At 37.9% G+C, this 66,620-nt stretch overlaps 1 protein-coding gene across 3 annotated transcripts; it reads left to right on the forward strand.

Moving 5' to 3' along the window:
• The first annotated feature begins 441 nt into the window (after positions 1-441).
• On the forward strand, positions 442-50,127 carry SHPRH (SNF2 histone linker PHD RING helicase). Of its 3 annotated transcripts, none has more exons than XM_065057515.1 (30): positions 442-608; positions 2,713-3,382; positions 3,803-3,932; positions 8,113-8,331; positions 8,653-8,731; positions 9,512-9,662; positions 11,099-11,204; positions 11,692-11,948; positions 12,378-13,073; positions 16,305-16,556; positions 17,344-17,422; positions 19,375-19,538; positions 19,629-19,885; positions 22,403-22,524; positions 25,238-25,326; positions 27,104-27,196; positions 27,999-28,106; positions 29,085-29,227; positions 32,538-32,711; positions 33,041-33,103; positions 34,252-34,477; positions 35,889-36,032; positions 37,316-37,417; positions 38,226-38,297; positions 40,033-40,221; positions 44,951-45,043; positions 45,588-45,674; positions 46,130-46,308; positions 48,101-48,181; positions 49,383-50,127. In XM_065057515.1, the coding sequence occupies exons 2-30, from the start codon at positions 2,744-2,746 to the stop codon at positions 49,477-49,479; spliced, it is 5,091 nt and encodes a 1,696-aa protein (XP_064913587.1). In that variant the 5' UTR covers positions 442-608; positions 2,713-2,743; the 3' UTR covers positions 49,480-50,127. The 3 variants fall into 3 exon arrangements, with proteins under 3 accessions (XP_064913587.1, XP_064913589.1, XP_064913588.1); XM_065057516.1 differs by lacking the exon at positions 442-608 and adding an exon at positions 838-980; XM_065057517.1 differs by lacking the exons at positions 48,101-48,181; positions 49,383-50,127 and adding an exon at positions 46,793-46,989 and having other exon boundaries at positions 471-608.
• Positions 50,128-66,620: the final 16,493 nt, after the last annotated feature.

Raw genomic sequence — 66,620 nt, forward strand, 5'->3', positions numbered from 1 at the left:
ACAAACCTACTGTAGCGATCTGAAGCATCTCACAAACCCCATGTGGGGCTTTAATCTCCCCTCCAGCATTGTTCTTCACAGGCGTTAACACAACCCACTCCCCTTCCCAGCCGCACTACGACAGAAGGCTTTGCCAAGGAATAACGGACGTGCCGCCTGACCAGGACACCGGCGGACACACGGACGCAAGAACCCCAAACCCCGCCCCGACTCCCCCAGCCGCTTGCGCACGCCGCCAATGACGCCACAGCCTCGCTCTCGACCCGCCACAGCCACGCCCCACTGAGGGCGAACGGCGATTTCCCCACCCCTTTACCGCAAGGGCAAGGTCTGCGCCTGCGCTATCCTTCGCCCTTCCGTTGTTTTTTCCGCCGGCGCGAAGGGGGACGGGGAGACCTGTCACCTCTCTCAGATCCCATTGGTCGCTGGCTGGGCTGGGGCGGGGCGGGGTGGGTGCGTGCGCATCCCCAGTCCCCCGCCCCCTGCCGGGCGGTCCTGTCTACTTCGCCAGCGGATCAGGGGTCTCGCGTTCGCCCCGCCCTCTGCCGCTGCGCGGGGGGGCTCTGCCCCGACCCGACCGGGGAAGGAACAGCCGCGTTACCCCTTCGGTACGTTGATGGCGGTTGGCTCCCCTTTCTTCTCCCCTCCCCGCTGCGGCCTCGAGAGAGCGGTGTCCGGTCCGCCTGCCTGCTCACCCTGAGCGCCTGGCGACCTACTGGCCGTGGCGCGGCGGCCTGGCCGCGGCCGGCTGCGGGGTGGCGGTCCGGCCGCGGCGGGGCTGGGCGGCCTGGGGCCCTGTGCGAGTGTCCCCGGGGAGCGGTGGGTGCCCCAGGCTGGCTGCTCGGTTCTCGCATGGCCTCACGGGCCGCGTAGTAACTGCCGCGGTGGCGGCGGTGGGCAGGCTGACCGCAGCCCGCTTGACGTGTCCGGTTGCTGAGGAATACTGCAGCCGCTGCTGGCGGCTCCTTTCCGATTTTAGAGTAAGTTTCCTCGTTAGGGAGCAGGGGACCTTGCCCGCCTCCTGGCGAGGGAGCGGGGAGTGGCCGCGGCCCCGGGTCACGGCCTCGGGCTGCTCGCAGCGGGCTTTGTGCCTGGCTGGGGAGCGGCTGCTGCACAGGCCCCGGGGGCAGCGCTCATGTCGGCGCCGTGTGGCCTCCCCGGACCAACACCGGAGCTTCTGCGGGCAGGTTTGGTGCTTCACGTTGTAGACACGATCATCTCCTGATCGTAGGAGTTTTAAACAGATCCGCTCAGAGCGATTCTCTGTAGTCGATACATCGGAGTGTGGTGCTGAAGTTGCACATGTAGACCCTGGTGATGTCATTCGTTCTTTAAGTGCGATGTTATGTTATGTGTGCTCGTGGTTGGGGTTTCCTTGGTTTATTGTCAGCACTCTGTGCATGAGTATTGTTTTGAAAACTCACGTGTTTCCATAATTCTGTTGTGTTTGGAATTCGAGAGCAGCAAGACTTGTATATTTCCAAGTATTTCTTTAGACTTTCATGAACTATAACATTTAAGGTTTGTTTGGGGTTGTTTTGGTTTCGTTTTTGTTGTTGATTTTTTTTCTTTTTATTATTGTTAGTTGTTGTGTGGGCTTTTTCGGTTTTGTTTGTTTGTTTTAAAAGGATCCTTTTAAAATTATTCAGAATTCTAGGAATTCTGCCGTGCTCCAGCATGGAGATCTAAGTATTTTCCTGTCTTTGACAAAGACAGTGCTCTCATTTGAGGACAGAAATCTATTGCTGTGTTCAGGCTCCTTATAAAAACAGTATTTAAAAAAAAATCTTGTTTGAGTATTTAATTATGAGCATGTGGATTTGAATATGTAGTTATTAGTTTCCCAGATGGGTCTAATATTCCATAATCATCTTCATGTGTATTGTTTAGCATGTGTGTTTTATTTTCTGGTGTCTTATCCACAAAATCTTGTTCACTGCCCCAGTTCAGTCAAGTAGTTGGACATGTGTCTTGACTTAGCTTTGCAGTTCGTCGAAATCAGTAGGACCATGTATTTAGTTTGCTGATTGGTCCCACGGAAATGTGCAATAGAATAAGTAAGGGCTCCTCTGCAAGCAATTTGTATATCAAAGTCCCAGGATGCACAGTTCCCTGGGAAAATAAAGTATTAAATACTAGTAGGAGGACATTAGGGACTTCTAAGGACTGAACTTGACAGCTTAGACTCTAAACCATATTTATGTAACCACAGCTTCAGACTAACCCTGTGTCAAGTTTGTTTAAAGTTTCACCTCAATGTAGGCTTTGACGGGAAGGAACAATTTTGCTTGTGTGTTTTCCCCATACCCGCCCCACGTCTCCTGTGCCTCCTGCAGTTCTGTTTGTAGAGTTTCTTCTGCCATTTCCTTCCACCTCTGCCTTTGAGGGATTCCACTGCTTTTCATTTTATATCTGTCCCACAGAATTCTAAGTAACAGCTGTGAAATATAGCATTCTGTTGATCTGTCTGTAGCTGTCTGGCAAAATGATAAGATATAGTACAAGACAAATGCTTCGTGTCTAGCTTTGTGTGATGGCACAAGGACAGGAGACTCTCCGTAAAACGAAGTCTCTTTTGAACAGTTAGATTTCTTAGTGCATTTGTCTGTGTCTAAATCTTTTGCAAGTTTAGTAGCTACTGCACAGTGAAATTTCAATCTGGGAATTTGATTTTGTAGTACTTATTGCTGACTAATTTACTTCATCTCACAGAGGCTGAAAATATTGTTGACAAAACGACAAAATGAGTAGTCGTCGAAAACGTGCACCTCCATCAAAAGTAGATGAAGAGAAGAAGAAAAAGCTCTGCTGGAATATGCATGAAGACCGGAGAAATGAGGTGATAACGTTAGATGATGAAGAGACTAATGAGGACCATGTTCCAGGTCCAAGCACTTCTTCTGCATCCATCATTGTTATAAATGATGATAGCACTGATGAAGATCTCATTGAAAAAGAAGGCAGTGGCTCAAAATCTGTTAAGTTTTTAGCAGTTAATGATGAGGAAGACTCATATTCCATCTTGACTCCTGTGTCAGTACAGCTAAATATTATAGTCTTGCCATACCATGCAGATGGGTCCTGGAAAGCTCTGTTGGGAGAATTTGCTCTTCATCTTCCTTCTGAGCAAGTTTTGACTGATGAATTCCGTGAAAGGAGTTTTACTTTGAGAGGAGACTCTGATGATCAGCTGCAGCTCTGTGTTCATGAAAGAAGTGAAGAAGAGTACAGTAATGAAACAAAAGAATACCTGGGAGCTTATGAGCAATGTATTTTGGTGAAATCAACTTTAGGTGGTGAAATATTGGAAGGCTTGAGATGGTTGCAAAAGAAAAAGATAATTGGACTTTATCAAAGACCTGGAGAGGCTCAAGCTTTAAAGGTATGAGTTATATTTTTACAATGTGATGAAGATATATAGTTTCTACATGATTATGTAAATGTTTTCAGTGTGTTTTTTCTTAAAAAATTCTTTTTACTGTTGCACTGTTTGTAATGCATCACCCAAAGGAATCAAATAAGCTTTTAGCTGCAATGTACTGTATCCTCTATATCAGGTGTATCCAACTCATTTTTACTGGGGACACATCAGCTTCGTGATTGCCTTCGAAGGGTCAAATGTAATTTTAGGACTGTACAAATGTGATTACTACATTTATACAGATGGTGATTTTAGTAGATACATTGCATCTGTCTGCATATGCTAACTTTCAAAGCACTGTTATTTTCATACTCTTCTGTTTATAAAATTCTTGTCATTCTAACAGTTAATTAAATGATTAACTGTATAACCATGTCACAGGTTGGAATTTACCTTCTGGAAGCTGGGCTAAGTAAACCAGAGTTTCTCAGTGATGGAGGTGGAAGACCCAAAAAAGCTAATCAGCTGATTCAAAAACTCATGGAAAAGTTCTATAGTTTTTTAATTCCAGGTAATGCAATTCAGTTGAATGTTGATGAATAATTTTTGTTATTAAAGTGTGTCCTTTTTCTAGTAGTTTTAAATGCAAGGGAAAATAAGTTATTCCTGCCTTCTAGAACAACTTTATTTTCAAGGTAATTCTCTCCATGTTATTTTCTGACTATTAATCATATGCTAATTAGTTTATGGTCAAATCACAGGTGATAATATTCTTTCTCTACAGATGAGGCACTGAGGCACATAGAAGTTTGCATCCTTACGTTTTCACTGATTTGTGTGGGTTGTTTGAATAGATGTACAGTAACTTGTCTATCCTACACAGGAACTGTTCAAAAGAACCAGGAATTAAATTTGGAAAGCTTTTGTTCCTAGTTTGGTGCCTAACACACAACTGTGGCAACAGAATTTCTGTTTGTTTTGTATGGTAAAGCCGTTATAATGTGTATTACTACAAAATGTACCTTTCTGGCAATTTTAAGGATGCACCACTGCAAATTCAAAAATATGGATCTCGTCAACATTTTGGAACTGAAGAGGTGTTTGCCAGGTTATACTCAGCAGTGATACAGATTTTTAGGGTGATCAAGGACCATTTTACGGTGTGATTGCTTAGGAAACTCTTAAAAACAGCCTTGGTCTTGATCCTGACTGTAGGATTGATTAAAAATGTTAGTTGAAGTTTGCCTCAGTAACAGTGACCGTAATATGCTGAGTTTCAGTGTTTTTGCAGAAGCAAAAGGAGCCTAATGTCCCCCTCCATAATTCTACTTTATATCAAAAGGCAGAATTGTATTAAAAAAATAGGGAACTTGCTAGAGAGAAGCTAAAAGGATGAGCTAGTGGAATAAAATCCGTACATCCATGTGTGCTGCAAAGAATAAACATGCAACTGTCAGAAGATACTTGTGATATAACAAAAGAAGGGGCAGTATAGCTAAGTATGTGAGGAAGGGAAGATCTTGCACATAAGAAGTCATCCTGCAAAAAAACTGAAGTAGTGTGACTCAAGTGAATTTGACAACTTGGGTCTAAAAGCACAATAAAGCAGGTCTGAAAAGAAGTGTGAAGAATAAATGATTTGATATAGAAATGAATAGTAATGTTTTTAAATGCATTATGAGAAATTCATTATCATAAATGCATTAGAAGCAGAATATCTGTCTGAAAATTCATAGACTTGAGATCACTAAGGCATATAAAGGAGTGCTCAAATAAAGTAATGCTATAGCAGCAAGCACAGCTTTCTTCTCTGTGTATCTGTTCATTGTGCAGGAGTTGGGGAAAGATGGTTTATGGACAAAATGAACAGTGTCCTATTTTGAGATCCAGAAGAATTTGCTGCTGCAACTTGGGGCGTTTGTCCTCAGTACATTAAAAGATGGACTTTTCTGGTCTATATGGTTGAGTGTAGCTTACAGGTGAAGGGGCAATATAGCTTCTGAAAGGGAAGACATGTCCCTCAGAGTTACTGGAGCACGAATGTGGACATGAGTGATGGGGGTTTTGTGCCTTGACTTACATTTCAGAAGCCATGCAACCAGCTCAGATTCATAAGTGATCTGTGTTTCCAGCTGGTGAACCTTCTGACTATTTTTCAGCATGTACATATTGCTGTGGTGTAATAGAATAATATAGTCTTGATTCAATGCCAATTAATACCATGTAAATGACTAAGTAAAATAGAGGGTGTAGAGAATAGAAATAAACCGTTGTTAATGTGTATGAAGATCACCAGTCAAGTCCTACAAAAGCATGTGCAGCTTAACGTGTTCCTAAGGCTTTGGGAAATACAGTGATTGGTGAGATGGTATCATCAACAAACTTGAAATGTATTATTTAGCATAACAGAGATGATGAACAACTGCAAGATTGCAAGCAATGAAGTGTAGAATCAGTATAAATTTGGTATAGATAAAGTGAAGCAGAAGAAAAAAATCCTTACTTCATATTAGGAAAATGTTATGATCTCTTGTGATAGCCTCTTTGCTAACTGTTGCAGCTGGGGTTATAGGTTGCATAGGTAGGTGTATAGCTCAGTAGATGCATCAACTTAGTTCTTGGTGTCAGGCAAACCAAATCAAAGGTAAAGAATTCTCCTAGATCCATCTAGCTGCTTTCTTAGTATGAAAAAAAAACCTAGGCCTTAAAAATAAAATAAAAAAAACTAAAATGGCTGTTTAATTGCTATTCATATATCTGTTCTAGGGAATGGTAAATGTTTTAGAATTTGTTTTCCCATAGTGTCGTGGAACTATATGACATACAGTAGCATGGCAGTCGCAGTTACTATACATCGTTCTCCTTCAGTTTTCTTAATAATAAATTATTTATACAAAGAAGAGATTTTTTTTTGTCTCTGTAAGGCATTTTTTTAATACCAAATGTAAAGCAACAAGTTTTCCATTCATCTAGAATAAAGGGGGAAGATATTACGTTTTTATTGATGTAGATATATGGCAATATGGAAACTGCCCTACAGATAAAACTAAAAGATTCTATTGCAGATGCAATAGCAGAACTTAGTCATTGAAGAAATTTAGCACAACACTTGATTATAGAATCAGAGAAACTGCATTTTTAGATAGTACAAAACCATCTGTTTCTCGAAGGTAAAAATACTAAGATGAAGTTATGTAATTGAGTTACATTTTGAAATGGTTGAAAGCATAATTAAATATTCACTGTTTAATAAGTAACTAACTGAGAGATGAACTTACTTAGCCTCCTTTTAAAAATCCCTGTGGTACGTAGAACCATTTCATCAGAAAAAAAGAAGTTTGAGAGAATGATCAAAATAAGAAAGGTACAGTTGTATGAAAAAACATTTTACTTTAAAGTATATTATAGTCTTAGCTCCCCTGTAAAATTCTGGGTAGACTTAGTTTATATAAAAGTCAAGTTATTATGCTCTGAAATGTAGTATTTGAAAACTATTATTTTAGCAATAAAATGATAGTTGTCATTATAGATCAACTTCATTGATCAAAGTTATGCTCTGCAGTGACTCTAATTTCCCTGTTCTTTCTGTGAAGTGAGGAATGTGTGTGAGAGAATCTCTTGGAATGGTTTCTGTAGCATATAAAGCTGCATGCTCTGCTTGGTGCTTTTCCTTTGGCTGGAACATTAATAGCCCCACGTGTGCACTCTGGTTGCCTTCTTTATATATACAGTTTTCATGAATTTATAGAAACTTAATGTTTTTCAGGATTTTCTTTTCCCTTGGAAGTACTAGAATTGTGCCATTGACTCAGAAGGGGAGGGCACTGATGGCTGCCATACAAAGGCACATCATTTCCTGCTGTTTGTTTTGGAACCCATACTTCACCGTTCATTTGAATGAAAGAAAGCTTTTGCTTTCCATGAAAGAGAGTCCTAATAGCAGCCCCCAAACCTTATTTTAAGATTAGGCTCTCTGGTGTTTGTGGCAGGTACATATCTCGTTAGCATGAGGCATCATAATGATCGTTTGATTTAATAGCGCATGCCATTATCTATTTTCTCTATTTATCAATATATTATAATTTAAAATTTTTCATTATTTTTTATTCTATAGTGCTTAAGTTCAGTGTATGCCCTTGTATCCAAATTATGTGAAAAATATGTAAGCACAAGGCCTTTTTTTGCAATGATGCAAGTGATGAGAATTTCATGGTGTCCTACTGCCACAATTTTCTTATCCAGATGGATATTTTGAAATGAATGTGAAAGCTCATTGAAGATAATCTCCCATTTTTTAAATTTATTTTATCAAGAAAGGCTTTATTTCATGAAAAATGTACAAATCCTTGACATCCCACAGTGTTTTCCCCTTTCCAAAATATTATTGATCCATGTTGGCATTTGAATCTGAAATGTGAGTTATTTCTGGTTCTGTATTGGTTGGAAATGTTTAGTGGAAGGTCTTTATTAAATAAGCAAGGTCTCATTGTTCTATCCCTAGATTCTGAAGGAAGAGCTTTGCTGATTACACGTACTCTCTGTGATTGCATTAGCATGTTAATGTTAACTTCTAGGAAAAGAGTGCTCAGTGCTTCCTACTGCCGCTGTTACAGCTGAGTCAGGTGCAGTCATTACATGTTTAAATGACATTTTGCTTTGCTTGCTTTTATAAATGTGTTGCTGCAAAATTTATGGAAATGTTGACCAAAGCTGATTGCTAATGCATGTTTTGAATGACTTGGTGTATGCAGATGAGCTGGAGGAAGATGAGGAAGAATCTGACATGGAATTAGAGCGACAAAATATTGAAGAGCTTTATGACTTTGTGAGGCACACCCATCAGCAGGATATCCAGTCACTGAGAGAGGATGTGCAGCACCCTGCGTTAATTCCTGTTCTGAGGCCGTACCAAAGTGAGGCTGTGAATTGGATGCTGCACCGAGAGAACCTCACAAACACTCCAAGCAGTGGCAAGTATATGGGTGTGGAAAACTTGCGTAATCAAGGAAAGTGGGATTGTATTGTCAGCAGTAATGTTTTCTTGCTGTTTGATTAGAAGCTTTGTTAATTATTTCATTACTAGTTTTATAAATGCTGTTGTTTGGGTAGTATGCTGAATGATTAACTAAACTTTGCTGAACAGCAGTTGATGTGTCTTGTTGGTCATGAAGCACTGTGGAGATAGACGTCTACTTTTTGTCTCTAAATGTCACAATAAGGCTGAGCAATTCTAAGCGGTGTCCTGTTTGTAGAGAAACCTCACAATGGTAACATGAACTCTTTCTCCGTAGAGAATGCACTGCATTTCTTATGGCGGGAGGTCATCACTCTGGATGGAGTTAAAATCTACTATAATCCATTTACTGGCTGGTATGTTTTTTTAGTTATCTATTTCCGAGAACACCTCAAGATCTTAGTTTGTGAAAACCTTCTTGGCGGCTTTTAGTGGAGGATATAAGATATTCCATAAATGTCATTTTTCAGTTAGCAATTAAAGAATTGGAGCCGTGATATGTCTGATTCAAAAAAACAAAAGGCAAACTGGAGTATTTAATGCACAGGTAAATATATAAATTTTGATCTGGAGACTGATTTCTTAAATCTTTTTTTTAAATTTCAGTGCAAATTGTAGTTTTAAGATAACATTTTTTTTAGTTAGAGCATTGACAGCTTTGACTTTGTTTTTAAAATCTAAAGGAGGCAGTATAATGCTTTTATTAATGCTGGGTATTGCATTACTAGTTCTGTTTCACTTCTTTCATTGATTAGGTTAGAATAGAACCTTTTGATTGCTAGTTTGCTTTTAATTTTTTTCCCTATATAACTTTCAGATGTTTAACACAAATGAATATAAGTTTATTTCAGTTTTTTGGAGACTAATGTTATGATATGCTAAAGTTAGCAAGGCAAGGCTTGTTAGGAGGGGAAAAATGCAAAAACATCTGGCATATGTATTCATCTTGGGCAGGTTTGTACACTGAAAAAGCTTGCTAGCTTTTGTGAATCTGAGCTTATCTAATCAAACGTATTGCTTCACCTTACAAGTTTTGCCTTGCTGAAGCTATACTGTGTATGTCCCTGAACTTGTGCTTCTCTGTCACATCATTCTGTAGTTACTGACTTTCATTTGGGAATGTACTTGAATTGCAGTATTATCCGTGAATATCCAATTGCTGGACCCCAGTGGCCTGGAGGTATTTTGGCAGATGAGATGGGTCTTGGAAAAACAGTTGAAGTGTTGGCCCTTATTCTGACTCATACACGACCAGACATGAAACAAGATGATCTGACGTTACCTGAGGTAAGAAAACCAGAATAAGATTTAGAAGGAAGAAAATGCTTATCAGAATTAATGGAAATGCACTTGTCTTGAGTTTATTGCTTTCTGTTTTATAGAAGTCCAGATTTAAAGCTGAATTAAAATGTAGTGAAAGATTTTGCTTTGTATGATGTGATACTTGGTGACATAAATAGTGGAATTGTTTGCATGAGAAGCAGTTGATAGTTTGCCATTAATGAAGGGTGTTAGGAGGTAACTGCTCTGTTAATAGGCTGTTGGTAGTTTACATGCACTCCAGGAGTGTGTAATGTACTCTATCATGTTGGAAATCATTCTTCTTTTGACTTCATTGTGCTGATGAGTATCAAACATCCATTAGACATATGTTCTGTGCTAAAATAAGGATGATTTAGACTTGGTGAATAAAGGTTTTTGCTCTCTCTCTATTGCATATAATAACCAGGCTTATTTATCAGCAGTCTTCCATGTTTTCCCTTTCCTCATAATGCATCCTGTGAAAACTTACCACATTCACTAAAACCAAAAGTTCTCTCTAAAGGGAGAGAACTTTTATGTCTAGGTAAACTCTTACCACTTCTGTGGGTTCCATCCTTTTGATTTCATGGCAGCCACTTGCATTGTACATTTATTCATTATGGTCTCTTGTCTGCTTGTAATTTTATTGGTTGAAAACACTCAATTCTCAGAGAGTAAGATTCTTCTTAATTGTGTTGGATGGTCAGTATCGAGGAGTGTGAAGATGGGGCATTAGCACTAAAGTATCTGGATGTTATTTGACAACAATAACTGGAGACCGTAGCTTTTGGAGAGCTGGAGTTGTGAAACTGTTCCATGATAGTAGTTAGGATATACATCTTAGCTAATATTTTTGAGATCTTTGGGAACAGAAGGACCTTCTCATCCAGAAGGTCCTTTGTCATCTGTATTTTTGTATCTCAGTTCTTGAGTATACATGTCCTTGAATTAAATCACTGTTCCTGAATTACTAATAATAGAGTCAATTGGGGGTGGGAGGAAAATCCCTGAAAAGAGAAGCTTGCTTGTTGTACAACTAACTAGGGCTTTTGTATCTATATTGCTTACCTCCTTATGTGTTTCTAGCTATATATTAAGTATATATTTTCCTCTCCCCATCAGTAACCTAGATCACTTACAGCTATAGATTCTTGCAACTTAATTCTGAAGTAGTGGAGGGCGCAAGCAGCTTGCAGGGCTGCTCTCTCTGTTCTCAGTGTAGGGTGCTGAACACCATTTGCCAAGAAACTGAACTGAATGGAGTATCACTGTGCACACTAAAAATGAGCTGAGCAAATTAGTGAGATCAGAGCACACATCTATAGCAGCTCATGCTTATTTTCAACTGAAAATATTGGTGAAGTTCAGAATTACTTTTGAAGAGACATGAGCTAAAAACTATCTAATGTTGTATGCATTAGGGTAAGCTTGTGAACTTCTTTGTTCCACCTCAACCTTTGGAAGGAAATAAAAAGAAAAAAACAAAGGAGATGGAGCTTAAATTGAAGGAGAAAATACAATATCCCAGTAAGTATTTCTGACTTTTAAAAATACATTTTGGTTTTGGCATGTCTTATATTGGCCACTGACTATGAGTTTATTTCTACAGAATGAAATTATTATTTTGCTGAGTGCTGTGGTGTAGGATTGCAGGCTACAGAGATGTGATTCATATTTAAAAGTAAAGCTACCAACTCAGATTCCTGTACTACAAATCTTTATGTAACTAAAGCTCCTTGTAAGAGAGTTTATGCATTTAACTGAAATAGGCTGTCTTTTATAAGCTTCCGTAAGCAAATTGACCAACTTATTTCTATTGCTACTCAATATGGTCTTATAATCACTGAAAACCAGCTATTTGTAGGGCTACCTCAAGTAAAGCATTGTCAAAACTGCTACCTTTTCTTTGCATTTTTACATGAACATGGTGTTTAGAATTTCCTTCGTATGAATTTTCTGAGGTAACTTTGATTTTATCTGAGCTGTAAGTTTTTTGCTTTGATTCTATATATAGGCTTACGAGTGATGATATTAGCAGCTGTAAAGGAAATGAATGTGAAGAAAGGAGCATCTATTATTGCAATATTTAAGTACATCAGTGCTGTATATAGGTATGACATACAGAGAAATAGACGGCTTCTCAAAAGAACTCTAGAAAAATTAATTGCAGAACAAGTGGTAGAACAAGTGAAAGGACATGGTCTGGCTGGATCTTTCAAGCTGGGAAAGAATTACAAGGAACAGAAGAGGCGAGAAAGAACCAAAGAGCAGGTAAAACATGCTGCCGTAGTAACTTCAAAGAAAGTTGCCAAGGCAGATCTTATTTCCACCAATTGCATGCTACTCTCAGCTGTGTTGTCTGTGTGCACTAGATCAGTGACGCTGGTTTATTGACAAAAATGAAGAAAACTGCAGCATTTGCTGTGACAGTCATGAACAAAGAAGCAGAAGTCAGAACTAGATCAAATTTGGGGCTAAAATATTAACTACATCTGTCATAAGTTTTTAAAAGTAGTGCTGCAGTGGGTGGCAGATATATTGTTCTTACTCAGAAGTTGCATTTTAAATGCTGGTAAACATTAACCAAATCCTCAAACTGGAAATCAATAAAAAATCTTAATATCTGTCTTGATGTGTTTATATATTTAAAAAAAAAAAAGATGTGGAGGAAGTCTGACATTGGTTACTTTTACATTGTAGATAGCAAGGACTTCAGAAAGCAGTCAGAAAAAGCAGTTGATTGATGCTAAAACTCAAACCAAAGAATCAAGGAATAGTGATGTCACTTCAGCAGATGTCCTTAAAACCCCTTTACGGGTGGATATCACCATGGAAGAACATGATTATTGTACAGCTGGCAAAAATAACAGGAAATCTGAAGCAGATCATGAGAACTCTGTAAAAAAGAATGATGTTCAGCAGGAAGCTGTGGTCCCAAAGTCTCCCGATTCACCTGGCAGCCTCCGGGACGCCAGTGGTGTGAGCAGTCATCCTGACTTTGATGTTTCTAAAACTACAGCTGATGTCAAGGAGGAAGTTCCGAAGGACCAGTCCTCACATTCCCAAGAGCATGCCAGCAGTAGCATACAACATGCCAGTTCTGTATTTCCCTTCAATACCTCTGAGTATCGTTTTGAATGCATTTGTGGCGAGCTTGGACTGGCTGACTATAAAGCTCGTGTGCAGTGCCTCAAATGTTACTTATGGCAGCATGCAGAATGTGTGAACTACAAAGAGGAAAACCTGAAGATTAAGCCTTTCTACTGTCCCCATTGTCTTGTGGCAATGAAACCAGTTTCCACAGGAGCAACTCTGATAATTTCTCCAAGTTCTATTTGTCATCAGTGGGTAGATGAGATCAACAGGCATGTAAGATCATCTTCTCTTCGAGTTCTGGTAAGACTATATGGCTTCACAGTGTGGAGAGTTACTTTCTCAAGGTTCTGGGCTTCCTGTTTGACACTGTATCATGTAAGGTTAAGAGGCTTCTTTGTTCTCCGTGTCAGAATTCTACATTTCTTGCTATTAGACCTATGCTTTGACACCACATGGTGTATTTGTGTCCCAGAAAGACTGTCTGCATGAGGCATTAAGCTTCATTTTTTCCTTATTAGTTGGTCACTGGAAGAAGATACAGAGGACTGGGTATCTTTATCAAATGGAAGCAGATTTTGAGCAGTTGCAACCACAGGTGATTTTTGAAAGGGGAGGCTGTCTCTGGTTTTTTATTTGTGTGGGGTTTTTTGGTTTTTGGTTTTGTTTTGCATTTTTCCCCTGGAAAGTTACCAAGGAACTTAGGCCTAACTATAGATGTTTTGGCAGTGTCAAGTCTCACTGTACGTTTGTACCCAAGCAGATCTCTCATAGTTGCTTCCTATTTCGTTCTAGCTAAAAAGACTTGTTTCGGTAGATAAAGAGTGTACTTTTGAATTTCTGGTTCTTGGGCTTTACAAAAGAAGTCTTGGGCCTTGGTGTTTACTGAGAATAACACCGTTGCAACTTGGGTGTTGTCTATATAACATCTGCCATATTTATATCTGTAGACCTTGTATTGTCATTTTATGTGATTTCTAATAGCTCTATCACTAAAATAAGCTTAATTATACATATAGAAACTATAGCTATACAGGATTTTCTTTTTGTATAGTTATCACAGTGTTCAAGGGCAGCCATTGTCTTGTATTAATGATGTAGTCAAGATTTGTCCTTCATATTTTTAGCAGGCAAAGACCTTTGTAATGATATAGTGCTTTGAGAACCATAGGTCCCTTATATTTTGAATAAAATAACAGTAGTAGTAGATGAGAAGGAAGATGAGAGGAAACTTTGCGTGCAGGGATATATCTGATACCTTCAGCTATCCTGCAGAGATGCCCAATGTATAAATGAATTCTAGGCCTCCAGTAGGCCATTGGTGCAGTCTAAGTAGCCTTAGTGCATCAACTAATAAATTCGTGAAACTTGCACAGTTTTCATAGGACGCAGTCCAAGTTTTATACCAGCTTTGATGAAAACTGTCAAAAATAGATTTACATGGTAACAGTAAAATAGCTTAAATACTGAATGTCAGTACTTTGAGCTGTGTGACGCCTTCCATTCTGAGACACTGTTTTAATTTTCTTTTAACTGCCAGCTATCCAGACTTGCTTTCAGTGCTGCTTCAAAATGATTTATTTTCTGTAAAGTTAAAATTAAAGTAGTGCAGATGTTTCAAAGAAACAGTTTTCCATGTTAACAGGCTTTGCATTGCGTGCAAAGGGTGTTTTTTATTCTTCCAACTGCTGACAACCCATGGAAGGTTCTCATGGTTTTATGTAATAGAACAAGAAATTAAAATTTATCAGTAAGTCTTGCTTTGTGGCAGGTTGTCTTTTCCTGCTGCTGTGAAAACAACTAAAACTTAGCCAAGTTATAAACCTCCGTAAAATCTGTTCATAAATACTTGGAAGAGATCATTAGACTTGGGCAGCTATTTTTTCTTCTTAACAGTTGCTTCAGTGACCGTGCTCTTTTTTCCCTTTTCCCCTTTCCATTCTCTCTCTGTAGTTCACGTGCCTTGACCTGTGTGCACATGCTCTGTTGTCACACTCTGGGGCTGAACAGAAATTTTCTGCAAGGGTTTCTTTCAGTTGACAGAAATTCTGGTGCCTTATGCACAAAAGTAGAGGAGAATTATTACTGGAAGGAAAAGTACAGTAACAATGAAATTAACAGTGAAATCATGTGCTGATCATCAAGGGGTAAAGTGGGAGGCAATCAATTAAGGTTTTACAGAATCACCTGAATTTTGGTATTTTTAACTATTAGTTGCGTGAATTAAGAGAGCATTAAAGTTTGTGACACTACAAGGGGCTGGAAAGACGGTGCAATTTTCTTAAATGGTAGAAGTGTTTGTAGGTGGTTGCAGATAAACACTAACCAAGATGGTCCATTCTTATATAATAAATCATGAACTTGCAGAATGAGCAAGGACTAGAAAGATGCTAGCTATCTGAAGATGAGACTAGAATAGAGATTCTTTCTGAAACGATAGGGATATTCCTGTATCTATAAGAAGAAAGCCTTATCTGTTTAATATTGTGATTGATATTAATGATAAGTGGTAAGAAGTAGCTGATGATAAAATTCTTAAAGTAAACAATGGATGCATGTTATTTCGAAGTAGGTTCCTGAGTTGAGTTGGGAGCAAAGAAAGAAGTTTGTATAAGAAGAAAAAAAAGGCGATTGATATATAGCTCTAGCAATAATAGCTCGTAGTAGCTAAAAATTCTAGAGATGAGAAAACACTCCTATTTTAAAAATATTTTTTGATATTTCTGCTGTACCACATGTTATTTGAAATTTTAACATATTTTGGTGTTGTAAGTATATTGGGACTCATAATACATACTGTATTTCCTTTAAATATAGGATGCTACTGTGGGGAAGTGCACAGTAAAATGTTTGGTTTACCTTGTTTAATTTTTTTATTTAAACTCCGAGGGAGATTAGAAAAATACTTCTGATATAAGAACAAATGTCAATATGAAAGGTTTTTTTATAATATTCTGTCAGTGCACAGGGATTGTTCCATACTAGGGTACTCTCTATTTCATGAGTCTCTGTAGAAATCCTTTTTGTAGAAAAAACATTAGCCATAATATAATTTCTGTTTTATAAATATTTTGCTGCATACTTCTGTCTTTGCCTAATCATACATTAAATTCTTGGGGCGCTGGGGAGAAAGGTAATACCTCTATGGTAGAGGACAAGACATGTAACACTGACTTAAAAAATGTAGCTCCGTACAGCGTTATGGAATACTCAAACTTGCATATGACTGTTGCAACAAATGACTATTGTAGCAGATACTAAAGTCCTCTTTTCTGCAAAGGAGAAAAAACAATATGAAAATATAAATAAGTAGACATAAGTTTTGCATCAATGTCTGTATTGCATTTATTATCTGTGTTTCTGGTATGGATTTCCCACCATTTGAGTATAGGCTTTCTGAATTACTTCATATTATACGAGGAACACTTCTCCAAGCATGCACGTATTAAGCTGTACTGGTATTTTTGCACTCTTATTAAAGTGTCTCTTACCTTCATTCTTTGCTATTGTGCTATTGAATACAAATCCATGTAGGTGTATCAAGGTGTGAAGAAGCACGGCTTTTTGCAGCCACACATGTTGGCAGAGCAGGAGGTGGTTATCACCACATACGATGTCCTCCGCACTGAGCTGAACTATGTGGACATACCCCACAGTAACAGCGAAGATGGGCGCCGCTTCAGGAACCAGAAGCGGTACATGGCCATCCCAAGCCCCTTAGTAGCAGTGGAGTGGTGGAGGATCTGCCTTGATGAAGCACAGATGGTTGAATGCACTACTGCAAAGGTATGACATTTCCAGTCAGGCATTTATTTAACCTGAAAAGGTTTTGACAGGCTTATTGTAAATAATACAATAGACTTCTCTTTCCCACTCTTAACATTCAGTGCACTCAGGTAGTGTGTCCTTGTAGCTTGTTCTTTATAAGGGAATTTTCTGTTGGAGATATTGACTATTAAATGGTTCTGCTGTTAAAATTTTGGCAGACTGTGAAGTATATCCAGCTCAAAAAATATTTAACATAATCTATTCTGACAGTTTGAAGAACTGGGTCATCATGCTGTCTATAATGTTTGATAGTTTCAAACAAGACACTAGTCTGTTCAGGGACATGGTTCAGAGGCATAGATATGGCCTTTGGGTCTAGAAGTTAAAATAGTCAGCAATGTGTCTGCAAACGCTAGGGTTGCCATCTGCAGAGAGAGATTATTTTAATTAGTATTCGTCCATCCTTTTTGCCTAAGGCAGGAGGACAAAAATGCTACTTATATAATGCTTATAGAGTTTTTTACATAGTTCCTTTTGCTAACTGTTTGCCTTTTGTGAAACCTTAATTGCACTTCATTACTTGCAAGTGGATCTGGCTTTTATCAGCTCTCAGCTACCCTCAAATAAGCTCAATAACTTTATACCCATTTTTATAATACGTTGTACCAATGCTGCTTATAGGTCTGCTAATCTTACATACTGAAAAGATGTTTGGACTTCTTAAAAACAATGTCCATGTGTTTTCAGACTGTGTTCTGCTTTTTGTTTTTCCTTTCCTGCCATTGGTTCTATCTTCTTTTGCTAGGCTGCTGAAATGGCACTCCGTTTAAGTGGAATAAATCGCTGGTGTGTCAGTGGCACTCCTGTGCAGCGAGGATTAGAAGGTGAGGTTTTATGTAGCGGTGTCATCTGTGGTTTTTCTTGCATTGATATTTAAGCAGTGGTTTGAAGCAGTTAAAATGTCTGCTAATTTTGCTCTGAATTCATTAGGTACTCTGACTTGATAAGCAATAAACCTTCAGCATGTGATGAAAACATCAATAAATTTATCAATATAAAAAAGATAGAGCTGGAATCTTTTTGTCTCCCTGAGTTAGACAAATACTTTGGGGAGCAGAGTATGTCAAACAGCTGACTCAAGTCTGTTCTTCAGTTTTCACTTAACAGAGTGGGTAAATATTAACCCCTCTCTATTGCAGCTGAAGACAGTCTGCTCTGGTTACAGAATCCTTGTAACTGTCGAGTACAGCAAACAAAAGCTGTATTTGCTTTTTGCGTAGCCCTTCATAAACTGCTGTGGGCATCAACTGCCATGAATATAAATGCTAAAAATCATGGTAAAGCTTTATAAAACTGTTTTTAAGTCCTTATGTAAGGACTTAATGAATCAAGATGTGTGGAGTAGGGAGTTGTATGTTAGCAGGTGTCATTTATGTTGTCTTTTTTGTGAGGTACTCAGTTTCTGTAGACAGACTTCAAACAGAGACAAGAAAAAAAAAAAACTGACTTCTTTATATCCTTGTGTTCTTTAATGGATTTTGGAATATGCGCTACACATTGAGGTGGTGAATTTGAAAGTGGATAAATCAGTGTAAGCATTTGTATGTATCTGTGAACAATTGTTCAGATGCCAAACTACTATAGAAGTCAATATTGTAGATTGATTCATTATGGAAGTGTAGAATTAATATTAAGAATACATATAATAGTTGTGAGAATACACAGTTAATAAAGCAAACAATATAGAAGGATGTGATTGATTTGACTGTCACAATTTACTTGTTCAAGTCCTTATGTACTATAGCATTGATTTAATATGTATCTGAAATGTCATATTGTCCATAAAACATGTTTGCCAGGTGCTCAGGCTATACTGATGCAGCCCTCATCACACAGGGGATGAAAACTGCTGACTAATTTGAATCTGTGCCACCACTGCTGTAATGAAGTGGGATAGGACTGCTGCATAAACAGTCTCTTCCTGCATAGAAGAGATTCTTAGGATTTTTCTTGCCCTGGTCTATGATGTATTTGGTGAAATTTTTTTTTGGCTCTTGGCTGAGTACCATAATTACCATAAAGCTAACAGAATAAAGAATATAGCCACCAGATCTTTTTAACTATTTTTAAGATACCATCGTGCATTTCTATTTCGGTGTTGTCCACATGCAGCATTTAAACATGTGCTTCTGTATTTTTCCAATAAGATTTAGAAATAAGCTTAAAGTCAGTATATCCTTAAATTTCATTGCCCAAAATGATGGGTTTCTGAATTGGGCAGAATTAGCAAGCTATATTCTCTCAATTAGGAAGAAAACAACAAAAGTGAGTTTTGTTAATTTCTTCTGCATTGGTAGAAAAGTGAAAGTCTTCTGAATTGCAGTCCCTTCTAGTATGGTGGGCAACAGACAGTTGGTGCACAGCAGGCTATGAAGTAATGATACTGAGCAATATTGTTCTAGAAAAACCTGGCAAACCCAGTTAACCATATGCAATCTTGTAATTTCTGCCTCTTGCCTCTGCTCTGAGCAGGTTTAAATTCATTGTTCTGTTCTACTAAACCTGAAATTGCAAATAGTTATGTTCCATCAAGCTCAATGAAAATCAACCACTAGCAAAAGGAGAGAACCCCCACCCTGCCTTCCCCTACCCGGTCCCCTGCCTCAAATTAGCTATTTTGGTGGGGGATGACTAGAAAACAAGTGGAAAGGATAATGGCCAGAATGTAATTGCTTTATGCCTGCTAACCTTTGTATGAAAGTTTGGGTTTTTTGGAGGAATATTGTTAAGTATTAAAACACAAACATTGTAGTAAACCACTTTCTTTTCTTGGCAGATCTATATGGATTAGTCCTTTTTCTTGGAGTTGATCCTTACTGGGTCAAACATTGGTGGGACCAACTTTTATATCGACCTTATTGCAGGAAAAATCCCCGGCCTCTCTACAGTCTAATTGCCAAGATAATGTGGAGATCAGCAAAGAAGGATGTGATTGACCAAGTAAATAAGAGCTTTGGGTTTTAAAATTACTGAACAACATCTATCAAAAGCTTTATTTGCAAATTTCTTATTTTCTTCTTGTAATTGCAGATTCAAATCCCCCCTCAGACAGAAAATGTACACTGGCTTCACTTTTCTCCTGTGGAGAGACACTTTTATCATCGCCAGCATGAGGTGTGCTGCCAGGATGCGTTGGCAAAACTCAGGAAGATTTCTGACTGGACTCTTAAGCTTAGTAGCCTGGATAGAAGGACTGTGACCTCTATTCTGTACCCTTTGCTGCGGCTGAGGCAGGCCTGCTGTCATCCACAAGCTGTTAGGGGGGAGTTCTTGCCGTTACAGAAAAGGTGAATTTCTGGCACTTCCTAAATGGCTTGCTTTGTCCAGAGCAAAACTATGATTGTCCCTAATCGTGCAAGATCTTCTAGTTCTCAAACCTAATTTTAAGCTTCTTTTGTTGGAAGTGCAACTATGCCACACGAAGCTAGCTGACCTCAGAAGCTGAATAGAATGCAGTAGGATGGTAAGGTAGTTTTTGTGTTAAAAGAATGTAGTACTGCGGGGCAAGTTGCTTTCGCAGTAACATTTTAACCTTATAATGCTGATGCCTATCATGGTATTGCAGGTGGCAGATTGAGTGTAAAACAAAGCAGATTCTTTTTCAGTTTTAAATAAGCCCACTGCTTTTTCTTTGTCTCTTACAAAACTCATGTTCGTAAATGAGAACAATGAACAAAATCAGTAAACAATTAAATGATTCTTTAATGTTAATGTGAGGCTGCAGAATTTGTGAGATCCACACTTGAACAAACTTGAAAGCTGTTCAATTTTTTTTTTTTTTTTGCATGCTTTCAAGATCATCTTCCTCACGAGTGCCCTGCAAATACCAGTTCGGTCTCAGCCTTTGTTAGACCAAAAGCATGTTGCTAGCACTCTTTGCAAAATGTAGCTACTACTTTTACAGTCAGTTAGAGATGGGTTGTGAAAGAACAGACCGTTTCCATTCCAGGCTCTCAGAGCATTGTCTGCGTTGTTTTCTTTTTAAATTATGAGTAGGGAAATACTTAAACTTTTCACACTGGTAGTGCTGTTCCTACTGTTTTCTGTTCTTGTTCATCCATTCTATTCAGTCTCTTTCTATCCATCTATGAAGTTTTGTGTCCTTACTCCTTTAGTAACTGTGGTGGAAAAACTAGCAGCAAAAATAAAATCTTTCTTAAAATCATATGTACAAAGAAAAATTGTTTCCCAGCACTATTTATGTAAGCTTTTTTTATGAACCAAGCTTGGCTGCAACAGTGGACGTTCCCAGAACAGAGAGAAAATTTGGCTCATGGCTTTGGTTGTGGGTTGGAGAATAATGGAGAAATTCAGTGTGAGGACTTTGATGAATAAGAGAAATTTACTGAAACAAGGAATTTGATGCTGGTGCATATGGATGAGAGAAGCAGGCCTGAAACAAGAAAGCTGAGTTGGAGCATATTCTGTGCTAGATTACTTTTTCCCCCTGACCTGTGCAATGAAGGCAGTAAATGAGGACATCTACTCAGCAAAAATATAGTCTTCAAAATGGAGTTTTCTAGGCTTCCCTAGTTAAATTGAATAAAACCCCCTTTTTGTCTTATTTGGTAGTCTCAGGCTACGTATCAAATTGTATACTTTATACGTACATCCTTTTGCTTTTATAATTTTTCTTGAAACTCCTGATGGTTTTAAAAATGAAAGTTTAGTAGTGCTAGAAGTATCAGAGTATGAGCAGCAGGTGCTGAGTGTATTTGCCAGTATTACCTCTGCAGAATTCAGCTAGTTATGAGCAGCAATTATATTGATTTCAGGCCTGCTTTAGTGTAACACTGTGTTGTAAACTCAAGGAACAGTTTCTGCAAATGTAACAGTGTTGCAAGGAGGGTAAAATAAAGGCCTAGTCAAGAATACCCCTCCAGCATACCTTGGGCTCAGATAACACAAGTTACATCACCTGTTACTCTACTCCAGAGCAGTAAACACCAAATAGTAAATGCTTCTCCTGAAGGTGAATGAGGTTGAAGAGTAGATTTTCAGGGAGGGGTGTAGAGTCTGGTCTCACCACAGCAACTGGTCACAGAAACAGCCTCAGGTCAGCTGTTTTAGACTGCTGTTGTGGTTTAGTCTCCTGTCTATTCACATCAGTCTCCTTTCTGCCAGGGTTCTTTGTCCCTTGGCCTTACTGCAAGCTATCCTTTGTGCTTCTTTCTTTCTCTTTTCTCATCTCTGTTCTTGCTTCTCACTCTTACCTCTCCATTTCCTGTATTTTCACGTTAAGCTAATTATCTTCTGACTAAATTCTTCTAGTGAATTACAAATATTAAAAACAAATGTAGAAAAGGAAGTTTAAAATGATACTTGCTAATCTTCAATGTTCTCATTTCACACATTTTCCTCTTTAGCTTGACACCTCATCTGTTTTGCATGTTTAGATTGGTAGCAGAGGGGAGAAATGCAGTCTTTCATAGCTGTTTTCATTTGAACAGCTTCTAGCAAAATGTAGTCTATTTTTGCTTGTTTCCAGTTCACCACTGTGAGAGAAGGAGCAAAATATTTTGTCCTGTGAAGGATTATTTTACCTAGTTCTATTTTTCCTCTTGCTTCTTATTTCTGTCTATTTTTAGGAGATGTCAACCTCTTGATATACTCAAGTTAGGTAGCATAAAGCTCTAGCTGCAAGAAAAGCTGACGGTTGGGTTTTTTTAATAAGTAAATAAATCTCAAAAACATTTTCACAGTTGGAGTGATGTAACAATCTTTCATGCTGCACAGCGTAACAGTTTTACTTTTTTAGTATTATGGTTTTGTTTCAAATTTGAGCCATTTAATCTCCATTTCAGCACCATGACCATGGAGGAATTGCTTACATCTCTGCAGAAGAAATGTCGAACAGAGTGTGAGGAAGCTCACCGACAGCTGGTGTGTGCTCTTAATGGCTTAGCTGGTATCCATATCATTAAAGGTAAGACTGGATGGCTGTAGCATATTATTTACTCCTTTTGATAGGCTAATTATGGCTAAGATGGCACCATGTAAAAACAGTGGCTCTTTTGAATTCAGGGAAAAAGCCATAATGAAATCCTGGGAAGCTGGAGTGGCTTGTTACAGTGTTTGTAACAGAAAACAACATTAATTCTAGATGAGGGAGAAAAGAATAGGTGTAGTTTGGTGAATCTTTGAGATGTCTTAGACTATTTCTGGAATTTTTGTTTTATATTCTCTCTGAAGTCTACCATCTATGTGTACTGGGAGGATAAAATGTCATACCTGTGTAATTGTACTTAACCTGCTTTTGTTTTACCAGTACTACTTTCTGGGCTTCCTTTGTGACCCCTGCCACACAAACTGCTATGCTGACTCTGGAATCTGTTTGCTGCTGCCTGCTATGCAGCTGTGTCGATATACATTTTATTTGAAGAGGGGAAAAAAGCTTTGGATCGGGAACAAAAATAATTATATTAATCTTAAATGTTCCACTAAACAAAGTGATAATAAATTAAAATGACTTCGTCATGAATGTGAAAGAAAAGCATCTTTGCCATTTAGCAAGTCTGCTTGAATTTTTCGAGCTTGTATTAAAGTCTTGCTTCAAAAAGGAGAGCAAGCAAACTGCCTGTTCTGCTACTTGCCTCAAAGAAAGGTTACTTTCAGATTCTACTTAGTCTGTAGTTCGTAGGTTTGAAATACTTTGTTGTGATGGCAGAATTAACATAAATTTTTTCAGGTAGAATTAAGTGCCTAAAGATTTCTGTAAGATTACATACTTTTAAAATACACTAGTAGCAAAAATTAAGTTTGGCCTTTTTCGAAAAGCAAATTGGTGAAAGTCGCATCTGGTGAGAAACAAAGCAGGACTGAGGCAGAGTTCTGGTCTATAACTTCCCTCCCTGCTCTCAGCATTACTGTTATTCTCAGTCGTTTTTATCAGCAAGGAGGAAGTGCACCTTATATTTAAGTAAAACCATTAATTTATTGTTAGTATAGTTGAACTTTTACAAATCGAATTGTTATTAGTCCAGATGTAATTGTTACAGGTGCAAAACTAATAATCATCACGCTTACTTGTTTCTACTGTTTGTCCTGCTTTTACGTTCACCTTTCTGCTGCCTCTCTGGGTCCTGAGGTCAATGGTTTCATACTGGTGGTGGCAGTGCTATGGCTGGTTGTCTCCACCTGGAGCTCTTCATTGGGAGGAATGTTTGTGTTGATGGTTTCTTCTTTCTCTCTGAAGGATCCAATGAGGGTCGATTTATGTTTTCTAGCACACCCTTCTCTTTCTTCATGGGTCTGCAGTTCCACCTTAAAACCAAACTTAGTGTACATGATACGTTTTATGAATGTTACATACTATTTCTTTGTTCTCTTTGTTGCCCCTAAAACCAGTTTTGTCCAGCTCTAGGTCTGCATTTCTTTGACTGTGGGTGAGTTGTTTATAGCCATGGCTTCCTTGTTTGCTGCCAAGCCTGTGCACCATCTCTTAGCATCCCATGGCTGTACTCCTCTACACTGCATCCTGTATCTCTTACTTTCCAAGGCCTCTGCTGTTGTTACTAGTCCTGTATTTCTCTACACTACATCATGGTGTTAGTTGTAAATATGTCATTCTACGTAGAGTAACTGCTTGTTACTGTTACCTACATAAAGCTGTGATTGTGCCACACAAAGATAAACAAGAGTTTAAAAAAAATTAGCCATAGACACCTAGTGAATTAGAGGAATTGCTGTCACAGCAAAGCCAAGTAAGACGTCTAGGCAGGTCAGAAAAAATTCGAAGGGCGCCTGACAAGTCTCAAGCTTGAGGCCTTGCAAAATCAGCACATGGCTTTTTGTCCTGTTACCAGTAATGGGAATAGTATATTGCAGGACTACACCCTTACAACTGGCAACTGTTTCAATGGAAGAATCTTGTTGAAATAGTTGTTTACACTTCAAGATAGGTAGGAAGATGGTTTTTGTTTTACCCTGTTATCTGTCTTTAATTTCATGTCCCTGTACTTCTCTGTGTTTGAAGAGTCTTCTTAGACTATTGCTGGCTAAATAATTTTCCATAAGTTGAGAAAATAAAGCAAAAATGGATTAGTTTGGGGGCTTTTTTTGCTGCTTTTCCATATGCAGCTTAAATTTTGTATTTCTTCTTAAATTTATAGAATCTATTTTCTAAGAAGCGATTGTGATGTTAGGAGCTTACATCAGTAGTTATACTCGCTGCATGTATTTAATCATTTCTGCATTTTTAAAGTATGACACAACTTTCATTGCTTTCACTGGAAAGTGAATCATGTATTTGCAGTGCAAATTTAGTAATACATCACTGCGGTGAGATGTAGATGATGTTTATTTAGTGCAACATGTGAGATTTTTTTGAACTAAGCAACTGTGAATACATATTTTAAGATCAAGAAGTCTACAGATCTTGGAGTCACAAGAGACGTTTAATTTGGAAACTGCTTTAGTCTTCGTAAAATATAGTACTCCCTGTCTTTTAACAGCTGGGTTTTTGGGAGGGCACTGGGTGGAAGAATGAATAGGGAAGATTTGCTTAAATACAAGCAAATATTGCACAGCCTCTCTGAAGCCATCTTAGTATGTTACGAGTGATGGCCTCTCCTGGCTGTTTGTACATTTAAAAACCAATGTAATATGCATATGTTTTTGTTACTGTTTTTTTAATTCAGGAGAATATGCATTGGCTGCAGAGCTGTACAGAGAAGTGTTACGATCATCTGAAGAGCACAAAGAAAAGCTCAAAACAGATTCCTTGCAAGTGAGTGAGCATTCAAAAGTAAAGAGATGTAGTTAAGAACTGGAATGCTTTAGTTTTAATTTGACAGGTCAGTCTTTTCTTCCTTCCAGTGGTGTGCTGAATGACTCTTCCAGCTTGCTGTTATTATTACAAACTTTGGATAGGAATCTGTCCAGTGACCTTCACATTTCCTTTTTTTTTTTTTAAAAAAAAAAAAAAAAAAAAAAAAACAACAAACAAAAAACTACTGCATTTCTAGAAACTTTTCCTTGTGAGTCTTCGTGATATCCCAGAAACAGTGCATGATCTCCACCTGCTGTTGTGCGATAAACTTAACAAGCTGAATTCCTAGACTTGTATCTACCCACTGTGACTGCCCACATTAGTGGTACTATATTGCATGCTGCAAATACAGGATGCTGCGTTTGCATCAACAATAATACTAACGTGCTAAATGATAGAGAATAATGAAATTGTTGCACTGCAGAGGATGTTCTCTGAAAGGGCATCAAAACCTCAAAAAGGATCAAAGTGAATTTTCTCTTCAAGAAATATATTAATATGCTTTGAATACTGTGTTTAAAATATGAATATATTTTCCTGATTAAAAAAGCCCAGTGGTTCTCTAAAATCTTTATATCTCAAGAAATATCAGTTCTAAATTGACCAAAATTCTCTTAAGTGTAAAGATATATTTAAAATGTTGAAGTCAGATAAATAATAAGTGATCAGTTGTCTATTTCTTTGCTTTCTTCACTAACTTATTCTTTTACTACGTTGCATGAGGTCATCTGATGGCTTTGTTTGCTTCTTTGATCCTTCCTTCTCCTTTGTGACTTCCCAGAAGCATTTTTTGCTTAGCGTAGCCATATCAGCATGAACTTGTTAAGTTACTCATAACAAGATATTAATTAAGCTGTTTTACTGGTTTATGCAAACCAATAAAGCAATTTTTTTTCTCAAAATGCCTAATATTGCCTTTGTGTAATAAAACACTTCTGAGTACTTCCCAGTTGTTTAGGCTTAGCTCTATAAGATGTTGACAAACCACTGCTGGCCAGTGTCCCTCAGTGGCTGAGATTTTAACAGGGCAGAAGTGAAGTGAATCCAGGAGGTGAGAACAACCTCCAGCATCATGAACTTGTGCCCTTAGTATGAGTTTGTGGGACGTATGCAAACAGCATAACATTAGGGGTCTGGTTTGAGATATGTGGGGTGAGCCTAGGGAAGAGGAATAGGGTTACCTTATATGAACAATCAAATTTATTTCCCGTAAAAATAAAAAAAAAGGTCAATTTTTATTCAGTCATCATGAATTTCAGAAAAATTAAAAATATGAAGAATTGTTGAAGACTTTGAGAGCTGTTTTTTTCCCCTATACTTTATTTTGCTTCAGACAGACTAGGCGAATTGTCTCCTTCTAATATTCTGAAAGATATTACAACAGAATTTGGTCTTAGATAAATATCTTGTTTCCCATAATAATCAAGGGCTATTTTAATTAGGTGGCTGAGTACAGGACAGAATCTGATGACCTGGTGTCACGCTTGCCTGCTGATTTACTTTTAGGGTGTTGAAGAAGGTCTTTTGAATGTTTCATTTCCCACCTCAGTAAAATGAGGAAGAGAATGTTTGTTTTCTTTATAAGATGCTTCCAGATTAACAGAGAAAAAAATAAAGCTAATTTAAAATGAATACTAATTTCTTGCTATATGTTTTCATTGCTGTTTAAACTCTTCCTGTCACAGATATTGCAATGTATTTTTTCATGATTACTGTTGACTTTGTGCATATTTAGAGACTTCATTCTACTCACAACTTGATGGAATTGTTGTTGGCAAAGCACCCAGGAATTCCCCCAACTTTACGTGATAGCCGACTTGCAGAAGAGGTAAACATTGTTCATTTTTATATAAATGGATTTTGAAGAGCACTTTTTTTTCCAATATTTTCTCTAACTAAAGAAATAACATTAAACAGCTTTCAGGTTTACTATGTGCATAATTATCTTGATAGTAGCAAACAAAGGAAGATTTAAACACACCCTAGAATGCACAAAATAAAGGTATCTAGTGAAATCAGAATGTAATTGTGAAAGATGCATATGTGTGTACATGTTACTTGTTAAAAAAGTTATTTATCAGTTTTTAAAATATCATATAAACTGGTGTTGATCTTATTGTGGAGAGACCTGCATACCAAGAGAGGTTTTCACTGTCAGAAGTAACGTTAATGAAAAAATTATATCTGATGCATCTAAAAATAATGAAATTTAAACCTTTCTTGTTATTTCATGGATAAGTTTTATCTGTAGGTAAGTTAAATTGTCCTGTTCTCAGATTGTTCTAAAATCTTTTTGTTTACTTATTCAGCACAATATATTTTAATGTACAAAGAATAAGAATTATGAGTTAAATTCCAGTTCCTTTTTGTAATACAGTGTATTCCTATTGTGTTGTTTGGGTGTGTCCAGAAGCAAAATTGCATAGTTAGCACTTTGTTTGTCTTAAATTATTTTTGGGCTAGATTCTAGAGGAAAAAAATAATTCTAAATATTGCTTATGAATGAAAGTGGGTAGCATGTAAGCAGCTAGCCATTTTAAAACATTAGGGCAGCTGGAGAGTTGTTTACATTTTCAATTATTCCTCATAAATATGAGTTGTGCATAATTTAAAGTCTTATTTCCATGCAGGCAGAACAACTTCGACAGCATTATATGAGTAAATCCAATGCAGAAGTTGCAGAAGCCCATCAGGCCTTGCAGCCAGTTCTTCAGACCATTCGAGAGCTCCAGAGAAAGGCAGGTACCTCTTACATGTATTTAGTCTTTGAATTTTGAGGTTTTCTTAAATATTTTCATCTGTTTATCCAGAACTCCAGGCGTTTATTATCTCTAGCAGTTCTAGAGACAATAAACACTTTGGCAGTGTGCACATGCACATTGTCAACACACACACACACAGAGCCCCAAAACATATTCCGTGTTCCCCACATGAAGAGGCACACAATACTTGATGAACAGATGATTGATAATAGAAGTACGTGGTGGCATGATTCTAGTAAAATTTAACACCATGCTTGATTTTTGTATTAACTGTGTTTCACTTGTAACTTGGGTAAATAAGTTTTATAGGGTTTGGTGTTTGTTACTTTCAAATGAACTGTTCTTTGATATGCATTTAGTCATTATGCTTAAGGCTTAATTGTGTTTAGTCAATATGATGATTGAGTTTTCATGCGAAGGTGCAAACCCTTAATGAATTGGTGAACACTTGAGATGAAAGGCTGCTTGTCATTTGCATGATTCTAAAGAAATAATGAAGAAATGAGGCAAATGGCCCATGAGGAAGTAAACTTCTGTATCTTCTTTCACCTTTTAAAATTACAAGGTCACTTCAGTGTTGCTCTATTGATTTCCCAGAGACCTTGCTTTAAATGATTAAATGATCTTTTTGTCTCTTTTTGAGAGGGAGAGAGGAAGGAGAAACTTGGAGATGACAATATCTCTGTGGCTATGCTGTGTAAATGGCCTCAGTGAATCTAACTCTACTGAAGCAATTTGAAGTAGTAGAACTAGGTGGGAATGTAGAAAATTTCTTAATCCTTTATTCACTTACACAGGAAAGAGGATATTTTTCAGACATAGTCATCTTCCTCTTTCCGTGGAATTTACCAGTCTGTGTTTGTGTGGTCTAAAGGGCAGCGTAAATCTTTGCTGCAATGAATAAATTGGTTGTTTGTTGAATGTTCATGGATAAATCTGTTCTTTTGCGTACAGATACATTCAGGTTCTCCTTGGTGGTTGGATGTCATCCAGACAGCAATACAGTATGCCATCGATGAGGAGCTTGTTCAACGTGTGCAAAACGAAATAACGTGCAACTACAAACAGCAGACTAATAAACTCTCCATGGCAGAGAAGTAAGAGAATAGCTAAAATAGGCTAATGAATACAGTTAAGTCTGCTCACGTCCTCTTATCAGTTTGCGCTAACAGTTGCAATTAAATAGCAGGAATTTTTGCTTCAGAGCATCTGGGCTGCAATTAAGTTCCAAAAACAGTCCCTCCAAAAGCATAACTAGATAGAAGACTTGGAAAGAAAAGCAGGAGAACTACAGTTTTCTCCTAGACAAGCTTTCTTTAAAATGTTCCATTTTATTATCTACTGTGGGTTTGAAGTCTTCTGTACTCATGCAACTGCTGAGCAAGAAAGATTCAAAGTTTATTGCATTAAAATTGAGTAACCTCTAAAAGAAATTCACTTGCTTAAATGGCAAGTAGACAGACAATAACAGAAAATCATTGTGCAGTAGAGTAAAATAGCATCACTGTTTTTCTGAGCAAAGAATTTCGGTTTAGATTTCTGTTAGAGGCAACAGTACCACTGTTGTTGTGTACAGGTATAGAATGACAGATTGGAAGGGATGTCTGGAGATTGATCGCCTAGGCTGACTTCTAGCCGATAGACCCAGGCCCATCCTCAGTGATTCAGCCCAAGCAGGTTGCACAGGGATTTGTTCTGTTGGATTTATGGTATCTCCAGTGAGGGAGATTTCACAGCCTTTTTGTGAAGCCTGTTCCAGTCTTTAACCCACCTTGTAAAAAAAAAATAATCTTCAATGTAGCTAATATGTGTTGCATCTTCTGTCCATTGTCTCTTGTCCTTTTGTCAAGCACCTTTGAGAAAAGTTTGGCTCAGACTTCTCTGTGCGTTTGGGTTAGGTAGATGTAGATAGCAATAAGGTCTGACCTGACCAATCTTATTTTAAGGCTGAATAAAGCATTTTCTCCCAGCCTCCTCTTGTACATTCTGTGCTTCAGCTTCGTAAGTTTGTCACAGAAAAGGGAGACCATTAAACTTCAGGCAGTTTTCTCAGATACATGAACAATCCTTATACTATTAAATACAGTCTTTTAAAATAATTTTTTTAGTTAAATACTTTTTGTTATACATATATATATATATATATATAAAACCTAGGTGTATATAAATGCATATACATATGTATATGAATAATCTGTGTATAAAATGTGTGTGTATGTATGTATATATTTAAATACTTTAAATATGCACAGATTTGAACTAAATATGTAAAGAGAAATCTTCCAGTATGGCTACTCTGTTGACAAGATCCAAAAATGTGGCAATTCCTTGCCCTGCTGGAAGTAAGCGCAGCTTTTACTTTTCAGTATTTAGACTATTCAACAGAATTATGTTAAACAAATCCTTACATCTTCTTTCTTCAAAACTTATGCTGAGAAGGAAGAAGGAAATTCTGTCTGCTCAAAATAGATATTGAGACCACCCAGCTGGAAAGTAGCTTTGTAGAAAAGGACCTGGAGGGTTCTGGTGGACACCAAGTTGACCATGAGCCATCTATGTGCCCTTGTGGTGAAGAAGGTTAATGGTATCCTGGACTGCATTAGGCAAAATGTTGCCAGCTTGTCAAGGGAAGTGATCCTTTCCATCTACTCAGTGCTGGTAAGGTCACATCTGGAGCACACTGTGTCCAGTTCTAGTCTCCCCAGTAGAAGGAGATGGACATACTACGGAGAGTCCAACAAAGGGCCAAGAAGATGACAAAAGGGCTGGAAAAGCTCTTGTATAAGGACAGGCTGAGAGAGCTGTGGTTCTGTTCAGCAGTTTGGGGATATCTTCTCACTGTATATAAATACCTAAAGGGGGGGTGCAAAACAGATGGAGCCAGGCTCTTTTTAGTGGTGCTCAGTGGCAAGACCAGAGGCAATGGGCACAAACTGAAACAAAGGAAGTTCCCTCTGGACATCAGGAAATACTTTTCTACTGTGAGGGTGACTGAGCACTGGCACAGATTGCACAGTGAAGTTGTGGACCCTCCATCCTTGGAGGCTGGCTGAGCAGAGTCCTGGGCAACCAGCTCTAAATGGCCCTGCTTGAGGAGAGGGGTTGGACAAAACAGCCTCCTGAGGTCCCTTCCAACCTCAATCCAGCTATGAGTCTGATGTGAACATTTTGTGGTTAAGTGTTGTTTGAGAACGATGGCATCTTGTTCTAGCCAAAATTAATTTGAGGAAAGGGTTGTTTGCATGTTCATGCTGAGCTCATATGCCTGTGCATTCATCTATACGCTTGCTTGTATTATACTGGATTTTTTTTTCATCACTTGAAAATCACTATTTAGGATATCTTTTAAAATTGTTGCTGCTTACAGGTTGTGTAAGTTTGCAAAAGTGATCTTCAATACCAGTATTTATTTTATAAAATAGGGATAAAACTTATTTCCTTTTAATTTTTTTTAACATATGCATTAAAACCTTAAAAAAGTGTCTTCTGTAGTGTTACTAGTCAGTGGTGGAAGCAACTAGTCCTTACCTCTAGTTGAGCATTAGAGATGGTTGGTATAGTGGGAGATTTTAATAAATGTGAAACATTTGGCAACCGATAGTATTGACAACAGACTGATGATTGGGATTTACATGTATTTTTCAGACTACCTGGTTAGGCAAACTTGTCTATTTTAAAATACATACCGCTTAAGTAGGTCGTCTTAAATTACAAACTTTAGTAGTGTTGTTAAACCTGTGCTTGTCTCTCCACATTTTACAAAAGCGATATTATGGATCAAACTTTCCATATGGGGTAGAACCACAGTTTTGTAGTACACTGTCTTGTGTATGAATGCCAGGCCTTGTCTGAAGGCTGCACTCTCGGCAAGAGACCTCTGCTCAGGGGAAGAACACAATATGGGAAGTGCTTAACTGGTGTTCATCTAGATTTTAGAAAAATAGTTCACTGTCATATCCATTTAGTAACTTTAACTTTGAAAGATAACTTGCAAAATGCAGTATATTTTTGTGATGGGTGCATGTGCCTGCTGTGAATTGCACAGATGCACTGAAAATCAGTTTGGCCAACAGATGCAAATAAGACTGTAAGTGTATGTAGTTGTTTCCCTTTAGTATATTTGGACTAGAAAGTTTCAGGTTGGTGTTGACTACTAATATTCAATCGCATCTCTCAAGTCTTGGAAAGAGTCTTTCTATCCTACAGATACCAGGCATCATCTCAGGAGAGACAATAGAATGATTTCTAACAGTTAGCATTATGTGTAGTAGTAATAAGCATTTATTTATTAACTTCTTATGTGGTCCTGCGTTGCTGTTTAGCTATTTGTCTTCTACTTCAAAATACTGAATTAAGTTTTGATTTGGTGTCTCAGTGTGCAATTAGTTCCCTTTTTATTTAAATCAGATTCCGTGACTGCAGAGGCCTTCAATACCTGCTCACAACCCAGCTGGAGGACGTGAAGAAGTTCCAAAAGATTGTAAGAGAAGCAGTGAAAAACTTGGAAGGCCCTCCCTCTAAGCAGGTCATTGAGGCTGCCACCATCTGCCATTTACGACCTGTTAGACTTCCACTTAACAAGTATGTCTTGAAAATAGAAAACACGCTTTAGAGGTGTATTCTTAAGTTTTTCTTCATTTGAAATAAGAAGAGATTAAAGTCTTCTGTATTCAGGGTCTATATGCACGCAGATATCACAGGTAGCTATTTGTTAGGACCATGACCTTACCTTGGTTTTGTTCTTACAAAACCTTTTCCTGTCAGTTATTACACTGAGTGTACATAACTCTTAAATGGTTCTTTTTGATCGACTTTGGGGTTGTTTTTGTGTTGGAATCGGGAATTATAGAAGAATTGCTTTTGTTTTTGATGGAATACTGAGTGCTTGTTTTCAATCTTCTATATTGCAGCTGTGTCTTTTGTAAGGCTGATGAGTTGTTCACAGAATATGAGTCAAAGCTCTTTTCTCATACGTAAGTTCATAGCTTTTTATACTTCTCACTATTAAAAAATGTGGAAGTTGGATTGTTTTGTTAAGTTTTCTGAAATAACTTTATGATCAAATTACAGCAACTTCTTGCTAGTGGCCTTGATATCAATTTTATTAGTCAGGTTTAGTTTTCTGTGTAAATTTCATTTGAAGGAAAAAGTGTACAAGGAACAAACACTTGCCACTTTTTCTAAAGCTGCTATAATATGACCATACATTTGAAATGAACTGTTGAAGTGTTCAGAAAATGATGTATAAATACAAGTATACTGACTAAACACGTATTCCTGTTTGTGCAAATGTTTGCAGTCCGGTTGCAAATGGTATAATACCATACTCATTCATATTTTTTTTTTTTAAATTCTGTATAACTCGTGAAGTAACAAAATTTGGCAAAAGCCACAGTGAGAGAGGAGATTTCAGACATGACTGCAGCTGTGAGCTGGAAGAAGGGCTGCACCCACATATGGTGTGAGAGAAATATGCGTAATGAACAATACTGAGAGGTATAGATTACAGCCCTATGTATGGTTTCTCTTTGACTTTTGTCTCTCATAGCCCTTACCATGTCAAAATTGGATTCAAAAATCTTGAGGTCACTGAGAAAACATTTTGAAAAGTCTTTACCGGTGCAAGCTCTCTTACGTAATGATTGCTGGAATCATTAGGAAATGTTAGTGTGTTTCTGAATTAGCATTGTTTGTCAAGGAGAGAACTGGGAAGCTGTAGTGTTCTTAAATAGTGCAATACAGAGCAAATTTTGCATCAGAGTTTTAACTGCAACTCTTGCTGATTTAAGTAGTCAGAATTGCTTTTTTTTTTTCCAAATGGATGTGACATTAATCATTAATAACTACTGGAAGATAATTAAGATGTATAAGCCTTCACAAAAGCTACTCATGACTATGAGCTTATAAAATGGCCTGTACAGTGATTTCATTAGTGGTACTGAGGTCACTGTGTTCAAAGAAAGCTTTTGGGATATCAAGTAATAAAACAGTTGTTTATATTTGCTTGGTTTGTGTTATCCTTTAATCAAGTATTAGAAGGCTGAAATATATGGTGAATAAGTAGTAATGGATGCAAAAGTAGAAAATGAGTGGTAAGTATCATGTTGGGTTTGTTTTTAAGTGTTACAGGCCAAATGGCAATATTTGAGGAGATGATAGAAGATGAAGAAGGGCTCGTTGATGACCGTTTGCCCACTACAAGTAGAGGACTGTGGGCAACCAGTGAAACTGAACGTGCCTTGAAAGCAATTCTCTCCTTTGCCAAAGCTCACCGAATGGATGTTAAGCTAACTGAAGAAGGCAGCATATTTCTAGAACTCTTTGAAGCGTGGAAAAAGGAATACAAGGTGCAGTAAATGAGATGGTGACAGAACAATTGTGTAGCCCATTCAATGTAATATAAGCAACTTTAAGCTGAGTATGAACAAATTTAAGTTGTATTCCGGAAATTAGATTTTACCTACACAAAGCATTTTCACAGTGCTTATTACAGGATTTGATTTAAAATGGTTTATATATGATTTAAGAGTTTCCAAAAGCTATACTAGTTACTAAGCAGATTAGTAAGCAGTGTAATTGCATCTATTAAGACAGTATACAGCTATAATTAAATGTTTGTCAGCTTAGTTAAATCAGAATGTAGCAAGACTCAGCAAATCGAAAGTTGGTCCATTCTGTATTTCAGTTTATGTTCAGTCTCGTGCTAGCTACAGATGTCCTTTCACTATTGCTTTATTTCTTGGATCTTCTTTACTACACAATGTAACCTGAAATAATTAGTCTTCTGTTGTTTGAATCAGAGAGAACTACAGGAGTGCACTGCAGCTTTTTCCATGCATGGTTGTGTGTCTGTGTGTCCTTGCAGTGAATACATACCAGTGATGGAGAAGGGGCAAGAGCTTTTTCATACAATGGTCTCATCCTGTCTTACAGCTTAGGTGTAATCAAAAGTGTTTCTCTTGAATGCTTCTCCTTCTCATTTTTAATTAACACAAACCAGCTTCAGTGGAACATACCTGTGTTTCACCTCTGTGATCTTTCTCCCAGGCTTTTACAGTTTTCACAATTAAAAAATCAGAAATCGACAAATAGTAACTTTTGGCATTTGCAAAAGAGGTCTCTGAATTTCAGTTAGATCGCTGCAGATTTTTTATATAATATGCAAATAGTGGAAAGCTTGTGAAGAACTAATTAACAGTATTATTGGTAATTTTAAAATAATGTCAGTTTATATGTGTAGCATGTTTCCAGTTGTAGCCACTTTTGTAGAAAACCAGAATTTACTTTTTCGTGGGTAAATTGAGACCGTTATCTTCACTTTGTGCTCATCTGTGCTCTTGTCAAGACCACTCAAGCTGTTAACGTTTTTTTAAAACATATTTCATCTTTAAGGAGCAGTCTCAGTACTATAATAGCTTTCTGTTCAAAATTGCGTAATCATTTTTCCTTATTCAGCATTTGCTTAGTCTCGCAAGCCATTTGGTTCTGAACTTGTAGTTGCATTGCTTGTTGTAATAGTTGTGGAAGAAATGAGAGACAGCTATTTATAGTTGTTCATAAAAGGATGGAAAAGAAAGCAGGCAAGATGATCTCCATACTGTTTGTTTTCCTTCGCCATTTCTTGTTGTGGTTGAATTACTGTAAAGAAATATTAACTCTTACTCCAAAAAAGTTTTCCCTTTATACAAGGTATGGCAGAGTCATGTAAAGGGAACTCAACTCGGTTCTGCTACTGATTTGTGGAGGCTTTTTTTACAGTTGCTTCATGAATATTGGATGGTACTGAGGGATCATGTGTCTGCTATTGATGAACTGGCAATGGCTACAGAACGGCTGAGAGTGCGTCATCCTGATGAGCCAAAACCAAATCCACCAGTTCTCCACATCATAGAACCACATGAGGTAAAGTACTTGGCAGCAAATAAATGTTTTTCTGAAAGAAACTACCTCCTACAAAAATACAAATTTGCATGTAGATCTATATAGGAGGTCTATAGTGTGCTTCTGTTTCCATTTGAGAAAGCCTTGGTGGAGTAAACAGTTCTTACCTATTTTTACGTTCAGCATATGGGCCTTTTTGAGCTTGTAAGTTTTATTTTGATTCTTTTTTTTGAGCCCTTTGACCATAAGAGTGTGGCGTGTTTCCAAAAGGCTGCTGTCCTCTCAGCAGCAGGTGAATGGCTCTGGGACCTTTCTCTACAATTGGCCAGTTTTCCAAGGGGGTGGAAAATTAAATTGACCTATTTTCTCACCCTTATTGCTACTTTCCACAAGGACCTAAAAAACAGCAGTGAATACCTAAAAGACAAATCTTTTTTCAGTATCTTGGCATTTCTGAGTGTCCTCTCAGACACTGTCTATTCATGAACATAAAATAATGCTGTGTTGATTTAACATCTTTTTTTTTTTTTTTTCACTAACAGAAATGTTTTCATTAGAAACATTTTGTGCTTTTTTTTTCAGTAAGGTTCAGCGTTAGATAAAATTGCTTCTTTTATTTCTGTAGGGAAATAGATGCGTGGTGTGTGTATTAAAGCAATTTTAAAAATGGAGCACTTTGCTTAACAAATGTTTAACAAAGTCTATGATTTATGTGCTTGCAACAATAAAAGAAACACCAAGGCCTTCATCCTTTGGGTGCTTGATTCTTCTGCAGTGTTAATAACTACATCACTACCAGCTGTATTAATAGAAAAGGAGTCTGCTTGATACTTCTATCTTTGTATACGTTAAATGAAAAGTGAAAGCTTCTAAGAAGTACAAAGAAAGTAACTAGTTGTTTCTTACACATTGTGTAAGCAGTAGACTCCAGGAGCTATTTGGCTGTAAGATAGATGATAAATTGAATGAAATTTGAAAATTTTTTTAAAAATAAGTTATTTAAAATTGATTTTGTCTCTGTAAAGAACCAATAATGCAGATACACAAATAAAGAATAAGTTTGCATATGTTCTCAGTCTCAGTCCATTCACAGTACTGTGTTCATACTGGGTACTGGAAAGAAATAGATAATAAATCTTGCCTGGGGAGAAGCATATCTTAAATTTACAGAATGAGCTGTTCTGTCTGTCCCCATTAAATTATTCAGCTGAATTTTCCCAAGAAATGAATACAAGTCTTATTGTAGAACTTAACTGTATTTTCTTTTTTTTTTTTTTATTGTGTGTTTAATACTGTTTCCATAGGTAGAGCAAAATCGAGTGAAACTTTTGAATGACAAGGCAGTTGCCAAATCACAGCTTCAAAAGAAATTGGGACAACTTCTGTATCTCACTAATCTGGAGAAGGTAAGGTTTACAGTTCCTTGGTTCTTACCAAAGTGATGTAGTTTATTTACCTAGTGGAAAGCTACCATTTTTATTTAAATCTTACATTGTAAAGAAATTGTATTTTCTATAAAGGTTCATTACATGTTGAGATTCAGTGTGGAGTTCTTTTTGTTACTGCAAAGTCGTTAATTATTACATTATATAATTTAGCTATTTGCTTAATTGCACAGTTTTAACTGTCTAAAACTATTTCATAGTTTATAACTTTCATTAAAACTAACTAGGCCATGCTTAAATGAAGCCTTGTAAAATTATGTACCTCTCCACCTACCCTATTTTACAAAGAGCTTTTCTTCTTAAACAGAAAAACAAGCAGGTCTGTAGGTTAAATACGTGTAAAAAAATCTACACAAATACCCTGTATGTTACGTTATTTGAATCACAGTGTTGAAGTAAGTACAATTGCTTAAGTAAACATAGTTCATAATTAAGTCTATGTAAGTGTTTTCACAACAATGTAGAGCTGATAGAAAATAGGCGTTTCTTGTTTGAAGCTTGTACTTTACAAGGATTTTTCAAAGCCATAGTAGAGATGGAGATGCTATCTGAAGGATTGCAGTATAAACAGTACTTCTCTTACTTATTGTGAATTACATATTTTTTAAACTCCTCGTGATAGACTTATTTATTCATGAATGATGTTTTTTTTATTTGCTCACACTTTTTTAAAGGACTTAATTATTCCTTTTTCTAGAAGCTTGTTGTAAATATAGAATAACTTTTTCTTTGTTGAAACAAAGTTGTTTGGTTTTTTTCTGCTTTACAGTCTCAAGATAAAACTACTGGGGGAGTTAACCCTGAACCATGTCCGATCTGTGCACATCAGCTGGGGAAACAGGTAAGATATTTAGTCAGCACATTTTGGTTTTAGAACATTTTTACCTAGGTCTGAGTCAGTTGTGTGTCAAATCTTCAACCTTTGATTTTAAACGAACATTGTATTGAAACAAGAGAAAAAGGCCCATTCCTGTGATGTAACAGCCTCTCCCCTGAAATAACGTCTTATACAGTTGCAAGCGCCTCTACTGCCTTTAGCTGTTGACATCAATGCTCAAGTGTTTTGACAGAAGTGTTCCAAAAATGTGTGTTGCTGATTGTTTTGTAACGCTGAAGTTTTGCTTTCATCCTTTTGTCAGAAAATAAATTCTTTGCTGTTCATAAGCTAACAGAATGAAGAAATAGATAAGCTTCTGCAGTACGATAGAGTTTTACTGTAACTGCTCTTGTTGATAGTACTTTTCTTATAGACTCTAAAGAAATTGATATTAGCTACTTAAACAGTAGTAAAAAACAGCAGAATAAAGACTTGCAGCCTGGATTTCTTTCCCCACCACTTACCTCCTGAATTGCAGGAGTGAGATTTAATCAAAACTGATCTATATCATAAAGTAAAAAACCGTAGTTAATACTTCACCTACCATGCATTAAGTAAAAACCTGAAAGGACTCCTGTATGGTCAAACTAATTTGGCACTTTCGGTTTTTTAGGGTAGCTATTTTAAGGTGTTTTAGCTTCTGTTAGTTTTATGTTTAAGTATGAACCAGTGTCGCACCATGTTTCCAAAATCCCCTCTATGTTCTTCTTCTGAGGACAATAGAGGTTTTTTACAGAGAACAATTGCTTGCTCTGTTAACTGCCGTGATGCTTCATCTCTGAGCTAGAGGAGCTCACTGAAAGGAAAAACTCTGTTTTCTTTAACTTTGGCTGAGACTGCCACTTCTGATGATAGCAGCCATCATGTTACAAGGAACTTTGCATCCCATTGCTGTGTGGTTGAAAGGACCTTACAAAGCTTATATGATCTTTCACTTGATAATCAGTCATTTAGTCAGTTCCCTCTGCTACTTGGACCCATGAAAACTAATTTATTTTTTTCTCCTAGAATGGCCTATAGAACAGACAAGTACAGAGTAAGCCCTTATTTCTAGGTGCAAAAACATTGATTTACAGATTACTTCTCTCTTAAGGAAGGTCAAGGCTGACCCATAGATGTTTCAGGCCCCTAAAGGAAAGACAGCTTCTGCAGGGTGGTCTTTTGTTTTGAATTCATTATGTCAAAAAAATATAAATATTCTTTGTTCTAAATCCTTTTTTCTTCTTAAATCCAAAAACGTTGTCTAAGGCTGAACAAGATCTAAACATTAAAGCACTTTCAGACTTTTAAAATAAAGACTGATCCAGTAGAACATATTGATAAAGATTTTTACAGAGGGAAAATGTGTGGGTCTTTTTAGACATTGTAAATATGTAATCTCTGTACTTAACCTATGTATTAAGAATAATTCTTCATAGAAATTTAGACTGTAATGTCTTCAAGTTTAAAACTGGGAAAATACAAAAAATAAACAATAAATAGAGACCTACTGTGGAACATGAATCTTTGTGTTCGAGAACTTTGAAGTCCATGCTTTTTAACAGCTAGAGTACCAAAAATTCTAAAATTCTTCCATTTTAATCTGAGTTTCGTGAAAGTGTTTCTGTGAAAATGTAATTTATCACATATTAGTATACCACTTTTCTTTCGCATTGATCCAAAACTGATTTGTTTTGTTGTTTTTTAATTCTCTGCATAGTGGGCAGTGCTGACGTGCGGACACTGTTTTTGTAATGAGTGTGTAGCTATCATCATAGAGCAGTACAGCGTTGGCACCCGACGGAGCTCAATTAAATGTGCCATTTGCAGGCAGACAACATCTCATAAAGAAATATCATATGTCTTCACTGCAGAAACTGCAAATCAGGAGGATGATATCCCTGTAAAGGTATGTAGTTAGTGAGCTTTGTCGCCCAAGCTTTCAGCAATGTGTAAGCGTTGTGTTTTGTTGCATACTGCATTTACTGCAGGCAAACCTACCACACAGTTTTGTAAGTATATTCACTTTTATTATTAGTTTTGTTTATAACCGGTAGAGTTTTTTCTTTTGAATTGGACATGATGGGCCTTTCTTATAGTGTAATCAAAGTTTTTGCACTCTTCTCCAAGGAAAGATACACATTTTCCTGTCAAGGAAAAGGTGGGCTTTTTGGTTTTTGTTTGGCTTAGTTTTTTTTTAACTTAGGCTTTTCATAACTTTTAAGAGTTCTGGAAAAAAAAAACGAAAGGAAACAATGTGAAAGAGGATCTTTTTAACACCTACTCTTTAAATGTGCCTGAGGAAAGGCCTTCTAGATGGATGACAAAATTACACATCTGTTAAAGTAATGCTGTCTTGGGATGTGAGGGGGAGTGACAGCTTTTGCTGAGCTTCAGGTTTTTTTGGTCGGTTGTTTGTTTTTTTTTTTAAGCATTTGACACTGAGTAGAAATAAATGCTGTTTCTATGCAGGTGATTATTTTTTTTTTGTTGTAGTGGTTTTTGCTTTTTGTAGCTAAGGAGAGATGATGCTGAAGAGTTTAAACCCATAAAATATTATCTATCAAAAACAATGCTTTTCATTGGAACTTCTTGATGATGAATTTATACTTTGGAGAAAGGTTTCTCTAGTGTGATGTTGGGGACATTTCTTTTCCCTTTAAGTGGATCATCAGTAGTGTGGTTCTGAAGCAAAAGTCTTCAAGTTCATACTCACATCTTTTGATCTAGTTGTGTGGTGTAAGCTTTTTTCCTATGTTCTAGATGAACGTTGACCCTGTGCAGTTAGATACTCTGCAACAGTATTCTTTCTGGTTTGTGTTTTTTTTTGTTTTTGTTTAGAAAAACCACTAGTGCTTCTTGCCTGTCTGCTTCTTAAACTTTGGGATTTGATTAAAGCCTCACTGACTGGTCACATGTGCCTACTGACAAGATGACTTTTGAATATAGAGTGACTTTTGATCTTAAAACAGCTCCCTGCCTGGGCAGGGTTTTTTTGTCAAGGCTTGTCACTGACATTGTCCAGCTCTGTTGAAGACTCTATTTTCCGCTGTGACTTTGTGTCCCTTTTAGCCTGGCTTTCTAAGGAGACAAGGTCTTTTCATTGTACTATCTTATACTTCTCCGTTAATTTAGCAACCTATTAGATAATTTCAAACAGCTTGATAGTCTGAGTTTCAAAGGTAATTAATTTTCTACAAGTCTTATTAAAATAGCCATGCACATAAAGTATGTCTCATGCTTGGCAAAATACTGTGGCTTGACTTCACCCTTACTACAAAAGATACCTTGAAGTTCAAGTCTGTGGGGGAAACTTTATTTGTAACTTGTGTGCCTTCCTAATGACAATAGGTAATGAACCTCTAGACACAATTGTGTAGGAGGTCAGTCCTGATTGGACTGTTTCTTGATAACTTGTTACTTAATTGTTACTTTTCTTGTTAACAAGGTTTTCATTGGGTTAAAGGCAGAGATGGAGGAAGGGGCAGCATCTCCATGAGTCTTTAGCAATACTGACACATATGTAGTGCATAGGTACTTTTTTGCTTTGCACAAATCTGTTTTAGATTAGTATTAAACCAAAAACCTGTGGTTATTGCAGTTATGGAAACAATAGAGGATTCTGGACTAAAATGCAAAGGTAAAAGACTAGTATTAGTAGTACTTTGATTTAGATGATACTGCTGTCTTAAAATATGATTATAATACAGTTTTAATCGGGTTAATATAGTTAAAAGTAATAATGAAATATCCTGACAAGGAGTTCTATGGTATCTGTACAAGTTTCCTTGAACCTTGTGGGTAGGCTTGGCTGCTGGCCTGTTCTGAAGCCGATGCTACCACATTCATACTGGTTATGTTGGCCTCTCTGGACAACTGGAATCGCATTTTATCAGTGCATGCTTCCTAACTCAAATTATTAGATTTGAAGTAGTTGATGGCATGTGGCAGCAGGGGGAGTAAATAGGCTGTATTTTTGAAGTGCTGGTTGTTAGGACCTCGCTTTGTAGGTGTTTTTTAACAGATTTCTTCAGGGTCTGGAGATATCACCTGGTTTCTAACAAGGAAACTTCAAATATGTTTCATAAATTACATTAAAAAATAAATAGAATAACTAGATTTCATAAATAAAACACAGAAGGAATACCAGTTTCTACTGTGGCTTCAGTTTAGGTGCTGCCAAAATAAGCAACATTGTTAAAAAAAAAAATTTCTACCTTATGTTCCTTTGAGGATGGTTAACAAAGTATAACTAACTTAACATGTATTTTATAGACTACTGAGGTTAAGATCAGTATCTTGCAGTATATCTATGAAAACTGTGTGATTTATTCAGCTTTTATATTTTCATCTGAACTTTCTCAGTCCCTCTGGTCTCTTTCAGTATTCAGTACTTCTTTCTGCACCACCACCCCCCCAGACCCCGTTGTCATATACATCTTGTTCTTTATTGTACCAGCATTAACCATGTTAAGTTAATGCCTTTGTCAAATGCAAAGAGACTACTGTAAATGGGAGCATTTTATACTGAGAAAGAGATTACTGGCACCCCTGCATGTTTTGGTTCTGTAAAAGCTTCCAGTGTCTGGTCAGCATTACAGTGGGTATTGCCAGCCTGTCATCTGAGACATTGTTGCAGGGTAGTTTTGATTCTCATGTGTGCTGTTCCGTAATTAATTAGAACTAGCTGATCAGTTTATAAATACTCATCTGGATACTCATCTGGATATTCAACAATGTTACAAACCTGAGGTTTGTGAGTGATGAGTGGGGTAACATATTTTATAAGACAGACTGAAAACCAAGATCTCATGATAGCAAAGGTGCTTTTATCAGTTTGATCTCTCCGTAAATACTGAGAACAAAATTGAAATAATTTGTGCTGTGAAGGAAAGCTTTAGTTAATAGTTCAATGACAAGTCTAATATAGTCTGTCTAATATTATGTAAGTGGAGGGATGGAGAAGTTTGCACACTTAGTTTTCTTGTTTTAAAAAGAGAGCAAAAAGACTGTGACCACTTTGATCATTGTGCTGTTCTTTGCCATAGTTCTTCTGACTGATCTTGCACAAAGTCACATCTGTAGCACCTGAGTCAGGAAGTCTGAAGGGTAGAAAGATCAACAGCAGTGACTAAAGCCTCTTTCTCTTACAGCAGGGAGAAACAGGACCTATGGTAAGGTCCAGAAAAAGTCTCTGAGGAAAAGACAGAGCAGATTAGCAAGAATTGTCATAATTGAATCACATAAATGGCTCTGGAATACATAGGAAATACCAAAAGTTAGTCTCGGATCTCCTAACTGAAGCTGGTTGTGATTGGCAGACAGCTGCCGTAGGGCTGCAAATGTGTCATTTATCCTTGCAGAGCATAACACCTACTGACATAAGCATTTTTAATTGTCTGTCTGACTTTTGGAAACAGTGTTAATGTCTGCCAGGTGCACCAGATGTAATGAAACAAGCTGGTTTATTTCTATGTCTGTGACACAGAGTTGGAATCACCATGGAAGACCCTGGGAAATAAAATGGTACTTCTTATTGCAGCCTTTGGTAAAAGAGTCTACAGAAAGTCTTCTAGATGTATTTCTGGAGCATGCATTTAGCTGCATAACATATGAATGTTCAAGTAGCACAGCATTGGTTCCAAACTTGTGCTTTGACTGCTGACATGCTTCCCCGCCAATTCTGCAAGCAGCATGACTTCAGTAAATTTGATCTGTCATTGTAGCGAGCCAACATCGTTAATTCAATGTTCAGAGGACAGGTGCAGACAGAAATAAAACAATATTTGCCCAGCCAAATCTAGTGCAGCTTGAAATTACTATGCATGTAAGAACTAGTACGGAATTAAGCAAGGGCTTCTTAAAAAACCGTAAAACATTAGGTAAAGTTGCTATTGTACAAAGTACATAACTGAAGGAAATGGAGATACTAAAGAACTGTTACTCAGGATCCTCTTCCTGACTTAGGGGGAAGAGGAAGAGCACAGAAGTCAAAGTGGACAAGATGTAGAATGTTGTATTTTTTTCATTAAGCACTGAAATACTTCCAAATGCAGGATATGAAGATGTTTTCATTGCAGCACACAGTCCTTTAGGACTTAATTTAATTATACTTACCAATTCCTTATTTTAAATATAATTAACAAACTTCATAGTACTGAGTTTGGTGTTGCCAGAGTCAGAAACAAAAGCAACAGAAGTAGCATTCAGACAGGTTTTTTCATGGCCAGTTTTCAAGAGGTGTGAAGGGAGGGAATTCTAAATATGTGTTTGGAAGATGCCTTCAAGATTGTGCCACTGAGTTAAACCTCAGCAGGCCTGACTGGCATGTTTGGTGCAGGTGCCCAGCTGTGGCATCCATTCTGCCTCCTGCAGAACTGGGCAGCTCTGTCTATGTGGCACTTTGTTACTCTGTGTACTGCACACGCTGTAATAAACCGTGGATCCTATAGTAGTGCGTAAGGGAGGTATAAAAGCAGTTCAGTGCTGCTTAACCTGCCCTTCCTCCAGGCTGCTGATTTTTAAATTTGTGTAAGATATGGAAGAGTCCTAATATAACATTATTTGATAAAACAATGAATGTGGAAGGAGTTGTTCAGTATCGTACTTTACTAATACTGTTCTTTGACTTTTCAAAGGGAAGTCACTCCACCAAAGTGGAAGCTGTGGTCCGAACACTGAAGAGAATTCAATTTAAAGACCCAGGGGCTAAATCCTTAGTTTTCTCAACGGTATTAATCGCTATTTTCTGTCTTCTCTTTGTGTGTGTGAGTTTAAAGAAGTCATAATATTTTCAGGAATTAGTTTAGCTACCAAAATGTTGAATCACTCTGTACAGCCACGTGATTGTTTTGAGAATTTGTAGGGCAATTCATGTAACTGGGTCATGAACAATGATTGTAGTCAGCAGATGTAAAAGTTTGTTTTCTTAAAGGTCAAACACTTAGACTTACATATGAGCATTAGAAATCATAGATATTTTTAAATGTAATGTCCAGACACTTTTGATACATTGTAAAACTGGTTTTGTGATACCTACCCATTTTTTTTCTAATTCAAGCTGATCTTTTAAATTACATTTCTTATTTAGTTTTATGAAAGATTTGGTTCCTGCCATACAAATATTCTTCTAACTCCTTTTTTAAACTGCAAATGCTAGTATTTTGAAAGGTCTTTATCTACTTTTTCTTAGAGAAGATAGTAAGTGTATGTTAGTTGTCACTGCTGCTTGTTGAGTTACTTTTATTGTGTCATGTGTTTTTTTTTCTTTTACAGTGGCAAGATGTGTTGGACATAATTTCAAAAGCTTTGTATGACAACAACATGACTTTTTCTCAAATCAATGGAATTAATAAGTTTCAGGTATGTAAAGGATCTTTTTCTTGAAATTATTTTGAGTGGGGAAAATCACAGTTCATAGAAGTTATTTTGATCCTTTTACTTCATTGCTTCATTTGAGAAGCTGAAAGAGCAGCAAATTTGTTTGGCAGAAGCGTTGATCTCTAATGCATTCTAAAAATCATAATCACAAAAAGCCCCAATTTAAACCCTTTGGAGATAAATAGTACCTTCACTTTTGAGAAAGAAGCATTGGCATGGATGTTAAGGATTAGGCACACTGATTAACATCACAAGAAGTTCTTGCCTTCCTGATGTCTGTGGAGTATCAGTTCTGGGATGACAGGTCTTGAATTAGTCAGGTTGCAAGACTTGCTCTGGGGCCCTGTAGTAGTTGCTATAATGTCTTCAAAATATAGAGATGCCCCCCACGTTCTCCGCAGAACTTCTGTCACACTGCTGTGGTATTTGCCTTTTAGGAGAATCTCTCTGCATTTAAATATGATCCAAACATCAATATTTTGCTGCTGCCTCTTCACACTGGTTCCAATGGACTAAATATCATCGAAGCGACTCACGTTCTGCTTGTGGAACCCATTCTGAATCCTGCACATGAGCTACAGGCTATTGGCAGAGTACATCGTATTGGCCAAACAAAGTAAGAGTTTAAATTGTATTGAGTGGTTTAGATATGATCCAGAATAGAACTGCATACTGGAACCAAAATAAATCTAGTTCATTGAACTTCTCAATTTTGGAGATGAGGGTATTAAAAAAAAAATTGCTGAAAATACACAACGTGGCTGAGGTCAGGCACAGCCCTTCCTCGGTTCCTTGAGAGGCTCCTTCTAGCTGGTCATTCCCAGCTCCAGATCAGGAGCTGCGTAAGTTGTTGGGAAGTTTTTTTGTTTGGTTGGATTTTTGTTTTTAAAGAAATTTATAGCACACACTTGTTAGAACTGATTATTTTTAAAATTACAGTTCTCCCCTCACCCCCATCTGGATCTTTTTTAAGAGATTAATAAGTTTGCATATCTTGTGTTTGTTTCAGTGTTGTAGATTTTACATGGGCAATACTGAACACTTAACAAAGGTTTTGGAAAGTTTGTTCTGAATGGATAAGATCTATATTTTTTCCTTAGGTTCCATGTCACTTGAAAAAATAATAAAAATCCCCTGTACATGAGTGAGAAAAACAGCTGGAATCAATTCTGGAATAATAATATTCTAGAATAATACTGGGGTTTGTGTTCTGGAAATGGAGGCAAAGTGAGAGGGCATGAATGAGTATGTATGTGAAAGAATGTTTAAGAAGAGGTGGGTATTTGGTAAAGATGTTGAATTAGCTGTGAGGACATTAGAAAGATCAGTTGCAACAGCCTGCATTATAGTTTTACATGATGCTGGCACAAAAGGTCTGGCAAAAACCTTGCATTAAAACCAGCAAGAATGTGTGTTGTACTTCTTAAGAATAAGACTTCAGTGAGGTCTGTTTGAAAAATAAGTACCGTGAGCACGTTTAGTTTCACTGGTGCAACTGTTACCAGTTCAGTTGAGTTCTTATTTACTTCTCTCTTTTTTAGGTAGTGCTTTTCCTCTGGATGACTGAGTATCCCCTGAAATTCCTCTTGTGTAAAATTACCTGCCAAAGTTTCAACTTAAGATCTGAAAACCAAACAGAGCACTTTGAAGGGTTCATATATTGAAAAATATTTATATTGGGGAGCCTGGATTGATTTTTTTTTTCTTCTTTTTTTTTTCCCAGTTTTATCTTTGGAGCTCTTTTCCATTTCACTTTCTTCTGCTTGACATTGCTTTCTTTTTTTTAATTACATCTTTCTTTTTGAAATTTTATTTTGCAAATTAAGTTCTCATTTTTTACGTTTATTGACATTTTGGTTTTTATGTTTTACTGGTGTTTACAATTTCATGTTTACGGATGACTTAAAAAAAAATGTAGTATTTTGCCATCTTCAAGGCAAAACTGATTGTTAAAACTCTGGGAATGAGCTTTAATTATCCATCGCATTGAGCTCTGTCTCTTGGAGTGACTTGTGACAATGCAGTATAAACATCGTATATAACCAGTGGACCAAAGTAATTTCTTGAAACAACAGGTTGGGCTCTTGAGGACTGTTTGTTTGTAGTAGGGACACAGAAAGCAGAACTTTGCCCAGCATCTGCCTTAGGAATTTGGCTTATATAGCTTGTGTTCATTTAGTATGTGATCCAGCCAAATGGAAGTGTGTGCTCTGGGAGGCACTAAGTATCCCTAAATGTCAGTGGAAGGTCTTAAACACCTTGTATGTTTGCTTTCTTAAAATACAGTGGTGTTTTTTCAGCACTCTTACAATAATTAGTGTGAGACAGAAATGTTCTCTTGAACTTTGACAGTACAGCATAACTTGTGCTCACTTCTGATCTTGTTTTCTTTTTTTAAACACATGCAGATCTACCATTGTTCATAGGTTCCTGATAAAAGCAACAATAGAAGAGAGAATGCAGACTATGCTGAAAACTGTAGATAGAAGGTATTGTATTTTTATTTTTTTTTCAACATCATTATTGCACTGAAAATGAAAAGGTGGCTGTCAACCATACTTTTATTACAGTTAAGTATGCATATTTTATATATAAATTTCAAATGTTCTCCTTCAAATGGTTTTGGTTGATGAAAAGCTTTAAGACTTGAAAAATTGATCTTTTAACCTGGTTCCAGTAAGTTGAAGCTTAAGGTATTGTCTTTCTCTGGAAAACATTTTGGTTACATTTTGTATATTTTATTTCATAAAAGCTCAATATATTATGTATTATGATTTATCTTTTCAGTTGATGTATTCCATTAGTATAAAAGCATTGCAATTAATGGAGTAATACTAAGCCTGCCACTGGAGTAACAGCATATATTATAAGCTCTAACATAGGACATTAATTCTTTCATTATTTCTGAATTCTACAAAACTAGTCTGTCAGTTCAGTGTCACACTGGTTGGTTTTGCAGTCAGTGCAAGTGATGTTCAGGTGCTCACTTTTAAGTCAGTCTAGTGTGGAGACACAGAAAGCAGTTTTCATTGTGTTTATCTTTTCAAAATCTATAAGCAATGACAGAGTGGGAGTGGAAATAAAAAAGTGGTATTTACATTTTTTATGCAGACAGTATAAGAGGTTTGTATAATACCTCTTAACTATGTTGTATACACCTAACAAAGCTAGAAGGAGGCCTTAGTTTAGGAAAACTAGTTACTTTTCCAACTTTTTGTCTGTTACAGATTGTAAGACTAAAAATTTACATGCATGTCTCTGGCTGTAGTTATGAAAGATTTCAGCTTTAGCTTTGAAAGAATTATTTCCTCAATTTCAGCGCTTACTATTATTTATAAAATTCTGATAATTATACAGTGATTGAGTGATGCAGCGATGGCTGATGTTTTGAAAGTAATATCAAACCTCATGCTTGGAAGCTGAAGCCAATCCTTTAGATGTTAGGAGAGCAAAGCGGATTATTCAGTGTTCCGCTGCCTCTGCAGTGTTTGGTGTTGAGCACTGCTAGCGACAGTGTCTTAAAAAGTGCAAGAGAAGTAGCTGATCGGGGTATGTTTTTTCGTGATGGAAAGTGTGTTTCCCTGCTGAGCTTCAAAGCTGAACAGTTATTGGACTCTGGCCTGTGTGGTCTGTCTTCAGCACATACAGCTTGTTCCTTCTCTGATGTCTGCATGCCATTTTTTCCCACAGCCACACAAGCTCTTCCATGAAACAGTCAGAAGCCTCCGTTCTGACAGTGGCGGATTTGGCTGATCTTTTCACAGAGGAAACTGAAGAACTTGAGTGAAAATATTGGTTTGGCCTAATGAAATCAGAAAGTACCTGACTTAATAAGCACCGATTTATAATCTACTTGATCTGTCATTCCTATAAACATCATCTAACACTGGTCTGTAACAAAGCTATTGGAAATCAAAAAGTCTTAATTGTTACTGTTTTATTCTGTGGCAGTTTTTAGCAGCACACACGTCTAATAGCACTGGAGGAAACTTGCACTTTGCACGTTGTACAAAAACATGGATTTTATTCCCAAAGAGCATTTGAGCTGGGTGCTAGAACTGAAATCTTAGACCCTTGGTTGAGAAGATTTTTATCATCAGGTTTGGCTAGTACCTCAGTGTGAGAGCAAAACTAGGTGGGTGGTTGGGTGGGAAAGGGAAGCAAAAAAACACATCTAATTTTTTTTCTTACTGTACAAAAATTTATTAGAAAGAATGACTGTAAATTAATATTCTTCTAGAGAAAGCTTGTTAGTATTTAATGCAGAGTTACCAAATGTCTTACCGGTAACACTTTAAGTGACTAATCTTTACTGATAACTTGGATATTTGTATTAGGCTTTTAGATATTCATAAAGACTTGTGACAGTTAAAAATTTCATTGTTAATGCTTACTCACTGCAAAATGATGAAAATTAAATTATGCTTTTTGTATATGTGTTGGTCTGGAAATCAGTTAAATACTTCAACTTACTGTACATGTTTTTGCTTATTCCTGAAGCCATGACTGGTTTAGTGCTTTGTTTAAAAAACAAAACAAACAAACAAACAAACAGCAATGCATTTGTTAAAGAATTTTTTAAAGACCAGTTGGTTAAGCTGCTGATCACTTTATAATCGTTTAGGGCTTATGTACATGTCCTCACCCTGGTTTCTTTGTCTAGTTCTCCCCTCAAACATGCAGCAATCTAAATATTGAAAATAGATGAGATTGTTATGCAGTCTAACTATTGGATACCAAGTTGAAGTTAGATAATCAGTGGAGAGAGATTAAACTTCTGTGGAACTTCATCCTTAGATATGTGAGATCGCTCGACCCCATCTCTGTTGACAGTAGAGAGTTTAGAAAATGAATGTAGGTTAACTTAGACTGCTGAAAGTAGACAAGATAAATTTTAAGCCTTTTGGCTTAGGTTATGGATGCACATTTGGATAACATAATTTCTGAAGGTACTACAGAAGCAAGCTCAGTTACACAGTTAATGTTAAATGCAATTTTGTGTGTAGGGACTGGGCAAATGTGTGTGCATAAGCAACAGGCTGTTTTCCTCAGATTGCAAGATTTACTGTTTCAGTAGACAATGTTTTTTGTATATTTTAGAAATCTTACTTGAGGGTGACATTAAAATGATTCTTTTAAGAAATCTCATCTTAGAATTTTTACTCAAGTTATGTCTGCTAAATAGATTTGCCATACAGTTATTGAGCTTCTCGAGTTCTGTTTTCAAGCATCGGACATTTGAGTTGCACCATTTGGATATTAAGCCTGTCTGCATGGCAGGTGAGTTTTCCACCGCTGACAACAAATGTGAATAGAATTCACATGAACAATATCATATCAAGAAGTGGTTTTGGCATTTGTAGTTTGTCCTTCTGGACTGATTAGAACATTTGTTCTAAAGACTATTTGAGTAAATTTACAGACAATGTATCTTCATTTCCCATATTTGTAATATGTGTTGGTCTTATATATACATTTTGGCTTGGAGATTACTGATTTTTTTTTTTGCAGATTACAATTTGCACAAGGCAAATAGAATAGACAGCAGACTTTTTAAAAATGAGGAGGATGACACAGTTTGCACAGAGACTGTGACATCTCCATCGTTGAACATATTAGGAACTCAAATGACCCTGAGCAACCTGATCCAGCTCAAAAGTTGGCCCTAGTGTGAGTGGTGTGTTGGACCAGATGACCTCCATGGATCCCTTCCAGTCTAAATTATTCTACGGTGTACCGGAGATCATGCTGTGCACACGCTCCAGGAACTCTGAGGGCAACAACGTTCCGGTTTCCTCATCGTCCTCAGAGAATTTTAATATTGCACAATAACATGTGACTGAACAAGGAGCTGCTGTTCACTCTAAGAAATGATATATCTATGATAAAAACAGTGAAAGCACATAGCGTTTACATCCGTAGCTGCCATTTCAAATAACTAGGTGTGGCAATAATAGTTGTCAGTGAAGACAGAAGCAAACTGAAAAATACCTGCTATGAGAGGTTTCCCAAGCTCTGTAAGTTTTTGGCTTATTTATATAAAGATTATTATTTCATTTTTTATTTTCAAAAATGTGTTTTTTTCCGATGCAAATGCATAGCTTCTCATCAAGCAGTGCTTGAGTCTTTAGTCCTTACTTACTACTTTCGTGCTCACCTAACAGCAAGGAATGCCAGAGAGCTTAGTCTGGGTGCTCTCCTGACTGCCCTGGAGTACCAGGTCCTAGAGCTCTGGAGATAGAATGTTAAAATGTGTGCACTAGTTGTGTTAAGGCATCTCTTCAAATTGGAAGGTTAAACCATTGGAGCCTGTGTCAGTAGTAAATGCATTCTTCAAGTTTCACATTAAATTTAGTCTCTATACTTAAGACCAATATTGAAAAAGTAACCAAACTGTAATCAAACTGTAATTCACCACTTTTTGCAATTCTTTGCAACCCTTAGTTTCTTTGACAAACATTTTCTTTCAGACATTTTAAGACACCTCATGAGGTGAACTCCTTCCTTTTTTTTATTTTTTTTTTTTCTTCTTTTTTTTTTTTTTATCTGCTAAGGGGGCAGCTTGTTTGTCTGCAGTGCTTTTCTCTTATCAAAGCACATTAAGCCTATTTTTCATGGTGCTGCTATGATTTTGCTCTCTATCAAGAGAACACTCTTTTGAAAGAGGGTATCTTAGCTGAGAACAAACTTTGCGTTATTGTACTAGTTCCAATATACTCATGGCATTTTCCACAGAAGACAGAAATCTATAAATACCGACTGCAGTGTTTACATAATATTTTTGTCGACATACCCACAGTCATGTACCAGATTCTCATATGCTCTCCTGCTAAAACATGTGAACATGATCCCAGTTGACAGTATTGTTTATCCAGCAAAGTCAGTCCCTTTAAAAATGAGGCTCCAACAGACTCCAAAGTGCTCAGTGCTGACCTGTCATCTCTTTCAGTTCCATGGCAAATAATGTTAGGAGCTTTTTGGCTGTAATCAGTGAGGATTTCAGGACAGGTTTTTCACCCTGTATATACAAGTTCAGTGCCTTGTAGAACAGAGCTGTCATCTTATTTGGGGATCTGTAAAAGTTTGATGCAAGTAGTAGACTTCCTTGAACCACACAGTATGATAGTGTTGGAAACTAAGAGTGGACTCCCTTAAGGTGTTAAACTGAGCTCTGCAGATTTCACTGTGGATCTTTAAATGAGTTTGTAAATTAAGGTCCTCTTTGCTCTTTTGAATCAGTCTATGCCAGGAGAAGGTTTTCAGGACACACTATAGTTTTCATGCAGGTCAGATACTACAGAATAATTACCACAGTCTTCTCATGCATGTTAAAGTTGCATATGAAGGAATGGACATCGGAATTGGTGATGCTTTTTGTGAGACAGGTCTTCCAAAACCACTTTTCTGCCAATATCTGTAGATGTATTGAAGTGCTCTGCCAGCAGAGCACGCTCTGCTTCAGAAGTAACTGTGCTTCAATACAAATGTGAGTGGGATCCTACAGAAGAAAAAATGCATAGTTATTTCCAGTTAAAACCATAATTAGACTTATTTCCTCCTGTAGGATTCTGTCTGGATTAGTGGCTGAGGACCAGTTAACTCTCTATCGCTGTCTTTTCTGACACAAACAGCTCTGTCCTTTCCCATCCTTTTTTGCAATCCTTATGACTACATTATATTTTCCAGGAGTCCCAGAATTATTTGTTTAATTAGCAACTGTGCTTTAGTTAAATTGGAGGGGAAAAAGTCTGTATTGATCAATCTTGCAATGACCAATGTAAGAAAAATTAACCTTGAAATGTATTGTTCCTCCAAAGTAAGGAATTACATGAATTTCTAAAGGAATTTTTATTTTCTCTAGTTATAAATGGAGCCTGTTTCTCAAGCTTAATCTGTTTAAAGTCTGTATAAGGTTTCCTACAGACTGAAAGGCTAGATGCAAAACCACTGTGCCTGTGCTTTTCCTCCCTTTTTTAGTTACTTGAAACAAGTACAGTCTTTAAAAGATTGTATACTATAAATGTAGGCTAAAGGAATGTCATAATGGAGGAAACAAAAGGATGCCAAAGACATCCCTGTCTCTTACTGTTTGTCTATCTGTGTTTCTTTCTGCCATCTCATCCCACCCCCCATCCTCCACTCACCCCCGGCTCGCTGAGTTAGTCATAAAGAACATTTATTTGGTCAGTGGAATGAGAGTAAGAGAGTCATAATCCGTAAAATGGCCACAGTGAAACTAGCTTATTGTGTCAGAGGAAAGCTGTGAGGGGTAAGGGAATTTTAGCGTGGTATGAATTCTTTCTTTGTACCTGTAATGTCTTCATTTAACCCTATGCTTCATCACTGTAGAAGCAGATGTTGAATTTCAGTCTGTTAACTTTCATATTTCTGGTTTTATAGCATACAGCTGACATATGAAACAACCTGTTAATCTAATTACTGAGCAATCAGTGAAGCTTACAAGTTTTTAATTGTAAAGTCTATAGGTTTTTGAATTCATTAAGTGCACCTGAACCACTGTCACCAGTCCTGGTTCATCCACTGTCTTCTCTATAGAGGAGAAGGGAAGAATAGGTAACTTTTGAATCATTGTAATATTGAAGTCAAGTCCCAAATAGTCATTCTACTTATTTTACAGTCACACACTGTATAACAAAGAGGACAGTTAGTTGAACTTGTAGCTTTCAAATGTAGCTAAGGAATTAAGTCATTGGAGGGAGAGGTAAATGACACAGGCGTTCTAAATACTAGAATAATTCAACTTAGAAAATTAAAATGTGAGATATCTGTAAACCTCTGGCTCAGTGTACTCCTGTATCCAAGATATCAGCCTTCCAGGGCTTAAATTCCAAGTCTCTTTGTTTTCTCTGTTTCTAGATTTCTCACAAGCAGGTGCCCAGCCCCATTCAGTCAACTGGACACATTCCAAATTTTATCAGTTTAGGAACAGATGTGTGTTTCCATGATGCAACATCTCTTGGTTTGATAGCAACCTTCACATCAGGTAGAAACTACCTTTCCAAATTGATCTATCAAGTATAAGGTCTGACTGTTTACAGGGTGTCTCAAAATGTGAGTTGTTAATGTAGGCTGGCTTAGATAATCATCCTTTCTGAGGGGGATTATTTTTGTGTAATTTCCAAACATTACTGTATTGGCCTATGGAACAATAATTCCTGGTTGTAAAAAATTTCTGATCTGCTTGTTACCATACAGGCCATTTCCTGCTCACAAAAGGACATTTGCTCCCAAAATGGCAAATAATTATACTAATTCTTCCTTCTCCCATGTAAATTAATGTACCTTTCTATTATAAGGATGTATGCAGCAGCTGCAAGCAGTGGAGTTGGTTCTATTCCATCTTCTCGATATACTGGAAAGTAAACCAAACTAGTAGAGGTATAAAGCTAATAGCTCCTCCCTGCAATGTTTTCTTTGATATGTGGCACTTTTAAAAATATATACCCTCTTTATTCTGCAACCTAAATATGACATAAGATTTCCATAGTGTATGACCATGCTCTTAAATGCATGCTACCTTTGTAACGCTGATCTTCAGCTACCGGAGGGAGCGTGCTGTGTGGTCCACACAGGAAGGGCACCAGTAACAAGGAAAGGACATAGGTGTGGACTTCTACAAAGTCTTGCTAATGCAATGTAGGACATTGTGGAAATTATTATACTGTGCTAACTGCTGCCACTATTGTTAGGCCTTGAAAGCAGAGCTGATGAAAAGACATTGTGTCGTACAGCCCCTCTTACAGAGGTAAAAAGCCCGGAGCAGCCAGAAAAGACATGGAGGAGGTATCTCCAAGTCCTGGTGATCTGTTCCGATCTGCTGAAGCTGTTGCACATGCTCCACTGGAGCTAAAATCTGCGCTGGATGGAGCTGGGGAGGATGAGGAGGAGGTTGGAGAAGAGATTTGAGGAATAGTTGTAAAACCTTCTTCTGAGTGCCCTTCTGCTGATTTTCCTGTGGGAGGAATGAGTCACCGATATGAGCCATGAATAAACAAAGGGTGAAAGATCGTAAGTGTAACCTATTCATTGGAGCTTAGTGTTCATCTAAAGGCCATGGCACAATTTTGTGTGTTCATGAATTGAGTTTATAATCATTTTCTTCCTGAAATATTGGGATATTAATATACAGGGCTTTGCAGTGGTTGAGCTAATGGGAATATTGAGAAGTTTTATCCCTGTGATGTATGTTTTAGCATGCACCTAAGATAAGTCATAGGCAAATTAACGTTGTGGATTTGTGAAGGGTAACAGTTCAGACTCATATGAAATAAATGTATAGACCTCCTTGACACAAACTGACAAGTTTTGCTTAATTAAGGAAAGATAATGAATCACTTCTGCTGTAAATGCACAAGCATCTCTGAAGGGAAAAGACATGGACTTTGCAACAGCCACTTGAAAAAGTTTTGCACTGAGCAAACTTGAATCTCAGCAGAGGTGATGGGAGGCAGTGAGCCTGGAGCAGCCCTGATGGGCAGCACAGAGCGCTGAGAAGTCTGGCCAAAGCTGTGTCAGAAGATATTTCTGACAAATCTCCCCTTTTGTATACTGTAATCACTGGGCGTCTCACAAGCGTAGATCTTCTGTAAAGTTTCTCCCATTCTTAACGTCTGCTTCCTTCATCAGCAAGCTACCACAACTCAACAGGGGTTTTCTGTTTTCTCTGTGGAGCATGTATCTCTGTTTTGTTACTCATTCTTAACAAAGGTGGGTGCCTCTCAATCATTTACAGTTCTCGTTAAAAGCCTCCAAAGTAGAATTGAGGGACAAAACACCGAAGGGGTGGACAAAGTGAATGAAGTGAGGGGGGTTCTGTTTCTGCCTAATAAAGGGCACACCGTGCTGCTTCTCTAGAGCAGGAGAAGAGTGTTGTGAGTGGGGTGGGTCTGGTCCTGTCCTGGGGGAATCAATGCTAAAACAAGTAGAAAAGGCTTTCTGGGTAGTCTTGGTCTCCACTAACTCCACACTTCAGGAATCCCATTGTTGGGCACAGGGCACTAATTGGTCATTTTTTTTGGTAGGCACTTGTTTCTGTGGAAAAGTTTTAAAGCCCCAAACCTTGACCCTGGACTTCAAGTCTGGAGAGAGTCTTTCACCTTCTCTTGAATGGAAGAAAACTCCACCTTTTATGCCCACCAGAGCAAGCAGTAGGAAGGGCAAAGATAAGAGAGGTCTTCAGCAATACCCTGACTATGCACTGCAGAGGGAAGTTTGATATAGTGCTTAGCAGCATATTGTTTGCTGGCTCTATGTGCACTGATTTCTTTAACTTCAGCAGATGATGCTGATGTGGGACAGGGTTTGTTGTGTAATTTTCTTGAAGAAAATACCATCACTGATAATTGAAAAAGGGTATTTCCCTGGAGCAACTAGAGCAACATAGAAACCCTGTAAGCCGGGTTCTTAATGCGGGTGTAATTGTCAGCTTTAAAACTTAATCTTAAACCAGAATCTATCATAGCTCTGTAATAACAAGAGGCAGTACTTTCTTGGTATCATGCTGATGTACAGTGGGATGTAGAATAATTTTAGATGTTACCAAAACAAGATTTCTTTCATAATCTTTGAATAAATATGAATAAAATGGTCAGTTGCCTTAGTGTCAACTGTGCCAGTTCCTCATTTATTCATGTTATTACTTGGTTACTGTAATAATGTTAAATTTAAAAATCACTTTCAAATGAATACAAGATAGATCTTTGAATTACATTTAATTTTTTTCAAATATTGTTTTGGTAATCAAATTACTATGAAGTATATAAATTACCAACTTTTTCATAGAAAAATGTTTTCTTTTATATAAATAGATATTAATAAATACTTTATCAGGTATTTGCAAGCAGTTCGATGTCCTATAATCTAATGATACATTTCAGTGTGGAAACAGAATTATTGAATTGTTCTAGTAATAAAATAGTGAAACTAATCAGCTTTTGCACTGGCAAGGTAATGACTTTTATAAAGCAACACATGGGAGAGAAAAGGGCAGTTTTCAATTGTGTTCCAAAACTGAAATTCCTGGAAGATAAGCCAAGGAAGAGTATTTTGATTACCTGATCTATTTCCTTGCATTACATAGATACTGTAATTTCAATGAAATACTTTATCTAGAAAGTAGCAAAGCTAAATTTTAATTTGAAAATTACCAGTGATGGATAAGTGTACAAATTAATGTTCTCTTGGTCTCTGAGTAACTTAACATTCCTGTCAATAGCCTTTCTTTTGTATTCACAATTTTCTGTCAGAATTATTTCATACTGTTTCTTAACATTTGCAGCTGTTCCAAAGTCTTTGATTTATGTCTTATATTACCCTGCTACTGAAATAATAGTGATTGTTGTAATAGTAATTAAATATACTTTTCTTTCTATCTTTCTGGTTTGTGGAAAAATAGCTGGTGCCTTTACTGAGAGAGAATGCTTAATTGTGTTCCTAATCATTTTCCTCAGTCTGCCACTGAATTGCCTGATAGATGTTTCCTGTTAAATAGAGTCATAGAATTGCTTCTGTTGGAAGAGACCCTCAGGATCATCGACTCCAAACATAACCTAACTCTAGCACTAAACCATGGCCCTAAGAACCTCGTCTAAATGCCTTTTAAACAGCTCCAGGGATGGTGACTCCACCACTTCCCTGGGCAGCCTGTTCCAATGTAGTATCCAAATATATCCAAAGTAGTATCCAACTAGTATCAATTAATAGGAGTGCTCTCCACATGTAAATAATTGTTATTCAAAACTATGATTACAATAAGTGGAGAGGCCTAGGGGTCCATAATTACTCTTTTCAGTGTGGTTGGTGGAACGCAGCTCGAAAACCACCGCCCTCTGGAAACAGCTCACGCTTCCCTGCAGCATTTCTTCAGTGCAGCCTCCTGCTCCACAGAGACTGTGCCCGTGACACCTCCTTGATAGAGTCATCTGTCAGATCAGTTGTATCATGTTTTCCTTCCCAGAACTGTAAATCAGTCCTGGTCAGTCCCAATATACAAAAAATTATTTTTAATACTGTAGTATTATTAGGAGTCATCTTTGGCCCACTGCTGTATTGCAGTTCAGCTGTTAGTGTCTCTAGTGCCTTTTAATGTTTTTAAAATAAATAAATAATTTGTTCAGTTAGTTATACCTAGATAGAACCTAAATAATTAAGAATATAGCTGATATGTTTCAAAACCTCCCCAGCTTTATGGCAAACATGAGAAATTATGTTGAAAATAAGGTTATCTTAATACTGAGCACTCCAGCAGTTCCTTATTTTTCTGTGCACTGTACAAATGCTTGGGATATAATCCAAAGCCCAAATCCAAGCCAGCAGACTTTCCATCCAGCTACATGGTCTTGTGGACCAGTTCCGCAGGGAGAGAGAACCTGCAAACAAACTCTATGGAAGCTGCGAGGGACATGAGCGTGGTGAAGGGACATGCCCGAACCCAGAGGCCAGCGGGGAGGAGCAGGGAGCCCTACGTGCCCCCCCACACAGCCAGTGCCTCGGTGGGGCAGGGGCAGCGCTGGGGCTGCTCAGCACGAGTCGGCACACAGCGGGGTGCTGTTCCTGCTGTTGCTGGGGTATCGCCTATTGATCCAGCTCCACAAAGGCTCCTGTCATTCTCGGGGTTGTTCCTTGCACGGCTCCCTGTTCCCCAGCGGGAAGGCGGAGCAGAGGCCGTGTCCCTGTTGCCCACACCTTGGCTGACAGCTTTCGACAGCCATCCTGCACCCAGCAGCCAGCCTGCCTTCCTCAAGAGATGCCAGTTCTAGCAATTACGTGGAATAAAGTGTGACCCTGGAGAAAACACCACATCTATTAACAGACCAGAGTATTTTATGACCTGATATGCTGAAATATTTGTGCTGTAAATCAGCAGGAGATGAAGTTTTTCTATCAAAAGGCAGTACACCAGTTAAAAATGCTGCATGCCTTGACCAAGTTTTTTACAGATATGTTATACTCCAGAATAAATGAGTAATGCTCTCGAATAAACAAATAACAGAGTTAAGCATCTTAGAGGAAGGCACTAAGGCTCTTTGGGGTCCAGTAATTAAAAGATGATCCCACAAAAAGTACATAGCGGGGTCTTGTTGAATCAAAACGAAATAGCTGGTGTGAGTGATATACAGAGTTTAACAAAACTGTGTTGTGATGACACTACCTTATGATATCACCTGTACCAGCACTTGTGCTGAGGAATTATGGAGGGTCTCCCTCACCCAGGGGGTCGGAAAACTGGGGCGTGTGCAGTAGAACAGTAATGAGAGAAGTGGGAGTGTACGGGTAATGATTTGGGGGGGGCAGCTTTTTCGTCCTAACACACGCACGCACACAAATAGGAATCATTGCTACATCTAGTTTCCCTTTGTGTAGGTATCCGTGGTATCCCAAATAATGGGATGGTGCACTAATAGAACAAAAGTTGTTAAGTGTTTGTATGGCAAGAGGAAAGGGAAAATCTGGACTCCTGACAGAGCTAAAAGCTAAACAGAAGTCACAGCTGGAGGGAAAGGTCAAAAGTTAAGGTGGGCCACTGGCCATTTCCAAGGAGATGTTTAAACAAGTTGGTTCCTTTGGGAAAGTTCCAGTATCTGGGGACATGTTTTGCTGTCAGTCAGTCCACTGTAAATCTGGAGCTTCATGGAGTTTTTCTGTGCTCCTGCCAACGCAACTGCAAGTAAAGCTTGGCTCTGGTTACATCCATCTAGAACAAGCTGTGGCTTGCCTTATCCACAGCAGAATTCCTGTTGACTTCATAAAGTTTTGCATGAGTTGGGACATCTGGATTTGGTACAGTAATACTTAACACTGGGATGTTGCTGTAAACACTAGGATGTTTACAGAAATGAGAGACGAATCAGGCCGCGGCTAAGTATTTCACAGAAGCATAGGGTTTCTTCCAAGAAAAATATCTGAGCACTCTAGGACAGCATCTGCCCCCAGTGTTCTGTTCTGGAGGAAAATTTACATTCACAAAGATTAAAATTAGTTTCCTTGGATTTTTGAGTAAAACTCTCGGCTTGAGGATCGCCTGTCTCGCAATTGCTAATAGCACTAATTCCCTTAAGTGTCAGTGAAACTGTAATGGGCACTGAGCAGCTGTCTCCTGCCCCTTGGGAATTGTATCCTCAGTCTATCCTGAGCCAGGGAACACATCATTTGATAATTAACCGCTCAGCCTCTCTTTCAAGTGAACAGTAAGTGAGCTACTATGAAAACTGAGGGTGAAGATGATTAATATTTAGAAAGGGAGAGCTGTCTTTTAAATACCCTTCCCTTGTACCCAAGTCTAAATTTTGGAAACCTTCTGAGTTAGATACGCTGTATGGTTGCATTTCTGTTCCCCTCCTCATGTTAGACTCCTCCTTAAATACAAATCATGGATTCAAAGCAGAAACTGATTTAGCCTATTTTTCTGCCTCTTGCTGCTCACAATCCACTCCGGAATGTAAGTTTAAAACCAATAGCCACCGTGACATTTTGGAAGACGATTAGTACATGTTATAAAAACCTTCATGAGCTGCTTCATTTAGAGCAAGAACTGGCCGTAAACTGGCAGGAACTTACCGACTGCAATGTGGCAAAAGCATTTGCAGGTCTCTGTGCCAGAGGTTAGCTGGCAGCGAGAGGGAACTGCTGCTGCTGGGGTGGAATTAGCTGGCTGCAGCTCACGTGGATTGGTCAGGTTGACGCTAAGCCGGTGACTCAGTGGTAAACAGAGAGCTGGGGCCCTCCCTGTGCAAACCCTGCAAGCACAAGAAATAATCTTTCCTTCATTTTGCAAAATACCAGAGGTTTTATAAACAACTGCAAAGGTCATATAGAAATCACAAGGTTTTCCTCACCCTGGCTAGTATAGTTAAAATGTTCCCTGACATGATTGCCTTCTTGGATCATGGCACCAGCCTTGAGCCCGAGATGTTGCTGGAGCTCTGTGCCCTGTTTACCAGAGTGGGGAAGGATGGCAGCACTTGCAGATGCTGTTTTCAGCAACCCTACCAGCAGGGTTTCACTTGGTTGGGAACTGAGCCCCAGCGGATGAGTCACATTCAAGTAAAAATCTGTGGCTGAAGATCATCTCTTCCACATCACCAACAGGATTTGCCCTGACACCAATGTGAAACTGAATATACTCTATTACTAATGCAATGCTCCATATTTCCTTGTTACTTTTCCTAGAGACTTCATGTATGTATTACAGGAAGGGAATGACACAGCAGGATCTTCCTCTACCAGATCACTTTTCAGCTTGGGAGCTGCTCTTCCCACATTGCCAGCAGGAGAAGAGTACTCTGGTCATCTTTGAAACCTTCGTATGTCACTGCTCCAGTGCTTCAGGAGGTGTTTTCCAGGTCAGGCTCTGGCGCTCGGCCATGAGCTGCCCTGCTGCTGGTTCACCTGTAAAACACAGTGAGCCATGCATGGGAAGAGGGTATTTCAGGGCTGTTGTGTACCCATGTGGAGTGCTGCCAATCCATCATTTGGTGTCAGAGTTGGCACAGCCAGAACCTTCTGTTTCCAGTGGCCTTACCAGACAGTTCATTGGAATGAGTGTTTCATTTTGAGAGGTAAGAATGCCTCTTCAGTACCACCATCTGTGATCAACACTGCACTCTTCTCTATCCCCTCCCAAGCTGGCAGTACTCACAAGCTTTCTGGGTGCCTTGGTATCTGTGCGTGTACCCAAGTCAGATCTTGCAGTGAAAACAGCTGTGTAAGTGGCACACACCACCTCCAGCACCAAGAGGGCCACTACAAGGAAGAACTGAAAAACAAGCTACACTTTCTGTAATATGAACTTCACAATAGGATTTACTCCTTGCACCATTTGCTGAGGTCTGAGCTGAAGGGTGGTGCATCTGACAGGGAAACACAAAGCATGTTCCTTTGCATTCCCGTCTCCTTTCTGGGGACACTGTGTCCCTGTGCTAGGCACAGATGTGAGGGAAGAGGTTCTCCAAGTCTTGCACACAAGACATAAACGTTCTGGATCTCCACAAGCCAGTTTCCAGTTCCCCAGAGTCTATATTTAGCAGCTCTAACAAAACTGAAAATAAACACCTTGGGTTACATTTAACAGATTTTTTCTTTATCCTTTAACTACTTCTCAGGTTGCTGCCCTTGTTCCCTCATTCGAACTCCAGTGTCCCACAGCAGCTGAATCATTCCTTGGTTGGCTGCTGGTCTCAACCTTAACTCTGCACTGTAAGCTCAAAGAGAGGAACCTGTGGCATTACTAGCACTGGAGCACAGGGTAGGCTTGGTTTCTTGCTCAGTCTTCACTCAGACTATTGTTCTTCTCAAGAAGGGACTGGCATCAGAGAGGTTTGCATTGTTAATATTTAATGTGATATCATTTATTAAAGAACTTGCCAGTGGGTGGCTTCAGTAGGGAAAAAGAAGACATCAAGCACTAAAAGCTGCTTAAATTATTTCTCAAATAAAGTTTTCCAAGTTTGCACTGTATTTCACAACTTAAAAATTAGCTTATGTTAAAAAAAAAAAGAATAAAGTAACAGAATTGTTTTAACGATTGAAGTCATTTGCTGCCATGTATAAAAGGTTTATTGTCTCTCTATTGCTACCAGTGAAAAAGGCACTGGGCTGGTTCCTAATTTCAGTGCTCATTAACCACCCTTGTGTGATAAGGTATGAGGCAGCAATTATTGTTTTTCTGGCATATTGTTTCAGTGATCTCTGAGTTCAGGATCTGCTAAATTAGATTAGAGCATGATAAGATTTCAGTAAGACGGTTTGAGTCACCCACTCAAACAAGCTGGGATGACAGCTCCCAAACCAAGCTTTGTCTGCCGAGGTGTCCATCCCCCCTGCATTAGTTTCCTTGAATAGGAAGGACTGCCAGGATATTGGCAAAACAGACCCACGGAAACATCCTTGGGAACCTGCTGCCTGCTTTCCTCGAGGGGTGCATGTTACACCAGCACTAATGGCCAGGCACATACAGATTTTAAGTACCTTTTACCTCTGCAGAACAATACAGAATGCTTCAGGAAAGCCCACACTTGGGGTGGGAGATTGATGCAAACATGATCCAAAGAGAATAATTTTTTTCCTTAAAAAAAAACCCTGTATATGAGCTGGACTTGTTCTGTACTACGTACAGCATCACACATAATTAGAGGGTCATAAGGCATAACCGTTAAGATGAGAGCAGAATTGTTACTCTACTCCTGTTTCTATAGCGTTTCTAGGATTTCTAGGCAAAATGTACTTTAAATACAATATCCAGTTCTGTAAAAGTTTTTCTCAAGTAATTTTCCTTTGAGAATGCTAATCTAAATGCCTCACATACCCCCCAGGCCAAGTTTTTTATTTTACGGTGTATCACAAGATTTGTGGGAAAGCTGCAGTGAGTGGCAGGAGGTATATCATAAGCTATTTTTATGCCTTCGGCTGTGGGATTTTTCCTTGAAATCGGTATAATTTCATTTGGTCTCACTGACAATTACATATCCCTGTAGTCAGGCTCACCGTAGTAATGTAAAACTTCCTGAATTTGGACAGACAGGTGATGCTAGACTATGGATGTCCTGGGGGAGCTGCTCCCGCACTACAGTGGGCTCTCAAGACTTTAATCTGAATTCAGGTGTCTCATTAGACATCTTCATCTCACAGGAAAGATAAACCATTTTCTCTTTAATTCTAATTCCCCCCACCTTACAGTAGTAAAAAAAACAGGAATTGGTGTAGTAGCGCAAAGAGACAATTCCAGATGATCAATGCAGTGAAAGACCAGAGCAGGTCAGAACAAAAAAGACAAACCAGCATCCATCCCATCACTTTCCTGGGTTCAGCTGCAAACCTCTTCACCTTAATGTTGTCTGATCATCCCAAGGACTTTACATGATGCAGCACAACCTGTTTCCCATCAGGCATAAATCAGCAGAGGCCAAGAGAAGTCAGATGAGGAAGATCTTCCCTAATGGCTCTTTCCAGAATCAATGATGAGAGGTTGTTCAGTCATCAGTTTCTAAAGCACTGAGGAGGAACCAGCAGGCTTTTGTCACTGTCCCCTCCAGCAGTAGCTGGGAAACCTCCCTTATTCACTGTGAATTGTGATGGATAGCATGATAAAAAAAAAATCATGAGCCTTTAAATACAAGAGCGTCTGCAATGGAACCTTGGTCCTACTGTAGTTCTGTTAATACTTCTAAAAGAGTAAAGGTTTGCTTTGCAATTCCTGCACTTGAGTATTTCCTTTGTGTCTTCTTTCACATAAACAGGTACAGTCTTTACATCCAATATCACAAGTGATACATACGGGTCAGTTTGTCATGTGAAAGTACTTTTTGTCTTATCTACTTGAGTAAAATGAAGGTGTGATGGTAGATAACAGGCTTCTGTTTCCCTACTTTACTATGTATTTTGCTGAGTCGTGAGAGACTTGCATTCCTATTTGTTGACTGCCTACAGTCAACAGCGTATGGATAGTAAACACCTACATGGTGTTTACTGTCTCTACATGGTGTTTAGTATCTTGCTTTGACCTCTTACCTAGTGCTTGGCAATTTATTATTCTCTTAGCCCATCAACAACACATAGCTGAAAAATGAAATTTTGTGTGGTAAGGGGGGCAAAAATACACAACTTTAGGTTGACTTTTGCAACGTGCTGCAGTCAAAATCAAGGAGAAGAGAATTACAAAAATACTGAAATATTTTGCTTTGACATTATAATGACTCGTTTCATGTTGGAAAATTAAACAAAAATCCAATACCTTCAGAAAGAAATATGTTAGTTGGCTTTAAAATAATATTTCTCATTTTGCAATTAACCTAAGGGAAAAAGTGGACCTTTGAACTGATTCAAAATTATCTTTTTAGTTGGTTTGCTCATTTTATCAGAGATAAAAATCCATTTAATTTCTATCCACACAATTTGTTGCTGTTGTTTTCTTACTTAAGTTTGTCAATTGATTCAAGAATGTCTTTATTTGTCCAAACATGCCAACAGCATTGAAGTTATCAGAAAAGGCATCTGTTATGTGAGAAAACTGCGTTTTGCAGTATAAACTGCAAAGAGGAGCAAGGTTTATACTGGAGCTCCCTAAATCAAGTTCAGAGGATTTTATTATGGCTTCCTTCCAGCTCAGATGACCCAGGCAGATGATTAGACAAAATAATTCCACCCGTCACAATTCAACAGTAAAACTCTGCAAGAAAAGACCTCGGTGCTTCTGCCTGCATTACTCCAGAGCTGCGCATGGACCCTAAACAGGAGCTCTACTCAGCTACCAAGGAAATTCTGGGTAAATGGGGATATAAATCTCCCATTACTTCACGTTCTCCATCAACACAGCTCCTAGCCATCAACTGTGCATCCTCTGGTCTGCAAGCCAGTGTTCTCCATGCTACAGCTGAGAGCTTGATTCCTAGAAAAGACTCAAACCCTCATTTCAAGATTCTGTACCTCTGTTCTTTCTACTGAAATGCACTGCTAAAATAAATAGCTCCTTGTTTATTTTATTATTTAGAAATTAAATGTTCTGTTTCAGAGTCTGGAATATGCGTATATAAGGCAATAATCATGTAGCTATAGAATGAGCTGATGGCAAACATATAACAAACAGCTAAAAATGATCATTTCATTCCAGACCTCTGATTTATACTGAACAACCCTGAAAGCCATGGTACTGAAAAAGGATTTGTTTATGTGTTTAGAATTAAAACCAATTTGACAGACTGTGTAAGTACAGTGGTAATATGTGCAATGGCCTGCTGTTGAAAAGGAACCTTTTTTTTCCCTAAATGCTGTGTTTATTTCTTCTGGGGCTGCAGCTGGGGTGGCTTAAACTACAGAATAGCACGTTTTTGATGACAAGGCACACAGTTCTTTATTTTCTCTGTCTTTTATTGCTGCTGCTGCCCTGTACTAGTTTCTTGTTATTTACTCAAACAC

The sequence above is a fragment of the Columba livia genome, chromosome 3 (assembly GCF_036013475.1).
Source record: "Columba livia isolate bColLiv1 breed racing homer chromosome 3, bColLiv1.pat.W.v2, whole genome shotgun sequence".
Lineage (NCBI taxonomy): Eukaryota > Metazoa > Chordata > Aves > Columbiformes > Columbidae > Columba > Columba livia.

What these genes read in the sequence shown, in the direction of transcription:
- SHPRH (XM_065057515.1), top strand. Translation starts at nt 2,744, where the DNA reads ATGAGTAGTCGTCGAAAACGTGCACCTCCATCAAAAGTAGATGAAGAG. An exon ending in TTGAATGCACTACTGCAAAG is followed by an intron (nt 16,557 to 17,343) that starts GTATGACATTTC and finishes TTCTTTTGCTAG; the next exon opens with GCTGCTGAAATGGCACTCCG. An exon ending in AAACTCTCCATGGCAGAGAA is followed by an intron (nt 29,228 to 32,537) that starts GTAAGAGAATAG and finishes TATTTAAATCAG; the next exon opens with ATTCCGTGACTGCAGAGGCC.